Source organism: Lycium barbarum, chromosome 6 (assembly GCF_019175385.1).
Source record: "Lycium barbarum isolate Lr01 chromosome 6, ASM1917538v2, whole genome shotgun sequence".
Classification (NCBI taxonomy): Eukaryota; Viridiplantae; Streptophyta; class Magnoliopsida; order Solanales; family Solanaceae; genus Lycium; species Lycium barbarum.
In genome coordinates, this window is record NC_083342.1 from 121114470 (window position 1) to 121166800 (window position 52331).

The window sequence follows — 52331 nt, forward strand, 5'->3', positions numbered from 1 at the left end:
CTCCTGGGGCATCAAGATTCTCAATCTAAATTGCAGAACCAACATCAAAAACTCCACAAGGAATAATTTAAAATGTAGGTTCTAACGACGAATTTACTCACATGGAAATAGTAACTAGCGTAGATTTGTAGCATCAAGGGGTGTCCATTAATCAAGAAAGCTAAGGCAGATGAGCTTAGTCTGTCACACCTTGATACATCCAGAGCCTGTGATCAGACAAGTTTATGAATAGTTATGGCAACTAACTTATGTAAGTTCACTAACCTGAAGAAAACTTCACGACCAGTACTTCTTAGAGGTAAATTAGCCACAACATAGGCTAAACTTAGAGCTTTTGAATACTAATTTCATATATTCATAGACAGAAAAGTGGTTTTGCCTACATATATATATATATATATATAACATTTTTTTTATGACACGGAACCCGCAGCCACTACCCTTCGGGTGCGCACAGGGTAAACTCAGCTCCTGTGCACTAGCTCGCAAACCACACAGAAGAGATATCCCGCACTAGGCAAGCCCCGTGCGACGAGCTCGACCCAAAAGGCAAATACCCTGCTGGAGGAGACAGGGAGTTTCGAACCTGAAACCTCCATTATGAAAGCCCTATGCTCAATCAACTAAGCCACCCTTGCGGGTCCCTATATATATATATATATATATATATATATATATATATATATATATATATATATAACTTGAAGAAAGAAGAAATATGAATGCAGATGGAATGCGTAAAGACCACCAGAAAAAACTGAAAGTGTGTTTCATAAAAATACAAATAGATAGCACCCAAAGGTGTGGCTTAGTGGTCAACGAAGTGGGTTGAGATCCACGAGGTCTCCGGTCCAAATCCCAACTGAGACAAAAAACACTAAGTGGTTTCTTCCCATCTGTCTTATCCTCTTATCCTCGGTAGACCTGTTATCTGTTTCTGATGGCAAGTGGCAGGTATCCCTTGCAGAGGCGGATCCAGGATTTAAATTTTATGGGTTCAATCTATAGATTTTTAGCATTGAACCCATTATATTTTTAAAGTTAGGGGTTCATATCTACTATTTATTGCAATTTTAATAATTTTTTACACATAAATTTAGGCTCCGCGTCCAAAGTTTGGGGTTCAGTTGAACCCCAACCTTATAGGGTACGCCTCTGATCCCTTGGAATTAGTCAAGGTGCGTGTAAGCTGGCCCGGACACCACGGATATCAAAAAAAGTTACAAATAGATAGATAGATAGATAAAGCGGGACCAGGACTAAATTATGCAGCATCAAGTGATGCCTTTATTCGCCTACAGTCAGAATACCAGGAAAGCTCATCTGCCATAATTTCCAGTAAGCATTTCCTGTGTTCCAGATTCATGTGCTCACTGCATAATCTGTCCATCAGGAAAATGTCATATGCAGGAGAACTGCATCAATTTCCATCCATGACACTGAACGAACTACTCCCTATGTTTCCATGAATGTGACACTATTTCCTTATTAGTCCTTTTTGATATCTTGATACAATTGAACTTTATACTTCTCGTTTTATACTCAATAAGAAGCTTTTATAGACACACATATGTTCTTTTATAGCCACACACATGTTATGGGATGTTTAAGATCACAAGTTTCAAAAGTATTATAGCCACAGAAATGGTATGGCATGATTAAGACCACAAGTTTCAAAATTCTTTCTTTTTTTCTTAAACTCCATCCCGAGTCAAACTATGTCATATAAATTGGATGTGAGGGAGTTAATATTTATGACTCAACAAGCTATAACCAAATTAGATTACATGTGCTTATTCTTCATCACAAGAGATTACTTATGTCTATTTATGAAGCAATTTGCATACAAGCTTTATTTTCAAGCTTAAAATCGGCAAAAGCCCACTAGCAGTAAAGGTCAGCTTAAGAGAGGAGAAGAAAACTCCAAAAACAGCTAAGAGCCCGTTTGGATTGACTTATAAGTTGCTTATAAGCCGTTTTCAGCTTTTTTAAGTGTTTGGTTGATCAGCTTAAAGTTATTTTGTGCTTAAAATAAGCTTAAAAAATTAATTGGGCCCGTTTGGCTTAGCTTATCTAAAGCAGCTTATAAGCTGAAAACAGCTTATAAGCCAAAAAAAATAAGTTGACCTACCCCAACTTATTTGTTTTTGGCTTATAAGCTGTTTTCAGCTTATATGCGGCTTTTCATGCTCTAAGATCTCATATATTTCTACAACTCATCACAATAGTTTGTTCAAACGTGTGAATCACCTGAAGCGAAGGACACCCTTTTCCAAGATAATGCAGTCCTTCATTGTCCACAGTGCTGCATCCCACCATAGCCAAAAACTCCAACTTCTCCAAACTGCTAATAGAACGCAACGATCCACTAGTAACCTGAAATAAAACCAAACCCACATTTTTACAAACCCAAGTAAAGACATATACCTTATTTGATGCTCTCTTCATTTCAATTTGTTTGTTTTACTTTCATTTTCATTTTTAGTCTGTATCAAAAAGAATGTCACTTTCTATATTTAGTAATTCATGACTGTCACTTTCTATATTTAGTAATTCATGACTCTCAACGTCCTAGCTGACATATTTAAGACCACAAGATTCAAATGACATTTTGGTACATTACACATCTGTTTAATTTAAAATCACAAGATTTAATAGTCTTTCCTTATTTTTTTACCCTCGGCGCCCGGTCAAACTAAGACAAGCAAATTGAAACAGAAATCCAAAGAAAAGGATAACAAACCTTTAAGTATGAAATGTCAAGGTGTTTCAGTTCAGTACATTTCTTGGTCAAAAGATCAACCCCAAGATCAGTTATTTCACTGCACCATTTCAAGCTAAGTTTCTCTAAGCATTGACACCCAATTGCTATTTTAGCCAAACCAACATCACTAACACCCAAACACCTATCCATCTTTACCTCCCTTAAAGACCCACCAAAAGACAAAGCAGCAGCTTCCTTGTCACCAAAATCCCAGCAGTAAGACACGTCAACAGACTCCAAAACAGGACATGACTTCATAAGCATTTCCAACCCGGTTGACTTCAACCCGGTGCTCCGACTCAGTACCAGTTTCCTTAACCGGATACTCCAATGGGTCGACCCGTGACCCATCAGCATGGAAACTGCCCCGTCATTGATTTGTGGGCAGATGGAGAGATCAAGGGAGTTGATACGTGGGAATTTGGAGAAAAGGGTAGTGATGAATTCGGGTCGGAGGATCCGGATATGGGTACGGTGGAATGAGTCAACTTTGAGGAATGTTCTACAAACTAAACGGAAAGATTTGCGGTCCGAATCATGGGTAATGAAGGAGAGTATTCGGATTAGAAGATCATCGTTAAGGAGGGAAAGTAATGGAGCACAATCCATGAAAACTAAAGGAAACAACAACAACAACTACTCCTAATCCCAAGTCAATTGAATAAATTTTAACTGGAGTACCCTTATTTTCAGACCATTTGAACCCGTTTCATTCTATTCAATTCAAACATTCGATAAGCTGAAATACAAATCTAGAGAATATTGTAACAATAGCCACGCCCCAAAAGCTAGCTACAAATGTAACAAGAACCACGCCCCAAAAGTTAGCTAGTCCAACAGCCCAAGGCTATTTAAACTACACATCAACACATAGTAGTACCGATGAGGGACATAACAAATACTCTGTAAAAAAGATCTTAGCAAACACTGAACTAGTCAATATTTTCTGTGTGGATCTTTTGCTTCCTATGAAAGCTATAGGAAAATGCCAAGAAAAGGAAAGTGTGGGTGTATTATGTCGGGACAAAAAGGAAGAGGAGGCGAACGTTGAGAAGGAGCTGAAGGGTGGGAAAAGAAAGAGTAGGAGAAAGGATAAAACGGGTATTGTAGACGGAGATTTTCATGCTAAAGGCCTAATTCACTGGCGATGTTTTTCAGGTTCTATGACAACTGTGTCATAGGCAAAAGAAGACAAATATGTGAGAGAGAAACGAAGGTTTCTTGATTTTGAGAGATAAGTGCAGTGGCGATGTAGATGCATTTGACTGATAAGTGATCTGTCAACTGCAGTGGGTGCCATGTTGTTTTGTTTGGCATGGCCTAAATTTAGGCATGTCACGTGACACCATTCTTCTACCCATTTGAAATTTTCTATTTCACAAAAATAAATGAGTGTTGCGACATGGGCGTTAAAAAAAGAATGTCACTTCATAAAATTTTAAAGTTTCTTAAGATAGTAACAAATTGTAGTATCAAAAAAGGAGGTAGGCCAAGTTTAGGTGAGATAAAATATGATCAATGTTAATTTATTCAAAAATCATTTGGGACCAGATGAATTGAGCTATGAATTTATGATTCATTCAAGTTTAAATAGGTCGAACGACTACACTTTCTTTATGAGCGTCAATTATTTAAAGTTGTCGTATAGAAGAGCTAAGCAACATAATATCAATAATATTTCATGTTACAGTAATACATAATAATTTAATTTTGTTAATTAATTTGGTAGAATATAATTAGGGGTGAATTCAGTATTCATCTGAATTTAATATTTCCATCACATGGCATCAATTTATATATAAAAATTCAATTAAATGGCAATAACTAGTAAATATAAATTTATAACTTTAAAAATATAGTGAACTCTAGATGCTCCTCTAATTAGAACACCACATTATGTTAATATTAGATCAAAACTCTATATTTGACAAGTGCAAAGTTCGATTTCACCAACTTTGTTTCTCTCTCTTGGCCTCTCCCTACCCCCACAAAATAACCAAAATACAAGAGCAGAAGAAAGAACAGAAGGGGAAGTGTTAAACTAATTAATCAGAATTAGGGAGGGCGGTGTTAAAGAGAGGGGACATAAAGTGAAAGGCATCTGATCCTTTGAATAGTACTTAATCTCAACTATAAACAAACAGTGGCACACAGATTAGGGACGTTTTGAAAATACCGCTTAATACTCTCGTGGTGGGTCCCTACAACAACGTAAATTCGTCGAAGTGGTCACTTGAGGACAATAAAGATTGAAACGTGCAATGACCGTACCTATCTGTTACTGTAAATGCACCTTGTAAGTCGTCACCCTTCTCTGGTCAGAACCCTGAAAATTGAATTGCTTTTGATTTGGAAGTTTTACCTCTTGATAAGCAATGACAATATATAAACAGGTCTTTAAATTTGGTATCGCTCATAAGTATACCCTTCAACTTTTGGTGTGTATAAATAGGCACCCCAATTTATAAAAAGTTAAACACGTAAACACAAATGCTGACATAAAACATAAATTTTGGATGTATCTAGATGATCATTTTATAAGTTGGGTGTTCAACTGATAAAGTGGAGACAAGTTGAGGTGCCAACTTATACACACCCAAAGTAAGAGGGCATACTTGCCGAGGCCAAGTTTGAGGGCCTGTTTATGTATTATTTAACATAAATTTAAATTAATCTGTCACGACCCAATTTCACTAAGTCGCGCGGACACCTACCTTTCCCACTTCGGTAAGCAAACCCTTATCCCAACAATTTTAAAAGCATGAATAAATAAGTATATGAGCGGAAGAGATAGAAATACGTAAGTCTGACATAATAATGGATAAATAATACGGAGATACATCAAACCACCCCAGTATCTGGTCTGGTCATACAAGAGCATCTAACTAGAATCTACAAGTCTAGAAGTAATAATAATACATCAATAGTCTCAATATGTCTCAGAATATCAAGTAAGACATAAATAAAAGAAGAATCTTCAAGGCGGCGAACGTCCTCGTGCTCACCCTGTAAGACTCTAAATAGCAATCCTCGAACTACTATCAGCCACGAAGAGAAGAGGTCGAACCCATCTGAAACTCTGCATTCATAAAAGAATGCAGCAAGTGTAGGTCAGTACAAACAACAAGTACTAGTAAGTATCATAGGCCGACTAAGATTACCTAACATATGTCTAAGCAATAAAGTAAGATAAACAGGTAAATCAACAAGGTATAAGTCGATCACGAGCCAGTAACCACGTACACGTCATCACCTATGTTATAGCATCTAAGCCCAAATGTGTCAAGTCTCAATATATTCAATCCGAATCAGTATATCACAAGTACATCATAAGAATATCACAATAGAAGCCATAGTACAATGTAATGCAATAATATATGAAGTGTGAATGCAATGCATATGCACCGTACACATGTACTCCGATGATGAAACATCACATCTCGGCAGCACAACCCATGAGGGACCTGCGAGTCCATGTACCTCACGATTTCGGCAACAACCTCGGCAATCGCTACCAGCACTTATCCTCGATTTCGGGATAAACATCGAACATCGGTCCTCACGTCACTCTCATCCAACTGAGCCCAGCTCATAACAGCGTTTCCTTAAGTATCCTCAATGTATTGAGTATATCATGAAGATGAGAATGCGTACAATGTATGAGTTCAATGTCAATAATCAAATCAATATCAAAAGTACCACGCATGGGCACACCAACAATATCATGAAAAGGCTACACAATAAGCCATAATAGAATCACTATCCTCGTCTCCAATGACAACAAGTAAGATACTATAATATCATAATCAAGATACATCAATAGTCTCTAATATCTACTATCTCCAAGTGGCATCGAGCCAACAATAATAGAATAAGATAAGTCACAACACAATGGATTGGCTAACCCCAAAATCACACAACAGGGCCCGACCTAAGACAATATCCAACCCAACTTCATACCTGAAGGTTTACATGCATTTTCCGACAATATCGTCTAAATATATGCTTCGCTAAACGAAGTCTCACAATAGGGTATACTATAACCTACTTAGAAGGTCGAACAACAAGGTCTCCACAATCACACCATAATCTTTCCTTTCCTTTGAGTCTCGAGATAAAGAAAGTCTAAGCACATTCGAGTCAAAAAATTAGAATCAAGAAGAACATCGATCAAACCTTACTTCTATTCAAGACCCAAATCCCCAACCTATGGAATGGATTTTATGAACTATAAGGGTGGAATTAAGAATCTAAAGTTTCCAACATGAATTAAAACTCTAGGTGATTAATTCCCATCAATATCAAGCTAGAATAACCAAGAATTTACTTAAATTCTGATTCTAGGTAAAATGCCCAAATTTGGATATAAACCCTAACTTTCAATTCCATAAATTATCCACTAATTAGGAAGAAATTATGAAATAAAGGATTCTAATCATCAATTTCATGCTTAAAGAAGCTAACTCACCCAATAAATCAATATTACAAAGCCTAGAAGAAGAACTCATTGAACCCTCTTTTAATTCTAGAATTCTTAGTGAACTAGCATGATAATGGAATCCTAAGATGATAATGAAATCATGGAATAGGAAGGAAGATAGAAGGACTTACTACCAAGATTTTCACCCAAAAATCACCTTGAAAGGCTCCCAATAACTCAGATTTCGAAATAGTAATAAATGAGGGACTTAAGGCTTTTAACACTTCATTTAATGAAGTTAATCGCGACCAGTAGACCGCTTCAGAGGCACCGCTTCGGCGGTCAACGGTATAGCGATACTGCTGTCGCTGTGTTGGTGCCGCCAAAGCGGGCACTTGACACCAGAAAATCCCAAGATTTCACATTCTCAACCCGAATTTCTGACTATCTCCCGAGGCCATCTGCTCACATACCAAATATGCTGACATACATAAAAACACGCTACGAACACACTCGTGGCCTCAGAATTCCCAACGGAGGTCTCATTGACCAAGTCAACCCCCGATACCTCAAATTCAACTTCCCAACCCAAGTCCCGAAATGCACCCGAGTGCATTGGGAACCGAACCAAATATACAAACAAGTTCTAAAAGACCATCCGGACCTCCTGGAATCGACGGATTTCCGAAAAAGGTCCATTTACCCAAAAGTCAACTTTGAGTCAACTCTTTTTCGCTCAAAGCCCAATTTTCCCATAAAGTCTCTCAAATCAAATCCAAACACCTCGAGAAGCGTGTCAACGGTCCCCTCAGGTTAAAAGTGAGCTAACAAGCTTGGGGAAAGGTCAAAAAGTGTCAAAAAGACTATAACGACCAAGCGGGTCGTTACATAATCAAAGTTCAAACTAAATACCGCAGGAAACGCCAAAAACAAATACTCTCTACCTTAACTCAAAAGAAAATATTTTTTCTGTTTCAGAAAAGTTATTTAGCCTCTGACTTATATTAGTATCAAATTAAGTATTTAATACCTGTAAAAAAAGTAATTTAATTTATTTACAAAAATATATATCTTATTTTCTTTTATTTAATATAAAGATCCGGTACAACTAATTTTTCTTATATTTTGACATTTGATTGTTAATTATTCGAATTCACCATAAGGGCATGTGGGACCCCTTTTTTTTTCTCGTATGGTTTATGAAGTCTATAGTACTCCTATTAAATTATTGTTAGCGGAATGAAATGGAATAATCTTGTGGAATTAACTAACCACGCTCTCTAACGGAAAAATAATTTGATTACTCAATAATAGCCTGCCAACTCAAAGGCGACCATGTTGATGTTACTGAACTCTAAATTTACAGAGAAAATGAGGTACTAGTTGAATAGAATATCCAAGGAACCAAATAGACTTTTCAAAGTGTAAAGGAATCAATGCACTTTCATAGTCCAAATTGAGAATTAAATAATATACAAGATAAAGTTATGTAAGAAAAAGTATATAAGTGGAGATGGAGATTATTCGTAAGATTAATGTATTAGAAACTTTGACCCTTTTTGTCCTTCGCCTTACTACTCAAAAGACATATGGTGTTAACATTTTTAGATTTTCTCAGTTCGATCTTATGACATAGAGCCCGTTTGGATGGGCGGCTTTTGACTTAAAAACCTGTGCTTAAAGTCACTTTTTTATTTTACCTTAATATTACAAAAGTGCTTAAAAGTTATCTTAGTTTAAAAACACCTAAAATAAGTCAATCCAAACAGGCTCTTAGTATTAGTAATAGCATGTGATTTAGAAAACATTTATTGCTTTGATACAGATTTTCATATTGAGAAACAGGTTACTTAAATTTCAAAGACAATCTATTTTAATCTGGATTAAGGACTTTGCATCATACACTATTTTAGCTCTTTGATGTAAAATTTATTTTTCAAATCTCCACTTTTCGTCCTATTATAACGTGAAAATAAAGAAATCTAATGGGATCTACGTACATAGCAGTTGATAACAGGAGTCTAACTGAAACAAATTTGAAATGTTTTTTTAGGGCCCATATTATATCACCTAACTGAATTCTTATTCTCACACTAGCTGGAGATCTTATATTATTGCCAATTTGACATAGTTGACATTTAAAAAGGTTTTTATATTAACCCAATTCTGTAATTTTTACCAAATCAGCTAATGTTTGCAGGTTGATGTAACATCTTTGTCAGTTTTTTTCCTTACCAGTCATGGGTGGAGGCATTTTACCAACCGAGCAACCCTCACTTGTCATCTCCTTTGTTGGTTAATTGAAAACTTGATTATTGGAATATTAATCAACCGAGCTTGAAATACAAGTTCAATATAAAGCTTCTAAAAAGTGCATTAAGTCAAGGAATAAGTAGCAACAGTAATATATAGAAAATTAAAGGAGCATCACATACATAAGGTGTTAGGTGTCCCAAAAGGTCATCCCCAAAACCCAAGAGAAAGCAATATCAACCTGATGAAATTTACTGGAAAATTTATATCCAAATTTTTGGACTTTAACTTTTTTCCCTCCCTCTGTTCTAAAATCTTAGCTGTATGTATTAGTTAAGTATTGAGATGCTTCTTTATTAACCCCATTCAATATAAAAGGCGTCTTTTTGGTCATGTAAATGAATTATAAGACATGCTTAGAATAAATAAATACATACAATAGCTAACTTTGAGGCACATCTCTCTAGGAATACCATAGTAGTAGAAGACGATATCGCAGTAAACACAAAGTGAGCACTACTAGTCAACCATTTCATAAACAATGTTCTTACGAAGACTTGCACTGCAACACCCCCATTTTTCTTTGACAGAACTCCTGCACCTAACTCTTTTTATAGAAACAAAATAAAAACAAAAACAAGAAGAAAAAAGAAAAAAAAGGAAGAAAAATGGAAATTTCAACACCCAGCTGAAGTTTTATAGGCCTTCATTTTGGATCTTGAGAAGCATACTTGATGGGCCATCAACAAGCTCCATTTGGCAGTAGCGATGAAATTGCATAATTTCATTTTTTGCGCGGATTGACCTTCATTTGGGGTGGTCTTTAATTTTTGTCCGTCAAATTGCTGGTTTTAATTTTTGTCTTTCACTTAAAAAGATGGCCGAAGACATCCCGAGGTTCTGGGTTAGAACCCCACTCAGTCAAAAAAAAATCTCACAAGGCAAGGCTTTTGCAAAATGTCTGCCTTATGCAGCAGACTTTGCCGTAAGGCATAACTAAAAGTCTGCCTTATAAGGCAAAATCTGTCGTCTCCCACATAGGTTCTATATAACTTCACCCGAATAGGCATAGGTTGTCTTGCGAAATTATTATTATTTTCGACTTTGCTGGGTTTCGAACCCAGAACCTCAAGATATTTTCGGTCACCTTTTTAAGCGAAGGCCAAAAATTATAGACCAGCGAATTGAGGGCCAAAAATTAAAGACCAGCCCGTACGAAGGGTAATCATGCAAATTGCCCGCATGGTTTTCCTTTCAAATGGGCTGGTCTTTAATTTTTGCTCTTTAGTAATTAAACTTATGCCTAGCGGTAAGGGTGTACATGGACCGACTTGGTTCATTTTTTTTTAAAATACCAAATCAAACCAATTGTGTCGGGTTTTAAAATCTGTAAACCAAACCAAACCAATAAAAATCGGTTTTTTCAACCTCGAGATTCCTCTGATTTTTCGAGTTTTTTTCCGAAAAAGTCTTCATATAAAACCCATAATTTTTACTTCAAATATTCCAAATCATATTACAAATAAGTATTTTTATGTATAAAATATGTTTAAAAATTGTATACATGTAATGTCGGGTTGGTTTGGTTCGGTTTGACTTTTTTTAGTTAAAACCAATCCACCAATTATGATCTGGTAAAACCAAACCACCAATTATGATCGGGTTTTTTTTTTCCTACACTAAATCACTAGTCGGGTTTTTTTCTCGGTTTATCGATTTGGTGCAGTTTGTTGGTTTTCTTTGTACAGCCCTACCTAGCGGGCCGAAGTTCTATACTTATGCTGGCATAACTTGTGAGATATTATGATTGAAAAATATAAACTTATGTCACGCGAAAAAGTTGTATGTTACGAGCGTCAAAAATTAAAGACCAACACAAAATAATGTCCCTGCAGTAGCCCAATGTAAATCTCATTTTCTGTTACTTCTAAATGTAAAACGTTTCCTTAAGACTTTAGCTGCACCTTTTCTCTTGAAAGCTCTTTTTTCTTCCTATTAAATCAGTCTACCTTTTTTTATTTTTTTTTTATTTTTATTACATAGGGGGTAGGGAAAGGGGAAATGGGAAAGAAGATTACAATGTGGGGATTCGAACCCTCACCAACAAGGTAAAAGTTCAGGTAGTCAACCAACTGAGCTACTAGATCCCTACTGTTAAATCTGTCTACCAAACTTATCAATATCAAGAATTTTTGTCACTCCGTTATGTATAATCTCTTGGTATTCAGCTGCACAATTTATGCTCAAAACGAGGAGCAAAGCAAATTAATCTTTCCCTCGGGACTTTAAAGTTAATTGAAAACATTCGAACAGCAGAATGAAATGAGCAAACTGGACCTTCCAAACAAATTATAAGTCTATCCTGGTCAAACTACTCTAAGCAAACTTAATCTTAGACAAAAGATTTTAAGGCTTTATACCAAGACCGTGTCTTCTGTACAAGGGTGTGTTTCTAGCATCAAGTCTTCGTGCTACTGGCCTAATGTTACACATACCAACTAAAACTTCTAAAATCATTGGTATACTCGAGACATAATGATGCTCGTTACCAATTAAATCGGTAACTCAGCAATGAAGAGCTGGTGAAATATGTTTGTACCAATATATAGAAGTGACAAAATGACTTTAAATTGAGTATTTATAAAGAGCTGTTTTAGAACCTGTGCTCGAAAATCCTCTTCCGTACCACGTTATTGGGAAATGTTAATTCATTCTAATTGATTATTCCGTGCTTGTACAATTTGTCGCCACCTTCCCCCTGTGCATAAGTGAATGCTGGAGCTGGTAGCCTTGGGATATTATCTACACCTTGTGATCCCATCACTGCTTTCGCGTTCCAATACCAAGGCTGAAGATAAGGTGAGCATATCGATGGAGAATATGAAGAAGCCTGGAGAATCACTGAGCCCCAATCTCTGTCACCAAGCTTTGCTTCTTTTATTCTTCTCCTAACCAACAAGCTTCCTACATCTTCCTTCTTCATTTCCGATATGCTTCTGATAATTGACATGCAAAGAAGAAGTATAAATACCGCATCTTCTTCAGGTAAAAACTCCACCACCAAAAACTTCCAGTTAACAAGTGCTGTCGCTTTTCCAACCGGATTATCCTCCGAGAACCTAACTACTGTTATGAATCCATCTTCTTCTTTGTCTTCAACTTGCTTTAACTTTTCATTTGACACATGTTCTGTCTCCTCACCTAAGCCAGATTTCTTGACTTCGTACTGCATTTGCCGCCCTTCCAATAACTTCACCTGCAATGATTGTGTTCTTAAGCATCACTCATGATCAATACTCTAACAATTAAGTTCCTGCTGGAAGTGAATCAAAGTTCATAAACACGGTACCGCTGAATCAGAGGATTGCTGGTTTATTAGGCTGAAACTTAAGCCCGAACCGGATGTTGATGATTCCCACCGTGCTAATAGCTCATGTCCTGTTGAAAGGCTCCAAAGAGAATGCCATCCTTCTGGTGGATCTTTTGGTTTGGCAATGCCTACCATTTTCTCTGTACTAGATGAGAAACGCAAGCAAATGACACCACAAATTAGGTAGGAAACCAAGAATAGGAGACATCCACTAATAGTTCAAATGTAATTTATTTAATTTTCTTTTCTTGACCGTTGAAATGAATGTTTGGCCAGAAGAACAGATACAGGAAAGTATACAGAGGAATTATAACATACCAGGTGCTCTACCAATGGAACCAGCAACGTAGGACCAATGGCCTTCACGTATTTCTATAATGCGGTCCTCCCATTTTACAGCTGAAGGAGTTTCAGCTCCTCTCCTCCAAAAGCCGCCTCCAACTCTAGCATTATTGTCAACAACACAAGATCAGGAGACAAAACACAAGGAGGCAGATGATCACTTAGACAAAATAAAAAGTGTCCACCACCTAAATCGAATCACAAAGCATTCCCTGCCTGCATGATCCAGAACAGTCCGAGATAACCATCGACCTTCTTGGGGATGATATTGGTTCATCCTCAGAATGACATCAGATATCATAGCACCTGAATCATCTGATACTCGATCAGGTACACATTTCAACAAGTAGGAGGCTTGGACAGGAGGAGTTATTGAGGTAGCTACCCTCACTTTTTGGTCAATTTCTTTTACCAAATTGAGAGAGGGCGCACGTAATAAATCATTCCAAAGAAATGTTACACTCTCTCTCAGGCTACTTCCTTTAATGCAGCCACCACCACGTTGGCGAACCTCAAGAACTATTCCCTTAGTTCCAAACTCACAATAGATATGCAAAGTTTTTTGCCACCTTTGAGACGTAAATTTGCTGAGTGGTTTATCTGTTTTTAGCTCCCTGTGACATCTAACCATCTGAAGACGTAAGAACTCCTTTGACGCATCACAACTCACAGTTTTCTTTAGCTTCACTGTTAAACAGACCTGTAATGCAAATCATAGCACAGCCAACCTTTTAGTCATTCCTTCTAGATACTACTGCAGTGCTATTCCCCTCTCTCAACACCACCCCCCACACCCCACACCCCACACACACACACCAAAAAAAAAAAAAAAAAAAAAAAAGACAAGAGGAAGAAGCAAAAGATGATAACTATATGTTGCATTTCTTGGTGAATGCACCATTTATAAAACTAGCTTATTGTCAATTAGGTTCCCCACTAGCATAACCAAATTATTTCCTTCTTCACGACAATGATTTTATATGATTCACACAAAATTCTAGCAATAGAAAAGGCAAGAAGATTTGTGATTATGCATGTGATTATGCATAGAGGAGCATGTATATTGCCGAGCAGCATATTAGTTTTTAGCTCTAGAAAGTACAAAACAAAGTAAAAAACTTGTTATTCTAGTTAAAATGGGATTCACTGATCAACTTTTAAACTGGTCATGGCACTAATTGTATAACAATGAATAAGCAGGATCTATGTGATATATTCAAGCAAGATAAGTCTATTTCGATCCCACAGCGTGAAACCCTTTAAAACTTATTTTTCTTTTTGATAGTTCCAATTTATCGTAACACCATGAGAGGGAAAGTATTGGTGATCTCAACGGGAGGAACCAAGCCATCCACACTACATCACGGATTTCAGTTATGAATTCCTGGTACGATATTAGTTTCAGATTCTTGTAACAGATTAAATTTATTTATTATTTTGAGAAATTACAGAGAGAAACGACTTTAGGATGATTTCCAACTGCTTTTTCTATTTTAGGAAAAGTTTCAAGTCGTATGGCAGGCATATTTGAACATTGCTTTGATCTACAACTACTAAGCCAAGAAAGCAGTAAAACTCCACCATTTTTTGTTTACATCTTACAACTTTTACTCCACACTTTAACGAAAGTGCAGGTAACAAATTGCTTTAGCACCTTCCTCTAATATAATTCTGCAAATTCATCTTTACCCCTCGATAATCCTTTATCTAGGATAACCATTTATCATTGTATTAAACTTGGAAAGCAGGCATGGATAGAATAAGCGACTACGTCCTTAAGATGAAAGCAACACACCAGACCTTATCTACTGATGCATACATAAAGACAACCCATCTCCCAAACAAAAGCATGAAAACATAAAATAAAAGATGGAAGAAGAGAAAAGAAAGGAAAAGTAGGAGTGATCCAAAAAAGAAACATCAATAATTAAATGTGACCTAATAAGATGATGATAGGGCACCAACTTGGATATAAACTACTATACCTTTATAAGTCCTACTTTAGAAAAGTTTGCACAAACCAATCAAACAGTCAATACCCTACACCCCTGTGATTGCATTTTTAATATTATCAAGTGGGAAATTGCAAAGCAGGAAAGCAAAAGATCCAACTAACCTCAAGCAAGAATCGCGGTAACATGGACGAGTATTTTGCATTGACATCAGTATCTGTGACTTCCCAGTAGATTGGTGGCTTAACATCAACAGCCTTTCCAATGGTCAACCCACCAGCTTTCTCATATGGCTGATCAAATAATCTTTCCCATAGTTTCTTAGTGTCCTCAATGTCTTCTTCCTTCACAACCTCCAATGCTCCAACTACTTTTCTCATTTCCTCCTCTAACCCCTTTGTGTCCAATGTATATGCAGTAGGATAACTCTATTTAAATCAAATTCATAAAAAACGAAAAATTTGCATAAGCATCAATGCACCAGTCATTATTGATCAACAATAGACAATAAACATATCTCAACTTGATGAAATCATTCATTTGAACAGAGAAATAACATTATAGTTTTTGTATTTAAGTAAACAAATAGTACAAAATCCATGTAGACCGATCAGTCATGAATCACGGTAAACAGCCACCAGGATTATGACAAGCACTACGGAAATTACAATAACGCTCGAAACCATACTACCTAAAAGCTGAATAAAATTGACAGTACTATTTAGTTGAATAAACTATCATAGCATTTTATTCAAAGAGCAATACTAAAATCAGAAATCCTTACTAATAACATGAAGGCCAATGAAAATTGACCAGGATGATGCCTACAGGATGTGATCTATGTAATAAATTAATTATCTTTTTGGCTTTCTTCTTTTAGATAATGACAAAAAGTATTTACTAAGAACAACAATTAAACCAAAGTTTATTAATCCATTATGGAATTATTTAACTTATCTTAAGGACATACTCAATGTCCTAATTGCTTCCCCCAAAAGTATATGGAAAAGGAAAACAAAGATTTCTCGATAGAACTTAGAAGTGAACGATTAGACCAAAAATTTAGTATACAATAACAACATACCCAGTGAAATCCCACCTAGTGGGTCTGGGGAGAGTAGAGCGTACGCAGACCTTACCCCTACCTCTCAAGGTAGGGAGGCTGTTTCCGGTAGACCCTAGGCAAAGACCAAAAATTTAGTATGTTAACTTAAAAAAAAAAAAAAGAGAGAGCCTTACCTGATGAGTGATCAACATTAGAAGAATATCTGAAGTAGGGACCAACATAGAGCAACTATCTGCAAATCTATGCATCATATACAGAAAGCCTTTATACCGTTGTCGAGCTGCAATCAAATACACAATCTCTGAATAGTAAGGCTCAGAAAATTTGGTGTATAAATGTCTTTGTTTGGATACTTCTTTTAGCAGATCTTCATGAAATGTGGAAACTGTGTTCTGTAAATTGGATTCATCAGATTCATTCTCAAAAGGCTCTGTTGGGTATCTGTGGGACCAAATTTCTTTGCATCTGTTTAATGCATACTCTTCATTTTCTTCATTGAATATAGCTGCCTTTCCAATGAGTTTAGAGAATCTTGATTCACAATATTGCCTGTAACTTACCTGAATTAAGAAAAATTCAAGTATGCTTTAGCATAACGTAGAACTATTAGCACACTTTTGAAATAGTAAATTCTGAAGATCCACCTTCAGTTTAACTTAAGAGAAAGTACAATAAAGGAGCTTTTATGTAACTTTACCATAAACTAGAAGTAAGAAATTCATATGGTTAACACTAACTTTCATGGATAAAGATAACACCTTTTTGTTTTTGTTTTCCAATATATTCTCATAGACCCAAGTAAAAGAAGTACACTATTTTCAGTGTACTAGTATTTCTTACCGGATTTATGGTGTGACAATACCAAACCCATTCAATATCAAGAGGAGGGTGAATCATTGGAGGGGTTGACCCATTAGAAAGATCAGAAATTAATGGCATCCATAACTCATCATACCTGCAAATAAAAATAAATAAAAACTCAAATTAACAAGAAACCAGCACCCAGTTGAAGTTAAAGAGGACTAAAGCATGTGGAAGTACTGTAATCTACTAGTAATAATTAACCTTCTAATAGATTCAAGAATGGTTGGTTTTTCATGAAGCCATTGAGACTCAGTCACAAGTTTCAAGAACCCAAGATTTCGCCTGGAAGCAGCTACAAGATTGATACTCAACCGTACAGTTTCTTCCTCAGATATCTCACTTAGGCTTCTCATGGAAGCACCATCCGAAGTTGACATTCTTGTTTTTGCAGATTTTTCAAGACTCTACTCTGCACTCAAATAATTAGTGGAAACACGTAATACATGAAATTTTTAGAGTGGACGGGATTCTTCTTAAAAAGGCATGTTTTTTTTTTCGCTAAAGAAGAAGGCCTTGTTGCTCCTCAATTCTCAAATGTATACAAATGGAAAGAGGTCTATGCTAGCAAAGGCTTGTCGCCACGTGGAATGTAAACTTTGAACTGTTCAGGTACGAAAGTAGAGTACTGTTGTTGGCTGTGACCACTAGACCTTTTGCCGCTTTGCCTATGTCATGAAAGGACAAAGAATAAATATCTTTTGATTTTGGCTTAATGCATATGCGCCTCCTGAGCTTGCCTTTTTTTTTTTTTTCATTTTGATATCTTAATCAAGTATTGTTCCTATTGAATTCCTGAATTTGTCTTTAAGTGTGTCCATCAAACTTTCTATATCTAATTTTTATTAGAAGCAGAATTAAATTGGAAAATGAAGGTAGAGTGATATTTTAGACATGTTATAAGCTATTCTTTAAGTCACGGATGTGTCAGTTTCTGCTAGTTTTGCTCTTTCAGTGCCCGTTTAATTAAGAGCTACTCTTTTTTCCCTCTCAATTGCTGCTAATCTTAACTAAAAGATGGCATAATTAAATTAAAATATTTATTAACATGTTGCTACATTGAAGATGGAATACTATGTAAGTCGGATGTGTTTGATAGACACACTTTAAGAACGAGTTTAGAAATTTAATAGGAACAAGACTTAGTTAAGATACCAAAATAAAAAAAATAAAAAACAAATTTAGGGGGCCGCATATACATTAGGCCTTTGATGTATTACTACTGCAACTTTCTAATATTGGCCTAATGGTCTTTTTGGATGCTTTATTATGTTGATATCCTCTCATTAATACATGGTCAAATCTTTCTATATCAGTGTCGTTTGTCTGAATATTTTTAATTGCTATAGAGAAATGTATTTTAGAGAACATCTAGTATAACATAACATGAAAAGTTAGTTCCCAAAAAACTTATTGTTATAACAAAATATATTACTACTATAGAGGATGACTATTATAAAGAGGTTTGACTATATTTTTAAATTGGTTAGCTAGGCTTAAACCCTGATTGCTTTTTTCTTTTTATTGCTTAAAAATAAATGAAATGCTCATTTGTACTTGGGTTTAATCTACTTTCGTTAAATTGGAAATGAATCTTTTTCCTATCCAGCGAGTTTGGCTTAGTTAGATTAAAACAAAATGTAAGCCTCAGACAAGATTCAGGTCGTCCACCATTTTTTACTTTTTCACTAATGGACGCTTAAAAGTGAACAAAAATGACGAAAGAAAACGATGGGAATAGTGGTTGGACTTGGTAGTGAGTGAGTAATGACTATCAATGATAAATAGTGTAAATATGTAGTAAAAGAATATTTTGTAAATCTTCTATTTTAGGTTAGTATAGTTTGTATCCTAATAGGACATTGTAACTATGGTACCAACTCAATCAATGAGAATAATCACGGAATTAATCTCTTTCATGGTATCAGATACTAGGGTTTCTTTTCCTTCTCTTCCGCTGCCCTAATTCTCCGACGTCCTCTACCCACTTTTCCGACGTCTTCTTCTTCGATTTCCTTCCATTTTTCTTCCCTTCCATCAATGGCAGACACCAAGTTCCATCCTGTTTTGGCTGTCTCCAACATCAAGAATCACATCCCAATCATTCTTGAGATGGAAACGGATCATTATTCGGCTTGGGCCGAATTATTCAAACTTCATGCCCGATCTCACCGTGTCCTTTCCCACATTCTGCCAACCGGAAAGAAGAAGGCTCCTACCACCGACGACGAAAAGGAGTTGTGGTCCACTTTGGATGCCACGGTACTTCAATGGGTATATGCAACCATCTCCACGGACTTATTGCATACAATCATCGAAGAAGACCTATCGGCAAAGGAGGCCTGGGATCGCCTCCGTAATCTTTTTCAAGACAACAAAAACTCCCGTGCCGTTGCTTTGGAACATGATTTCTCTCATGTCAAGATGCGGGATTTTCCAAACGCTTCGGCGTATTGCCAACGTCTCAAGACCTTGGCCGATCAACTTAAGAGTGTGGGGGCTCCGGTGACCGACAACCGCCTCGTTCTCCAACTGGTGGCTGGACTCCCAGAGGCATACAAGAATTTGGGTACCTACATCCGCCAAAGTAAGCCTCTTCCATCATTCTCCGAAGCTCGGTCAAGTTTGTGCCTTGAGGAAAAGGCGTTGGCTGAAATGCACGATGACTCGCCCGCGGCTATGGTGGCTAATTCCAAACGCCATTTTGATGATTCTTCTCATCTGGAAAATTCTGGTCGTTCTCACCATCATCGGGGCAAAAATAACAACAAAAACCGCGGCTCTAGCGGCGGGAATAATAACGGCGGTGACCGTGGTTCGGGCGGCGGCAGTGGCAGCCGACGCCGTGGAGGACGCCCCTCAGGTGACCAGCAGCAGTGGCAACAGCCCTCCTCACCGTGGCAGTGGGGTTGGATGCCTCAGTGGCCTCCCCCTTGCTCGTATCCTACCACGTAGTGGGCTCGGCCACAGCAGCAGTGGCAGCCGCCATCTTCTTCGTTTGGCCCGAGGTCGCTGGCCCAGCCTGGCATTTTGGGCTCGCGACCACAGCAGCAGGCATATGCAGCCGTAGGCCCCCCGACACAATGGACTCCGACGGATATTGAATCGGCCATGCACACGATGACGTTGAACCAACCCGATTCGAATTGGTATATGGATACCGGCGCCACGTCCCATATGACATCCACAAAAGGTACTCTCTCGTCTTATTTTAATTTGAGCAATCGTAATACTGGCATTGTTGTTGGTAATGGTAATTCAATTCCAATTCGAGGTTGTGGTCATGCTAAATTGCCTCCCCCGAACCCTCCTTTATTGTTAAACAATGTCCTTCATGCGCCAAAACTCATAAAGAATTTGATATCCTTTCGTAAATTTACTACTGATAACTATGTGAGTGTTGAATTTGATCCTTATGGGTTTTCTGTGAAGGATTTCCGGACAGGGATGGCTCTCATGAGATGTAATAGTAGGGGTGCTCTCTATCCATTGTCCACCTTCAAATTTTCCACCAATTCACCGTCGACTTTTGCTACCTTGTCTTCTACCCGTTGGCATGATCGTTTGGGCCACCCGGGAGCTTCTATTTTGGATTTTCTTAGGCGTAATAAAAGCATTGAATGTAATAGTTCTAGTTCATCTAGTATTTGTCATTCTTGCGTTCTTGGTAAACATGTTAAGTTGCCATTTGCTAGTTCTATTTCCGAAACTTTGTTTCCATTTGACATTATTCATAGTGCTTTGTGGACTTCTCCAATTTTGAGTTCTATGGGCCATCGTTATTATGTTCTGTTTTTGGATGATTTTACCAACTATTTGTGGACTTTCCCTTTGGCTAGAAAATCTGATGTTTACTCAAAATTCATGGATTTTAAGACCCATATTCTTACTCAATTTGAACGTCCTATCAAGAATGTCCAATGTGATAATGGGAGGGAATATACTAATAGTCAATTCGGAAAATTTTGTGCATCCAATGGGATGTCTTTCCGTCTTTCGTGTCCTCATACATCCTCTCAAAATGGGAAAGCAGAAAGAAAAATTCGTTCACTAAATAATGTCATTCGGACTCTTCTTGCTCATGCCTCCATTCCTCCGTCTTTTTGGCATCATGCATTGCAAATGGCGACGTATCTCATTAATATTTTACCAAGTAAGCTATTGGGTCACAAATCACCTAGAGAGGTCCTTTACCAACGGAAACCATCTTATTCTCAACTCCGAGTCTTTGGGTGTTTATGTTATCCCCTTTTTCCGTCTACTACTATTCACAAGTTGCACCCTCGGTCAACTCCATGTGTCTTTTTGGGATATCCACCAAACCATCGTGGCTACAAATGTTTTGATTTATCCTCAAATAAAATCATTATTTGTCGTCACGTTTTATTTGATGAGACTCAATTTCCGTTTTTCAAAATCCATACTCCGGCTCCCACCTCTTATGACTTCCTTGATGATGGTCTCTCTCCTTACTTGATCCATCATATAGCTGCCAGCCCTCCACCGCTGCCCTGTCCCCCTCCATCGCTGCCCGTGATTCAGGACCACGCCGACCCCTCCCCACCTGGGCAGCAGCCTCTATCGTCCTTTACGCAGGACCAGTCCGCCCCTCTCCCCCACCAGCTTCCCACCACCCCGTAAAACTCGACCATTTCTCTACCTGTCCAGCCCAATACCCACACACGCATGGTCACTCGTAGTCAGTGCGGGATTTTCAAACCCAAGCACCTATTTAATCTACATGCGACGGTTACCAAGTCCCTCATACCTCGTAAACCGTTGGATGCGCTACGTGACCCGAATTGGAAATTGGCCATGGATGATGAATATGTATGCTCTTATTAAAAATAAGACGTGGGAGTTGGTACTCCGTCCACCTAATGTGAATGTTATTCGGTCTATGTGGATTTTTACTCATAAAGAAAAGTCTAATGGTGATTTTGAGAATAAAGCCCGTCTTGTAGGTGATGGCAAAACACAGCAGGTTGGCATTGATTGTGGTGAGACTTTCAGTCCGGTCGTGAAGCCAGCAACAATCCGCACTGTCTTAAGTCTAGCTCTATCTAAACATTGGCCCATTCATCAGTTGGATGTCAAAAATGCATTTCTTCATGGCGAGCTCAAGGAGACGGTCTATATGCATCAGCCTATGGGTTTTAGAGACCCATCTCGTCCCGATTATGTGTGTTTGTTGCGCACGTCCTTATATGGGCTTAAACAGGCACCGAGAGCTTGGTATAAAAGATTTGCTGACTTTGTTTCTTCCATTGGTTTTGCTAATAGCAGGTCTGACCACTCCCTGTTCATCTATCGCAAAGGGCACCACTTGGCTTACATTTTACTATATGTGGATGATATTATTCTTACTGCTTCTTCAGATGCTCTCCGTTGTTCTATTATGGGCCTTCTTGGCTCAGAATTTGCTATGAAGGACTTAGGTCCTTTGAACTATTTTCTTGGCATTGCGGTGACCCGTCACAAGGGTGGTATGTTTCTATCACAACGAAGTTATGCTACGGACATTATTGAACGTGCAGGAATGTCCTCGTGTAAGCCTTCTTCCACTCTGGTTGACACTAAACCGAAGGTCAGTGCCTCTTCTGGCGATCTGTGTGATGATCCCACTCATTTCCGGAGCCTTGCAGGTGCTCTTCAGTATCTTACCTTCACCAGACCGGATATTTCTTATGCCGTACAACAGATTTGTCTTCATATGCATGCTCCACGAGATACGCATATGCTTGCTGTTAAGCGGATTATTCGGTATATTCAGGGTACTCTTGATCATGGTTTGCATCTCTACTCATCTTCAGTTACTGATTTGGTTTCATACACTGATGCTGATTGGGGGGCATGTCCAGACACCAGACGCTCGACGTCGGGTTATTGCGTGTTTTTGGGAGATAATTTGATATCCTGGTCATCTAAGCGCCAACCTACTCTTTCCCGATCTAGTGCGGAAGCAGAATATAGGGGGGTTGCTAATGTTGACTCTGAATCATGCTGGATACGTAACCTCCTCTTGGAACTACATTGTCCGATCCCTAAGGCTACTTTAGTTTATTGTGATAATGTCAGTGCCATTTACCTGTCAGGAAATCCAGTCCAACATCAGCGCACCAAGCACATTGAGATGGATATACATTTTGTTCGTGAAAAGGTGGCGCGCGGCCACGTCCGTGTCCTTCATGTTCCGTCCCGATATCAGCTCGCCGATATTTTCACTAAAGGACTGCCACAGGTCTTATTTGAAGATTTTCGGGACAGTCTCAGCGTTCGTAAACCTCCCGTTTCGACTGCGGGGGTGTGATAAATAGTGTAACAACAACAACAACAACAACCCAGTGAAATCCCACATCTTGGGGTCTGGGGAGGGTAGAATGTACGCAGACCTTACTCCTACCAAGGTAGGATGGCTGTTTCCGAGAGACCCTCGGCTCAATAGAAGCATAAAAAAGGGAGTCAGATAAGGTTAAAAGATTCAAAACGATATTGTAATGAAATAATGCAAGCGACACAGTAAAACAGGATAATCAAGGAATTCAAAGCGATATGGAAATGCAAATAACGAAAGCGGCACAGATAAAATAGAGTAATCAAAGTACAGAAAGTAGCGAATAATAACATAAATCAGAGCACAAGAAATTATAATGCGCTAATGCGCCTACTAATAAGGAAAGATAACGAGACTTATATACTAGCCTTCTACCCTAATGTGGGTCCTCCACACCTTCCTATCTAAGGTCATGTCCTCGGTAAGCTGTAACTGCGTCATGTCCTGTCTAATCACCTCTCCCCAATAGTGTAAATATGTAGTAAAAGAATATTTTGTAAATCTTCTATTTTAGGTTAGTATAGTTTGTATCCTAATAGGACATTGTAACTATGGTATATTTACCAACTCAATCAATGAGAATAATCACGGAATTAATCTCTTTCAATCAATGTGGAAAAGAGAGAAGAGCTAGGAAAGAAAACAAAAAAAGGAAATTGATAATTTAAGCAATAGCTTGTAGTTTCTTGCTTAGATTTATTGTTTAGCATGGTATAATCTCCTTCATAGTGAGCAACTTAGATACGTCTGCCAAAGAATTTTTAAGAGTTTAAATTATATATACCGATTTAATTATGATATACATTTTCCACGTTAACAGCTTACTTTATGTGTCATAGCATGGACTAACTGTCATTTTTTAAAATTACAAATGGAATGATGAATATGTCGAATCGTAGAAAATTTGCTTACTTTGTTGTTGATCTCTCCGCCATTCTATAAACTTACTTTTCAATCTAATTGGCATTTTTATTTGACACGATAGTGATGACCCACCACTTTCACATGCTGGCATGAAATTGAACCATATGTAAAACTTAGCCATAGAACCCTCCACAATAGGAACAAAAGGCGTACAACTGTACGCAAGTCTATACATACTACAACTGAGTTGGCTGAACACATTCTGTTGTTTCTTCTCAAAACATTTTATCCACCGCCATGGTTAGGTGAACAAGCACTATTTGTTGCATAAGGATGTGACTTTGCATGTCATATCCCAATCCTTGGCCCCATCATCACAATCAAGAAGATGATTTGGTGGTTCATTCAGGGCGCAGCCAGCCCTTCGAGTTTGGGTTCGGCCGAACCCAGTAGCTTTTGTCCGAATTATATATTTGTATTAAAATTTTTGTCAAATATGTACAAATTATTAATTAAGAACCCAGTAATTTTAAGAATTAGAATCTCAAACCCACAAGTTTCAAATCCTAGCTCCGCCTCTGGGTCCATTCCCTCAGGTATTATCAAATAATGGTGCATCAAACTGCCCGCGTTGATCATTTTATTTTATAGTCACATCCTACATAGTACGTAGTAGTATAAAGTGACATTATCGTAGAAGCTTCTTGGGCTTTGTTTTCTACCAAAATAGACAAACGGAGTCATTAGACATTAAGGTGTGCTGTGTTGTATTATCAAGTTTTTTTTCTTTTTTGAAAATATTTTCAAGACTGACTAGGATAATTTTGGCGTACCAATAAAGCAGCACATCAGCCCACTTTGATTAGACTTGGGAACTTTGTTGGGGCGTGGCGTAAATTACTGGGCTTTGTTAATTCTTGAAAGGAGAAATTGCACGCTTGTCCTTCAAATGAACCGGTCTTAAGTTTTTGTCCTTCATAGTCAAAATTATGTCTAGCAGGGTAAAAATTCTTTAGGACGCAAGGTATAATTTTTAGAATATTATGATGTAAAAATATAAACTTATATTCCGCAAATAAATTGTTTATCTTGAGGAGCAAACATTAAAGACCAACACAAGATAGTGACAAAAGTTCAAATGACCCACCTTGAAATTTCATGATTCATTCAACGTCGAACAATTTACAAAATTGTTTAACTTTTGGGTAACTTACATAAATAATTATAGTTTCTAAGCTTTTAACCAATCGTAGCTATCTTAATCTTAACTACATTTCATAACTATGTTATAGTTATTTCGCGTGTATTTGACTGTATTCAAAAATACAATTTCAAAAATACGGTCAGCCAAATACAACTATATTTGACCTACTTGATTTGGCAATCAAGGAACTGGAGGATCTTCAGAGACTGCAGCGTACAGAAGGACTTCATTATACAGCAAATACAATTCACAGTAAGGGAAAAGGTGTCAATGTTTAGATTATCAAAGAAGGCTAACAAATGTACATATTTGATTGATCAGTTTTGTTCCTAGAGTGAGACCTAATCCTTCCTACACCCTTCCTAGAAGGTGGTAGGAGGGTCGGGTGCTCCTTAGTTTGGATTTTTTGCTTTGCTTTTGTTTGTAGCGAAAGTTTGGCCGGTTGTGGTAATAATATTTTATAGTTTATTGCCAAAAAAAATACAGCTATGTTTGACTTGTTTCGCGTGTCTTCGGGTGCATTCAAACACATAATTTCACCGGAGATCTAATCTGATTTGATTGTATTCTCAATATTTAAATACAATGTATTTTGTATTTTCGCCGTAGATTTGGCCGGATTTGACTGTATTCTTAAGTCTATTCTGTATGTATTTGGATGACTGTATTTTGGAATTATGTGTTTGAATGCACCCGAAGACACGCGAAACAAGTCAAACATAGCTGTATTTTTTTTGGAGAGTACACTCAAATCCATTTAAGAATACATCTAGTTTGCCCAAATAAGTCAAATACATACCTTATATTTATAATCTCCTGTTATCCCTTCGAAAAAGCAAACTCTTCAAAGTAGTTCTTTCTTCTTCACATTCACATCTCCTAAAACCCTTCTTAAACCCCATTTTTCTAAATTCACTTCTCTTTCTTTCTTTAATCCCTCCAAGCCCTCTAACCCTTCCACTCTTACCCTTTTCTCAAACCCCATTCTTCTAAATTCACTTCTCTTTCTATCTTCAATCCCTCCAATCCCTCTAACCCTTCTCTCCCAGTTGGTTATGATGACGTATTTCTCGAAGCTTTTGGACTCAGAGAGAAACAATCTAAAGAGGAAGCATGTTGCCAGAATCAGGTCGAATGTGGGTGAAGAAGTTCTCTCAAAAGCTAATCTCGCTCGAAAATCACTCAACGAAGGTGAAGAAGTTGCGCTTCAGTGCCCTGAAGCTATTGAAGCTTTTAGAATGCTTAGCCCAAATATGGTGATCATGGATCTACGATGGCGGCCAAAGATAATGGAGGGGAGAGGAAGACATCTTCATATCTTTTGAAATATGAGTTTTTGTATACTTAAATACAACATAGCTATGAGGGGTAATTGAAATACACCATATAGATACTAATTGTAATTTATTTGAAGTATAGTTATTATATTTATATACCTCATATATTAGCTACAGCAAGTAAAATTTCCAATGCGAAAACACCATTTGGTGCTGGCCATCACATAAATTTGACTCATAAATCAATACACTTGACGAAGGAACCGCTTTCATTTCCCTTGTCCCTTCTTCCACGTGTATCTGTTGTACAAAAGTTATTATTTATTTTAGGCGGAATAGCCTGCGAGGCCCCAGTATTTGTCCAGTTTTGTCATCCCGATGTTCATACTTACGAGTTTGCCAACTAATTCCCTCTACCCTTGAAAAATTAGCATTTTAAGCCCCTCTGTCACCACATGTTCCTCACTTGCTGTGACATTGATGGCACATTAGAAAAATTAATGCCATATCATATCCTTATCATTTTCAATGTTCATCTATTAAAAAGAACAAAAATAACTAGAAATGAAAAGGAAAAAAAGCTAATCTCTCTTAAATTGAAAGCTCAGATTAGAAATGGCTTTATATTTAGTTTTTTTTCCAATTTTTTTTATAGAGCCAGTCACCAGAGGTCAACTCCAGCGAGGCAGAGAAGAGAGAGGGACGGAGGGGGTGGAAATGAGGCTGGGAATTTTTTTTTACTTAATCATTTTTTCCTTTTTAAAATATTTATTTTTTAATTCAAGTTATCATATTCAAGCTCTTAATATGTGTGAATCTCATACACTTTGTTCAACTCAGCACTATTAATGCCACATATGCTTGGTCAACAATGGTTTAAAATGCTTAGTTTAAAAGGATAGAATTGTTTAGTTGACAAACTCGTAAGTATAAATACTGTGATGACAAAACTAAACAAGTACAGGGTTTCCTAAGCTATTCCGTCTTTGTTTTAAACTTATTAACCAAAATATTGTGTGGGGAAAAAAGTAAAAAATATCCTTCTATTTTAAAAAAAAAAGCTAAAAATATTCTTCAAATTTATTTTTTCTTTTTCTAAATTATCATTTTTTAATAAAACCTTACTACACTCTGCGTATATTACACGCACATTGTCCAACCCAGCTAAGTTGGTGCAAGATAAGCGTGGTCAATAGTCAAAAGAGTCTTAAGAGGGTGTTTAGATTAACTATGGAATTTTTGAAAAAGATACAAAGTGTTTTAAGTGCACTTTTAGGCTAGAAAAGCACTCCTTCCGTATCAAAATAATATTTGTTCCATTCTCCTCAATAAATCTTTACTCCATTAATGGTGAAAACTATTAAATATTATTATTTAATCCAAAGGTAAAATGAAAAAAATTACTTAATTTCATCTTGATTAAATAAAATGATAAATATTTTGAGACAAATATTACAAATATTTTGATACGAGGGTGTATAAGCCAAACGTATCCCAACTTACGCCTTTCCCTTTTAGCTTACAAGCCATTTTTAACACTCCCTAAATGAGTAGCTTTTATCATATTTAAGCGCTCATCTAACAAATCCTGGAGTATCATCCAAGCCTTCACACCAAACTTTTGATAGATAAGAGTGAATCAGAAGAGAGAAAAGCACATTAAAATTGTTTTAATGCATTTTATTCCCGCTCCAATTCGCTCTATTGGAACAATAACCAATTGAAGGATAAAATTGAAAAAAGAGACATGCAAGAATGTTCCCTCAGATAAATAACATAAGCTTTCTTCAGAAAAAAAATTCAGAATTAGCATGGTCAATCTTACATCACAGGGAACACCAATATCTCCAGCCATTTGCACAATAAAAAAAATGAAAAATCACAAAAGAAATTGCTAGTAATAGAAAACATATACTTGATTTTCAATTCAGAGAAAATTCAAGCAAAAAGAGGCGAAGCTCAGATATATATGTGTTGGAAACGGAGTATATTCTCGGACCTTAAAATTAAAGGTCTCATAATGAGCTGGGAAAACGTTATCATCATCGCAATTGCCTCTATTTTACACAATAAAACAATATTGATAAAAAAAATATTTAGTTGGAATAAATTGAAGAAATCACAAAGGAAATTGATGAGAAAAACATTATCTTTCAAAGAAAACAAAATGGCTATGCTCAGACATAATATGTGTTGGAAACGAAGTCTAATCCCAGACCTTATTTAATAAGGTCTCAGAGAGCTGGGATTAATGTTAACATCATTGCAATTGCCATAATTTTACACAGAAATTAAAACCAAACAGAACCCAAAAAGAAGCAATAAATCACAATTGCTGAGTAAAAGACATCACCTTGATTTAAATTCAGAGAAAAGATAGGCGAAGCTCAGATATTATATGTGTTGGAAACGAAATCTAATCCCAGACCTTATTTAATAAGGTCTCATAGAGCTGGGATTAAATGTTAAATTCATTGCAATCGCCACTATATTACACAACAAACAATAATTTATAACAAAAGAGACCAAAACAGAATCCAACAAACAATCATCTTGATTTGAAATCAGGCGAAGCTCAGATATATATATATGTGTTGGAAACGGAGTATATTCCCAGACCTTAAAAATAAGGTCTCATAATGAGCTGGGAAAATGTTATCATCATTGCAATCGCCACAGTTATTATACAGAATAAACCAACATTAAAACAAACAAGACTAAACAATAACAGAAAAGTATATGCGCAAACAATCTCAGAGATATCAAACAAGGAGGAGGAAACTGGTTTAAATAGATTTGGGGGCTAGGGTTTCTACTGGGCTTTCACTCATGTTCCCCTGCCTTTTTTGGGCCCGCTACATTTGTTCCTACTTTGTGCTGGTTTTATTTTTTTTGGTCCTTCAAATGGGCTGTTTTTTAATTTTTGTCCTTTAAAATCGAACTTATGTCTCTATAGACATAAAATACGCATTTTAATATTTAAAAGTTATGCCAACGCTCTTAAATAATTTATCATTTAAAGATAAATGACAAACATTAAAGACCAGCTCATTTGAAGGATAAAAATTAAAGATCAGTCCATTTGAAGGACAGACCGTGCAATTACTTGATCTTCGTCTTGCTGGTCCAGAGAGGACAGAGGCCCATGGAATCTAAAGTTGGGCCTGACTGACTTATTCATGTAGCAATTACAAACATGTGGCAATTACATCTGGTAGCCAGTTTGTAATTGCTATTTCATTTAAATTCAATTCAATTTTTTTTAATTATTTAACATGTAGCCTATTTTGGTAAATTTCAGGCAAAGTATGCTCCTCCTTTGTCCTCCTCCTCTTCTTCTTCTTCAAAAGCTCTGCTCAGTGTTAACATAAATTACATGTCACTGAGTGGTATGCGACCGCATGGGCATGGGTGGACCCATGTATTACTTTTTGGTGCTTGAGCACCCGCGAATACTCTATGTAGACATATAGAAAATATTGAAATTTTGGTATAAAATAATAAAAGATCTTGATGCTCTAGTTAAAATGTTTTAGGCTTTAGACTAAGCCATGGAGGAGCCAAGTTCGAATTCCACTCAAAGCAATATATTTTTATTGATTTTAAGGTGAGCGCCCGGGACCATTAAATCCTGGGTCCGTCATTGCGCATGGGTCATGACATTTTTGTTCTTAGTGTTTTAGTTATTGTATTGTAAGCAGGGGCGGATCTACCAAGGTCCGAGGGAATGCCACGCCACCCGCAAGCTTCGGCGGAAACTGTATGTATACATGTATTTATATATATGAAATACTATTAATAAGCAACTTGCCACACCTAGTAACAAATGATGCTGTGGTGCCGGTGGCAAAAGGTGAAAGATACCCTCCCCACTGACAGTAGTTTAATAATTTTTTGGCTTGCTGGATCAAATAACAGTAATGGGTATAAGTGATGCCTTCAACTTTTTTTTGCTTAAGTTGTAATTTTAAATTGAAGTATTTATTTGAATATCACTTATTAATTTTATATGCTTGATTCGTAGAAAGCTCTAATGGTTTAGGACTTAGATTATGAGGAAAAAGAAATCTGATGGTTTCAAAATGTAAATAGAATCATTAACTTTCCATTCTCTTTCTTTTTCTTTTCTTTTCCTTAATTCCTCTTAACTTGTTTTAATTATTAATTATATTATTGTTGTTGACTATGTTTATTTATTAATTCTTGACTTATTCGTTCTCTTGTTAATTATTTGTTTAAATATGAAAAATTAAATTATCATAAGTTTTCTATTCCAAAGTTTTCTCTCTCCCATCGTAACAAAAGCCCTCGTTACGCCAAGTTGGAGTATTTTTTTTCGTTCTAATAGTTTATCGAATATAAATCGAAAAGATGAATAATCCGATCTTAAACCCAAGATCATCAAACAAACCAAATGCTTATTCTATTTGGATTCAAAGCACTGTGGCACCCGGAACCTCCAAATCCTGGATCTGCCTCTGATTGTAAGTCTATAAATTTCGATCTGAATTTGACCCATTAATTTAGTGGAGTGTGGGTTAAATCTTACATGAGTAGATCATAATTTTTAGACCTTTTGAGTGAATTGATTTTTCACATAAAAATCTTTTGTTTTTTACTTTATTCCTCACTTTATAGTTTTCAGTTAATTTCATAACAAAAATTCGTAAAGAACCAGACTCGTCAAAACAATAGTTAAGCAAATTTTTAGAAGATTGCAAATATTTGGTACGACCTAATTCACCCTTGTGTCGCATTAGTCCAAATAACACATGGACATCATGAAATTACCACAATACCAATACGAGTTATCCTTATTTCATATTGTACCTTTAAGCTTTCCTTACACTGCTTTCTGTTTCAAGCTTCCAAACTCTCTTTACATGTCCTCTTCTTACATTAATGTTTGGCAATAGTTTGTTTATTGTACCCAAACATGCTCAATCGTTAAGAGTAGCAGGTTCCTGAAATCAACTTAGGAATCCATAGCCAAGCCAAGGGACATAATATCTTCAACATTAATCATTTTGATATTCATGATTTGGGATTCCTAGATGTTAGGACAAAATTCCTTTTTTTTTTCGAATTTTTTTCACATCTCAGATTTATACATTGGCTCATTTCCATAAAGGAGTCGAATGAAACTAAAGTTTATGATTTCAATTTTGAATTAGAGACGTCAAGCTCGATTATTGGTCGTCCTCCTCAATCCATTAGACTATGATTAATCACTTATGTATTGGTCTTTGGCAAACGGCCCGCTTTCATAATTGACGAATTCAAATTTTGTCTTTCCTTTCAATGTTCGATCCTGGATATCATGACTTGTCTTTAGCAAATTCGGCTGCCACAATTTGTCTAATTTAGCCGATTCATAAACTTTAGCGTGAACGCATCTTTTGCAAACATAATTTACACAAGCTAATTTCTACACAACCAAAAAAGAGAAGAAAGAGCAAAAAAACAGAGGAACACCTTGGTTAATTTTACTTGGGTCTAAGCTCAATGCCCTCAACAATAAGCCCTCCTTTAAGGTGCTCACCTTTAACTTCTCTAAGGCACATTGTCACTTCTTTATCATTCACTCCATCACTATAAAATTCACCCAATTCAATCTCCAACCATCCATCATCTCTTTCACATAAAGCACGTTCTTGGCCTCCTCTATCAACTCTTGATCTCAATGTCTCGACCCTGTGTCTCATCAGAATCATTTCCAATTCTTGTTTCCTATTGTTGGCATAGTTATGGCGTAGATATACGATTCCTTTAGATTCGTGGTCACCTACTTTGACAGAGACCTCGGATGGCAATGAGTCTAAGCCGAAAGCACGACCAGCGAGGTTGACAATGAGGTATGCTCCGTATGTTGTACGAGGAGACAACATTCGAGTGTTTATCTTTCCCTTGATTTCTAGCCAACACACCATGATAAGTTCCACGCCTTCTGGAAATCTGTTGGAACACAAAATAGAATTGGATTAGATGCAATACTAGCTAGTGCTTTTCATCATAGGTTTCTTTTTTCACATTGATAAAGATCTACGTAATTATATATCGTAAACTGCAGAAATAGTTTTACATGTTGTAGCAGGAAATCTAACATATTCCTAAGGTTACTAATCTCATATTTCATGGACGATTATACGAAGTTAATCATCACTCAGATAGTTAGATGAATTGATTTGTTTGCACTACCATCCAAATATAAAAGTTAAAACTTTTCTTTAAATTAGATAGTCGTTCTTTTTTTATTTTGGAATAGAAACACTTTTACCGCCATACAGATTTCCTTCCTGTGTCTTGGCATATATCATCCATATGCAATTTGCGCCAAGAGCTTGTCACAACACTCCGAGAGTTAAGAGAGAGAGAGAGAAACATGACTTTTTCAATGTTGTGGCAAAAATGTCCTTCTTACTATTCGCATGTATTAATATATAACTATACAGATAAGCTAAGAAGCAAGATACCATTATCATCCTTGTTAGCCCACACAGGGGCATTTTCGTCTTTTTTCTTACCTTTTATGTTCTAAAATAAATAAACTGTACAGCTACACGTACACTGAAATTTGCTGAATAAGCTTGTCATGAAAGTTGAGATGAGAAAGTACATGAAGCGGTGACCTACATAAACTTCTTATATATGGTAAAGGAAGGAAGTAGATCAAGGGAGAGCTAGCTGTTCCGTAATCTTGTCCTTATCAACATCTAATAGTGAAATGGAGTGATCTTTCTCTAAGATTATTGAAGGTTCTTATGACATCATTTTTTAAATGCAAATAATTGCATATAGTTCTACGAAATTTCTCATATATATAAAATATTTAGAAATAATTTATGCCTAGTAGTGTAATAGACTGATATCCGGGATTGCATACGCATCTAGGACTAAACGAAACAGATAACGTAATCATTTTACCAATCTACTCAAAGAATACTTAGTCCATAATTTCAACTTCCCTTAGCAAATATAGAAAGAGAAGAAAAAAGGAGAAAACAATACCTTGAGTTCAGGAGGGGTTTCCAGCACCAGTAAAGGGGATTGGTGGACCAAGTAACTGATAGCACCCTTGCACTCAACATATAACATTTTTTACTTGATCTTCTATCAATTGAAAAGGACTGTAATGTTTACAAAACCAAAAAGAAAATGAGAGGACGCAAGAGTTCATTTATCATCAATCTATTTGTTTATCAACGGTAGTCATCCAACTTTGAGTTTATCACGCAAAAATCATCCAGTTTTATGTAAAATTTAAAGTTTGACTTTATGTGATAAAAAAAAAGTAATTTTTGCATGATAAACTCAATGGATGACCACCGTGTAATTTTCTCATTTGTAGTTTATGAATATAAGTGCGAGAAATTAGAATATTGTCCTCTTCAAGGAGAATCATCTCTTTATTCTTGTTAATTTACACCAAGATTAAAATTTAAAGTTTGACTTTTATGTGATAAAAACGAAGAAGTAATTTTTGCATGATAAACTCAATGGATGACCACCGTGAAATTTTCCCATTTGTAGTCTATGAATATAAGTGCGAGAAATTAGAATATTGTCCTCTTCAAGGAGAATCACCTCTTTATTCTTGTTAATTTACACCAAGATTACAAATACGCACCTTGCTACCACCATCAATCAGAAGAGGCTTAAAGAGCTTGAGAAACAACTCTTTCTTTGATACAAAAGCAATAGGTAACACTAATCTTGAAATAATTTCTCGATAGTCAGATGGCAAAAAATTCTCCCATAACAAGTCTGATACTGCTGCATCACGAACCAAAGTCGAGACCAAAGACAATTGACAAGCATCATGAGGAGATGTGAAAGAGAGGATTTGAACAATACAATCTTCCGGTAAAAGGTCTAGTTTCATCTCAGCCATAATGAGAACTTTGAGTATAGAAACTTAGATATATGGAGGTGGAAATGAGAGGAACTACTATAATAAAGGCAAAAATAGATATAACTTTCCTAAGGATGACGACATGAAATTATCATATGAGGACATGATCGGAATGAGAAAGCGAGCGGTTACCTTTACATATACATATAACTTGACCCCCCTGAAAAACACATGGGGCCAATTTTATAATCAACTTGTAAGATTTGACCTTTAAAATGAAATAACTTATATGTGCTCCGTTTGGTCCATTTTATTTGTCGTCATTAAGAAACTATTAATAAGAAGAGCTTTTGTTTTTATTATTATACCCTTATTTCTATCTTTAATGAGTAGCAAAATGTTACAAAAACAAAGTTGAGCTAATCTAAATATCTAATAACAGTCATAACATTATGTGTATGTATTAGGTTTTCTATGCTAAGTAATCAATATTTAATATTTTCAGGAACAATTAATACTAAGGAAAAAAATTAAATATATTTTAATTATCTAAAATGACAACTATTTTGGACCAATTATTTTTAGTGAACTTGACAATTAAAATGGACTGGAAGGAGTACTATTCAAGAGGAGCGACGAGATTGGACATTAGAGTAGTATAATTAATATTGAGATGGACACGCCGATTCTGTGTTCAATAGGGACATGTTTAGCATTTTTGGTGCCATACACCAAGTCTGGTAATTAAATACTACATTTCGTTCTTAATTTGTAATTGGTGCAGCTGCGAGAAGTTAATATTGCGCGTAAACGATCCTAAGCTAGTTTTGACAAAAGATGAAAGTGTGTAGATGCAGGCTTGCCTAGTTTGTAGGAATTTACTTTCATTTCATATATGGAGTCTAGCCAAGGGCAGCTCAATGTCGATAGGCTGCCAAAGCAATTGCGTTTATCATTGACAAAAGGCCCAACCTTTATACCTTTTTTTTTTTTCCGCGTCCCGCCAGACTCATTAAAGGGGAAAGCGCTTCTTACCAGTATTTTTTCTACCACAACCTTGAGTAGTGAGTTGATTATTTATTATACATGGTAATTTCAAACCATTATTTCACTTCATAATAGATTTGAGCAATTCAAAAGGTATGATATTCTATTTAGTGGAGAATAATCGAGATCGCTTGATAATAAGAACTTAAAAAAAAAAAAAAATCTTTAAAGCATTACCAAAATCTTAGCGGGTAGAGTTAGTTGATACCTTTGCGGGAATTAGTGAAGCTCATGTCAAAGTTTTAATTGATTCAATCTGAATCATCACAAACTTGGTTCGTGAAATGTTCAAGGCCAATGAGAGTGAACAAAATTATTAGGTTGTCTATATCAGATCAAGCTTAAACATTTCACATCGATCCAAGTAGACCACATTTTGGAATGTCGTCTATATCATCCCTTGTTTATGTTAAATTTCTTAAATATCGACCCAAGTAAACCACTTTTTTCAATTAAAAGAAACACTCTTAAGTTATATGTTGGGAATAAACTCGACACAGAAATAATATTTACTGTATTAACAGCGGAATAATAAAGTAGCACTGTGATACGATTAATCAACAAGAATTAAAAAAAAATGACACCAAGATTTTTACGTGGAAACCCAAAAGGGAAAAACAACGGGCCAAGAGGAGCAACTGATATTACTATAGCAAGGATTTTACACTTTGTAGGTTTGAGTAAAATACTCCAAAGACCACTACACACTCAAAAGAAATAACCCTCTTTTAAGATTTCACACCTCACTACAATATTGCTCACACTCTTTATTTTTCCTCACAGACAATTTCTAACCCTGTCTGTGATGCCTCACTTTTTCTCTCTTTTCGTTATCTATTTTTCTTTTTCTTTTTATTTCAAGAATGGGTATGGACCCCATCAATCTCCCCCTCCAGACCTATTCACTGGAAGGAGGTAACACCAGACATCTAGTTTGAGTGCATGCCGACAAGTTCTTTGCACAACTCGAACTTGTCTCTTGGTACCACCTTGGTCAGCATATCTGCAGGATTCTCAGTTGTAGAGATCTTCTCAACCCGCATAGATTCGTCTTCTATCTTTTCTCGAATCTAGTGATATCTCACGTCTGTGTGTTTCGTCCTTGCATGGTACATGGAATTCTTGCTCAAGTCTATTGCACTTTGACTGTCACAATAGACGACATACTCATCCTGATGCAATCCAAGCTCTTGAAGGAACCGTTTCAGCCATATCATCTCCTTGCCAGCTTCAGTAGCGGCAATGTACCCTGTTTCAGTTGTAGAGAGTGCGACACACTTCTGCAACTTCGACTGCCATGATATAGCTCCCCCTGAAAATGTGAACAAGTATCTAGTAGTAGATTTATGATTATCAAGATCACCTGCCATATCAGAATCTGTGTAACCCTTTAAGACTGGATCAGATCCTCCGAAACACAAACAGTCTCCTGCTGTACCTCTCAGGTACCTAAGTACCCACTTGACTTCTTCCCAGTGTTCTCTTCCAGGATTTCCAAGAAACCTACTGACAACACCGATTGCATGAGCAATATCAGGTCTAGTGCATACCATTGCGTACATCAAACTTCCGACGGCCGAAGAATAAGGAACTTTGGCCATGCTCTCCTCCTCCTCCTCCTTTGTTATAGGACACATCTGTTTGCTCAACTTCAGATGACTAGCAAGAGGCGTGCTGACTGGCTTAGCATTCTTCATGTTGAAGCGTTCCAGAACACGTTCAATGTATTTCTCTTGAGATAGCCACAACTTTCTACTTGTTCGTTCTCGAACAATCTTCATCCCCAGAATTTGTTATGCTGGTCCTAAGTCCTTCATGTCAAATGACTTGGACAAATCTCCCTTCAACTTGGCAATCAGCTCCCTATCTTGTCCTACAATTAACATGTCATCTACATACAATAACAAAATAATAAAGTTGTTGTCAGAAAATCTTTTGAAGTATACACATGGATCATAATAAGTCTTTGTGTAAGTTTGACTTTTCATGAATGAGTCAAACTTCTTGTACCACTGCCTTGGTGCCTGCTTCAACCCGTAAAGACTCTTATTCAATTTTCATACCATGTGTTTCTTTCCAAATACTTAAAATCCTTCTGGCTGCTCCATATAAATCTCATCTCTTAAATCTCCGTGAAGAAATGCAGTTTTCATGTCCAACTGCTCTACCTCAAGATCCAGGCTAGCTGCTAAGCTCAAAATGGTTCGAATAGAAGTCATTTTGACAACAGGTGAGAAAATTTCATCAAAATCAATGCCTTTCTTCTGTTCGAAGCCTTTTACCACCAATCGAGCTTTGTATCTAACCAGCTTGCCATTCCATCTTTCTTGAGTTTGAAGACCCATTTGCATTTGAGCGGTCTTTTACCTTTTGGAAGTTCAACCATCTTGTACGTGCCATTTTTATGTAAAAATTCCATCTATTCTTGCATGGCTTTTATCCACTGGCTCTTTTCTGGATGGGACAGCACTTCCTTCAGACTTTCTGGTTCTCTCTCATCACTAATGAGGAGGAAGGGTATTTGGATGAATCTACCCTTTGCCTTTCTGATCTCCTCAGAGGTTGAGATTTTTCTTCTTCTTCCTGAGTAGGATACTCAACTTGCTCGGCATAATCATCAAGTTGCTCCCCCTGCTCAGCAATCTCGTCAAGTTGCTCCCCCTGCCCAACAACCTCGTCGGTCATACTTTCTGCACTTTTGGGATGGTTAGAAGGAATAGTAACAAGGTTAGGGACTATACCATTCTTGGCCTTCTCTGACAGATCATCAGCAGCTCCAACTTCACTTTCTGGGAAGACTACGTCTCTGCTTCTAATGACCTTCTTCTTTACAAGATCCCATAGTCTGTACCCGAACTCTTCATCTCCATATCCAATGAATATACAGGGAACAAATTTACCATCCAGCTTTGTTCTCTACTCCTTCCGTACATGTGCAAAAGCTCTATAACCGAACACCTTCAGATGCGAGTAGGACACCTTCTTGTTGGTCCAAACTCTCTCTGGGATGTCAAACTCCAATGGAACTGATGGACTCCTATTGATTAGGTAAAAATTTGTCTGAACTGCTTCACCCCAGAATGACTTAGGCAGTTTAGCCATTCTGAGCATGTTTCTCACCTTCTCAACAGTAGTGCGATTCATCCTTTCAGTTACACCATTGTGTTGTGGGGTTCCAGGAACTGTCTTTTCATGTCTGATCCCATAGCTTGAACAGTACCCTTCAAATTCCCTTGAAGTGTACTCACCTCCATTATCACTACGGAGACGCTTTAGCTTTCGACCTGTCTCCCTTTCCACCAGAGCATGAAATTTCTGGAAAACTTGAAATACCTGATCTTTGGTTTTCAAGATATAACCCACAATTTTCGCGAAGCATCATCAATAAAAGTAACAAAGTATTTGTTACCGCCCATCGATTCTATCTCCATTGGACCACAAACATCAAAATACACCAAATCAAGTATATTCAATTTTCCTTCAGCCGATGTCTGAAATGAGACTCTATGCTGCTTACCAAATAAACAATAGTCACATTGTTTTGTCGTTGTACCTTTGGAAAAAGAAATAAGTGATTTCTTGGCAAGAATTTGCAATCTTTTCTCGCTCATATGACCCATTCTTCTGTGCCACTAGTCTGTAGAAATCGCATCTTGAGCCGCATTTAATTCACCTCAGCATATTTTTGCATTTGTCCTGTACAACGTGGTATGAGCAACTCCTTTTGCAATCACCAATGATCCCTTGGTGAGTCTCCATTTTCGATTTGCAGAATAGTTCTCGTATCCATCTCGGTCCAAAGCAATTTTCGAGATCAAGTTCAACCTTAAATCAGGTACATGGCGCACATCCTTCAGAACCAATGTGCATGCAACAGTTGTCTTGATACAAATGTCTCCGATCCCCGCAATCTTTAAGTAACTTGTGTTACCCATTTTTACTGTGCCGAAATTTCCTGCTACATATCTACAGAAAATGTCTCTTACTGGTGTGGCATGGTAAGATGTTGCTGTGTCAACCACCCATTCCGACTCTGAACCTGCCAAGTGCATGCATTCCTCTTCCTCATTTATGAAGAGAACAACATTATCATTGTTTTGTTTTGTGGCAGTTGTGTTGTCGTCATTCTTCTAGCTACTGCTTTCACCTTTGTCCCCTTTTAGGTTTGTACAATCTCTTTTGTAGTGACCTGGTTGATCGCAATTGTAGCAATTTCTGGCTTTTGACTTAGATCGAATCTTAGACTTCCCGCGAGCTCCGGATCTACCATAGTTGCTCGAACTCCTTAGGTAACTTATGCCTCTACTTTCTGTGATGAGAGCTTGACCATGATTTTCAGGCTTCTTTCTCATCTTCTCATTGAGTAGAAGAGCTGATGTGACATCCTTCAACTCAATTGAGTCCTTACCATGCAAGATGGTTGTTGCCAAATTGTCATAAGATAATGGCAACGAGTTCAGGAGTATGATGGCTTTATCTTCCTCCTCGATCTTTACTCCGAGGTTGGCCAGCTGCGTGATTAATCCATTAAGCACATTTAAATGTGACAAAAAATTCGTACCTTCACCCATATGTAGAGCGTATAACTGTTTCTTTAGGTACAATTTGTTTTTCAGCGTCTTAGACATGTATAGGTTTTCCAACCTTGTCCAAATACCACATGTGCTCTCTTCATCGATGATGTTATTGACCACATCATCTGTTAAGTGCAACCTGATTGCACTAGCTGCCTTTTCATCAATTTCTTCCCAATCCTCAACTTTCATGGATTCAGGCTTTTTGGATTTTCCGCCTAGTCCCTTGTGCAACCCTTGTTGGATGAGCAAATCCCTCATCCTTCTATGCCATGTTGAGAAACCGCTGTTATACCCTATTTTAACCGGGGTCAAAATAGTTTACAACATTTCGATGATTCCGGGGTTATTTAAAGTTAGGGAGTCGCCACCTAATTATTTATGGTGAATTAGGGCACCTAAGGTTAATTAAAGTAATTATCTAAAGTTGATTTTATTTTAAAGTCTACGAAACCGAAAGATTCTAGGTAAGAGTTCTATTAATCTAAAGGGAAGGTATTAAACACCCTTTAAGATCCGTTAAAAGACGGTTAACCGACCGGACTTATGTTAATTAATTAGGCTAAGACTGTAGGTGTAATATTTTATAATATTTAAGAAAATATCTTGTAAGTATTGCTAAAGTTATAGATAGACATATAATAATGCTATTTAAAATAGGACTTGTAGAAAAATAATAATTTGTATAAAAGAGCTTAGTTGTAAATAAACTGGAGAAAACGCAAGATGGTGCAATGTTTTATAAATATTCGAAGAAAATAAATTACGCTGACTAACAAATTAAAATAGTTGTTTGTAAGATTAATTTTAATAAACGTTTAAAGGTTTTATAGAAAGAATATTAGTTCAATACAAACTATGTAAAGGTTGTTAACAAATACGTGTTTTGAGTGTTGAAAAAGAGCTAAAGTGAATGTCATACCACATTTTAACCGGGTTAAAGTAGAAGTACAACATATTGGAGATTCCTATTTTTTGTTTATTTTAAGGAGTCGCCACCTAATTATTTATGGTGAATTAGGACACCTAAGGTTAATTGAAGTGATTATCCTAAGTTGATTTTATTTTAAAATCTACGAAACCAAAAGATTCTAGGTAAAGGTTCAATTAGTCTAAAGGGAAGGTATTAGGCATCCTTTAAGACCCATTAACAATGGTTAACCGACCGGACTTATGTTATTTAATTAAGGCTAAATGTAGATGTAAATGTTTAAATATTTAAGAAAACACCTTGTAAGTATTGCTAAAGTTAATTAAAGTGAAACTTGTAGAAAATAATAGTTGCATAAAGAGTTTAGTTAAAAATAAACTAAAAGAAGCGGGACATGTAATGTTTATATGTTTATGAAGAAAATGACTAAAATTTAAAAAAGTTATTTAATAAAAGTTTTAAAGTTTGTTTTAGACAAACATGTATTTCAAGTGTTGGAAAGGAACTAAAGTGAAAAAGTTATCCATTGAAACTTGTTTGCCTTTCATTTCTTAGAATAAGCTAACGTTAGTGTAAACTTTGTGACGTTTTAAACTTCTAAGATAGTAAGCATGATTTATGATTCCTTTAGCCGAAATATGTAGTCATGCTGTTTTTGAAAATCAATTATTTTAATAAATAAATATTATAGATACTATAAATAGTTTTAAAAATAGAAGTGAATGTAATTTGTGAAATTAACTACCCATTACCAAACTAAAATCCTTAATGTCACTAAGGTTTATCTAAATTAACAAACAACAAAATGTTAGTCATACAATACACATTAAATGCATATAAAAATAAAAATAGAGGAATAGGGATGATGTAAATGGGCTCAGCCCGTAAAAAAATGCTGCTGCCCGCCACTGTTGTTGTTCACATTTATTGGGCTTTGGCCCAGATTCTGTGTTCTATTTGTGATGCGGGCTGATTCGAGGGGAGGTTTGTTGGGCTTTAGCCCAACACCCAGTGCGGAGGAAGAACAAGTCTCTCGGACTCGTATGCGATGGTCATGCATAAAAACAAAAGGAAAAGGATTAGTATATAGCCCAATAAATAAAATTAGACATATGTAACGACTGATATATGCACAATATCCAGAGTATATCGGGTATAACAGAAGGGTATACACTGATATGCAACCCCTGTATACACCAGGTGTATACTAAGGTTCATATACTCATGTATATTTCGAGGTATACCATACGACAAACAGAAGATCAGATAGGAGATATGCAAAGAATAAACCAACAGGAGCACTCCAGAGCATAAGATAAACAGCCGGCATAACGTTGATTACATAAACAGGGCTTTGGCAGTTTCCTTTTACATGTTAACTGGGCATGGCAATCCTCAACCTTCTTACAAATCCAAGCAAACAGCATACGAGGGTGTATACCCTTCTAATTTTATCACCCTTTTTAGCGAGCCTAATCAGATTCAAATTTAAGAAATGGACAAGTAATGCTCAGCTAATATGTTTCACCGACAAATAAATTTTGAACATCTTCTCACAACTCAGCAGATCACTTTGATAGATTTAAAATTGTTAAACTAGGCTTTTAAATGCTTAGTCGCTTTGAATCCATTCTGATTTTTATAGCACCAGAACCAACAACAAATTAAAGGTGCCAGCCTTATAGTTTTCGAACCAAAATCACCAAAGAGGGAGCATCCAAAGGGTCAGGGTCAGTTTATAGATCAGCTTGTGTCTCATTTAACCAATACTTATTCCCCTCTGATTTAGATACTCTATTCCTCCAATTTGTCTCCTAGTTTCAGTTCCTTTTAGCCCTTTATAACATACCAAGAAAGAGAGAGAGCACTTAACAAACATAAGAAAGCAAATCAAAAGAGAGCTGGAGGGTCATGCCAAATCAGAAGGAAACAATAACACAAGATAACATGGATATGCAGCAGCCAAGATGAAAGAGGACATGCAAGTTACAACATGTTTGAAAACGAGGTGCAAAATTCACTCAATGATACATGATGACCTATCTAGAACAGGGGAAGTGGTGAATCATAGTCAGTAATGCAGAGTCTAAGGAATAAAACAGGACACTGATAAGGTTTGGTGTATATGATCAGTAGAGATGTCTAAAGTGATATGCAATGCTGCAGTATTCAAAAGGAGGAAACTAACTATGCAAGACTAATGAGAATGAACTATCAATACAGAATTCAAGTAGTCCAAAAACAACTCCTCAAGGTATTGATGGGCATACAAAACCAGGCTCGTTGCTATGATTATATAGTGGTCGCGTATGAATTGAGTTGAGAAGCACTAAATCATATCATGTCACCAAGGCAGTAATTCAGGTAGATATATTTGAGTATGAAGTTATTAGAGAGGTATTTGAGGTGTGCAAGGCACTTCTCAAACATAAGTAAATTACTAAGCATTGTGAATTTGACATAGTTTGAGGCAACCACACCAAGTTTCATGTACACAGTTCTGAAATTTGGCTTAACACATTCATGTAATCAGTTGAAACTTCATCAATCTAATAGTCATACAATAGGTATCTTATAAGATATCATGTTGGTCTAAGCTTCTTTCATCCCACAACCCCTTTATGACATATGTGATCCTGACACTAATCTAAAACATGCTTGCATAGTAAATTATGGTTAGTACACTGACAGAACATTCACAATACATCCATGGGCAACCAAACAGCAGATTTAACTAACGACTAGATGGACATGGACAGACACAGAGAAAAGTAATCACCAACTGCTCTCAGACTACATACATATCTTAAGAAACACAGAATTAGACCCAAAGGTATCAAGATACCTAGACAGGTTGCCAAACTTACACATTACACAAATACAGGCAATGCTTCAAGGATACACATCCATTTATATATATTACTCATGGTGTCAACATACAAAGTCATATGAGATAAACAACCGAGATCAAGTCATACACAAGAGATTTAAAGCTGGTAGTAGTAATTCAGACTCGATGAACACAATCTTCGATTACCATGAATCCGAACATCCATATAAACATTACTTAACTAATATAGCCAGCAAATAACTTAACAAACATCATCGACTAAACAAAATTACCACTTAACTAATTACTCGGTTCGAACTAGGTAAAATTAACTTGGTAAACATAATTAACTACATTAAGCTTAAACTGATACTAAACTTAGCAAAGCATAACTAAAAAAAAATAAAAGAGATAGGAAGTTTACCTCTTGTGGTCGCAGTGGACTGGGGTATGAGTCTCGGATTCGTACTCGAACTCGAAGAACCCGATTAAAGTAACGAAAGTTTCCAACCAAAAATAGAGTAATTGTTGACTGTTCTATTTCGAGTAAGGCTATCTTTTATGGTTAAAACTTGTATTTGTAGGGGACTTTGGTTCCAGATCCTTTTTTTATTTGATTTCGGGTCCCGTATCCCTCAACCCTTGAAAAATCCCCCCCCCCCCCCCCTTAACACTGAATCAAATCCCTCCTTTTATAGAGTGAGAAGAGAGAGGAGCGTGGGAGAGAGGAACGACGTGGGGAACAAAGGTGAGTGGAGAGGAACGTGGGCGTGGGGGACAGCAGTGGAGATGGCAGAGGCGGGTGAGAAGAGAAAAGAGAGTGGAGAGAACGTGAGAGGGAGAGAGAGGAAGGAGAGAGAAAGGGGAGCGGCTGAAGAAGGAGAAAGAAAAGGGATTAGGTTTTTTAGGGAAATAAGATTTGGGCCGGGTCGGTAATTTAGGATGTGGGCTGGATCGGGAATAATGTGGGCTGGTCCGTTTGAATAGTGAAATGGGTAATGGGATAATAATTTGGCTGAAAATTGTTGATCCTTCCTCCTCTATTTTAATTATTCTTTGGGCTTCTAATTTAATAACTAGTACAACATATACTATGTAAAGACAATTAATAATTAATATGTAGAAAAATAAAGATTTTACAAAGTGTTGTCTTGTAATTAATTTAACGATTCCAAACCGGAAAAAATGAAACGATGACGAACATTTAAAATTTATGGTAAAGTAATGCTCGTAATGTTGAAAATAGAAGTAGCGCAAATAATAATAGTGAAAATAAAGTATTTAGCTTGTCAGTAAATTTAGATGCCCGAGTGAATAAAATTAAATAAAGGAGGGACAAAATTGGGTGTCAACAGTGAAGAAATTATCCACAGAACTATTTTACCTTTTTATTTCTCAAAATAAGCTAACGTTAGTGTAAAATTTATGAAATTTCAAATTTCTAAGATAGTAAGAGTGAATCATGATTCCTTTAGCTCAAAATATGTAGTCATACTATTTTGAAAGATCAATTATTCTAATGAAAATAAATATTGTAAATACTATAAATAGTTTAAACATAAATAGAAGAGAATGAAACTTGTGGCATTAATTATTAGTTTCCTTTTAAATTAACTACCCGTTATTTCTAACACTATCTATGCTAATTCTCCTATAATTCGTCTAAGCTAAGTAGAAACAAGAGTAAGATGAAGTGTTAGTCAAAACAATACAAGTTAAATGCAATAAAGTAAAATAGAGGTGTAAAAAATGCAATGAGATGGGCTCAGCCCATTTTGGGCTGCTGTGAACGGTCTGCTGTTGGGAATGGCTCAACCCATTTTTTTTGCTGTTACAATCTGCTTTGTTATTGGGCTTTAGCCCAGAATTTGTTTTCTATTTTCTTTGCTGCGGACAGGACTGAGGGAAGATGACTCGAGAATATTATGTTGGGCTTTTAGTCCAACACCGAATGCGGAAGAAGATGAGTCCCTCGGACTCGTAAGCGATGGTCATGTACAAAAAGAAAGAAAAAGATTATTATGCAATCAACAAACAAGGCTAAACATGCATAATATAAATTAAAGTGGGTACATCAATAACAGGCAGAATGTTGCAACGAAAAATAAAAATCAATCTGATACCTAACTACTATATTCTGTTATAACTTGTGCATTTGACAAAGATTTATGCTTTCATTTGGAACATAATTACTATAACATAATCCAAACGTATTGAAATCTATACTAATACATAATTAATACATATTCGGGCAGAGAATTCCCTTAGGCAGATCTGATTTTTACCAAACAAGCTAATTATTTTATATTCACATTTTATCCATTCTCGAGGTTTCAACAAACGATTGGGGGCGGCATTATGTGGAAAGAGGTAAATCAAAACAGATTTTGCACAGGCTGGTGATTTCTTTAAATGGATATAGGAAGGTACTAACGTATTTCCCCTATCGACCTACTTTGCATAATAACAAAACAGTGATGTTGAGCCATCTTTTATAAGATAATATCATATCAAAAGACAAGCGAAATTTCTATCGTTACGACATCCGACATATAAAACGTTAACACAATCAACTCAACCTAGAAGCGCTTTAGACACCCAAACATAAAATTCGGGAATACATATCAAAGATCCAAGCGAAATGAAAAGAGAGAAGAGAAAGGGATCACACCAAAAAAAAGCTTATTCCCTCAAATGGAAAGTACTTTGGTAAAACAAGTTATAATCCGCATTAGCATGGGCAAAACATTCATCAAACTATATTTCTAAGCCATTCGCGGATGAACATGATAGCAAAGGCAACCAACAACTCAACTAAGGAGCGCATATCAGTTAGGAAGCTCTTCAAAGAGAAAACATTACATTGGCAGACAGATTTCAAACTTTCAAACCCTGAACTATATGTCTCGAATCAAACTAAGGCGGTGACTCCTTCGTGAGAAAACTACTTTTGGGTGTTTATAAATCATAAGGACGAGATTTCTTAATACACCAATCACGTACTGAACCTAGCCATTTTCTACTTACTTTAATCTATATGAACTGACCAAATCATAAACAGAGCATACTTTAAGCAAATCGACCCAGGTTAATCTTTATACATATGTATTTGTCCGATTAAATTATTAATGCACCTAAACAAGTAGGCTGAAGTTAGTTGATATAAAATACGTTCTCCATATATGCTAATCAAACTAATCGCTCAGCATGTTTTCGCCAATAAACCAACTAACCTTCAGGTTATCCAAACAGTAAATGATGCGACTAAACTAAACTAAACTACCTAAACATACTATGAACATCTATTACAGAGACATGCCAAACTTTAACTAAATCAAAATAAGCATGTACACACTTAACACAAACACTTCACACAAAAGAGAAGCGATCGATAGACCATACAAAATACTAAAAATAAACACAAGAGGGGATTACCTTATTCGGGTGCAGTGAACTAAGGTGACGAGGTCTCGAATCTACTCTCTCGTATTGATAGACCCGAACTTTGAGCCAAATAAAGTCGATTGAAAGTATTGAGGGCTTTAAGGAAACTAAATTTTTCGTATTTTCTTCTTGGATGGATTGAATGAAAGAACCAGGATTTTTGTCTTACCAGTCCCCTTTTCGGCTGAGGGCTTAAAGCCATTTTATAGTAGACGAAAAACTAGGGCTTCACTCGATTTTGGGCGGGATTCGAAGTTGAATAGCCGTTTGAATTTTGAAAATCGAATCTCTGAAGTTGCTTTATTTTTTTAGAAATTCAGAAGGGTTTTTGGCCATTTATGTTGACTGGCTCGTTGAAGATGAGAGAGGAGAGATTCGTATGAAAATAGTAAGGCAAAGTTCTGCCGTGGCTGAGAAGATTTGGACCACTCCTTGAAATGGAAGGAGGAAGAAAACGACGACAGAGAGAGGGCAAAGAGGTGAAGAGAGCATTGCACGAAAATAGGGTGGCAAAGATCTGCCATGGTAAAAGAGGTACTGGATATTCAGTGGAAATGGAGGAGAGAGGGAGAGGAGAGGAAAAGGAAAGGGAAAGAGGGTTGAAGAGAAAGAGGCGTCTGATTTTCTTTAGGTTTAGAGTTGAAAGGGTGAGGGAAATGTTTTAATACACAGGCCGGGTCGGGCGAAATAGTGGGTGTGGGCTGATCGTTTTGGGCCATAATTTGGCTGGTTTAAAAGAATTTGTGGGCTGCTGATGAAAGGCTTCATTTGGTCCATGATTTGGGCTCAATTTGACGAATTGGGTTGCAAATCATGGATCTTTTCCTTCTTCATTTTAATTATCCCCGGGCTTCTAATTTAATAACTAGTAACTAAGTACAATATATATTACGTGAAGATAAATAGTAATTAATATATAGAAAGTAAAGGATTTAATAAAGTAAAATTAATTTATCGAGTGCAAATCCTAAAATGAAACGATGACGAACCATTTAAAATTTGTGATAAAGTAATACTAGTAATGTTGATAGTGGAATAGTGAAAATGAAAGTAATGATATTAATAATAGTAGCAATAAAAGATAATAGTGAAAATAAAGTGTTTAGCTCGTCAATAAATTTAGAAGCCCAAGGAAGTAAATTGGAATAAAGGAGGGACGAAATTTGGTGTCAACAACCGCTATCACCGTTGAATTTTGCTACCTCGTACTTTACTTCGGACATTTTTTTTGTCACCGAGTATAGTACAATGGACCGCAAAAAATATTTTTGTAAATGAGCAGAACCTGTGCTCTGATACCAGTTGTTGGGAATAAACTCGACACAGAAATAATATTTACGGTATTAACAACGGAATAATAAAGTAGCACCGTGATACGATTAATCAACAAGAATTTAAAAAAAAAATGACACCAAGATTTTTACGTGGAAACCCAAAAGGGAAAAAACAACGAGTCAAGAGGAGCAACTGATATTACTATAGCAAGGATTTTACACTTTGTAGGTTTGAGTAAAATACTCCAAAGACCACTACACACTCAAAAGAAATAACCCTCTTTTAAGATTTCACACCTTACTACAATATTGCTCACATTCTCTATTTTCCTCACAGACAATTTCCGACCCTGTTTGTGATGCCTCACTCTTTCTCTCTTTTCATTATCTATTTTTCTTTTTCTTTTTATTTCAAGAATGGGTATGGACCCCATCATTATACACTCTAGAGGCAGGACTAGTTTAACCAAAATTTCGGTATTGCTACCAAGTGGCGACTTTAACAACAAAGAATTTGGGTTTGCAAAGCAAAGGAGTAGACAACAAATTAGGCACCAGCCGAGTGGGCTATCTGATCTTTAACCATATATATAGATTTTTTTTCTTTTGCAGGGGCTCTTTCATGTTATAATATATATCTTGTTAAATCGTACTTGAAAATGAACCTGCAATTTCCAAATATGTTGGTGCCATATTCCTCAGATTGTCCAACTCTGCTGGTGCATAATTATTCAGTTGCCTAATTGTTAGTTAATTGAAATCAATAATTCAGATGCCTAATTGTTTGTTCAGATAATTATCCTAATTGTCTACGCCAAGTGTCATATATATATGTGCTCTACTGGGTCGGTGTGTCAAAAACAAGATTTCCACGACATGCCAATTTCCAAATTGTGGTTACTTGGATCTATGTGTCAAAAACAAGATCTCCATGACATTCCAATTTCCAAATTGTGGTCTACTTGGGTCGATGTGTGAAATATATAAGTCATATTTGTACTAGACAAGCTTGCTGTTTGGGTCACTCTTTGCTTGTTTTGTATATTCTACCAAATAATCAAATGGAGATCATGGACTCTAACTTGAATCAATTAAACTTTTATATGAGGTGTGTATCAGTCAAGCAGCATACATAACTTGTGAGTTTGAGTTTGTCCATGTAACGGATTATGAGTGGAATGATAGTATTTGTATGATGTTATTAATCCAAGAAGTTAGAGAAAATGATGATGTTAATATTACTCTTAGTGTGACCTTTTCAATTTGAACAAATATATATCGTGTAACTTTGGGTTATTATTAATGTGCGCTATATATTGGGCTACCCAATTGTTGACTTGACGAGGGCTTCGGAGGAGCTAAACTTTGAAAAAGGCCGCATAGATCAGATATGTTGCCACTCCTTTTAAAAACCATTCGTCTAATATTTGTTTTTTAATTTTAGGTTAAAACTTGGGTCCACATTGTAAACACATAAAGAAAAATTACGTGTTATAGCTACTTTTAGTACATAATTAGTGATATTAACTACCTTTTGTTTTAATTACTAATAATAACTAAATACTTTTTGAATTTAACTAATATAGCTACACAGTAATTTTCAGTTACTGGTGCACAAATACACCTAAAATTTAGCACTCCCAATCTCATATCTCCCTTTTAATGGTAACAATATTAATCACTTAATATACATTATCATTCTCTCTCCTTTTTCATAAATTTTTGACATTTTCTATTCTCACTACCCATGTCAGATTTTTCATTTCTCAAATCCCTAAAAAATTCTCTCTCTCCTTCTATCAACCACCATCACGACGGGTGGCAGCGGCCCCTCTCTCAATTTTTTTTTGGTTTTCATGATTTCAAGCTTTGTGGACAAATGAAACATAAGAAGGCAATTAACCTTTTTCATTTTTTTTATGTGAATGATGTTCCAACTAGAATGATCATTCATTATGGTTGACGGCTTATCTCCCATTGTGGGCAAGTTGTAGTTGTAAATGCCAAGACTATTGGGCTGTGGACCAGTGCCCATAAATTTGGACCGAATTGCATTTGCTCTGTGGCTAGGATTTTTTTGGTGGTCTAGGGTTTTTTAGGGTTTTGAGAAGATGAAAAATGTATGTATTTGTGTATGTTCTATGATATAGCTACCAATTGGTTGTGATTGGTGGTGTATTTATGTAAGTTTTTCTATATTTTTGTGTATTTTGTTCAAATTAATTTCATCAGTTCATCTAGTTTCAAATACATGAGTGACGAAAATACATTGTAAGTTTTCTATATATTTGTGTATTTTGTTCAAATTAATCCATCCAATACATGTGTGATGCAAATTGTTACTCACACAAATACATGAGATTTAATATAAAAATACATGGGGTTTGATTGGTAACTTCAAATACATTGATTATGCTATCAAATACGCGTGTAAATCAAAACGAAATCAATATTGAAAACTTCAAATACATTACCGCTAAAATACATAGGTGATGCAAATTGTTAATCACACAAATACATGAGATTTAATATAAAATACATGGGTTTGATTGAAAACTTCAAATACATTAGTTATGCTATCAAATACATGGGTAAGTCAAGAACGAAATCAATATTGAAAACTTCAAATATATTGGTTGTTGAATGTTTTCAAATTTTGAATTTTTGTTTTTTTATGTTTAATGTTGAAGATTGGATGGAGGAATAGAAAATGGTTATGGAAAGGTAATCTAAAATCTGATTTTGTGGAAGGGTAAGGTAAAAAATACCAATTAATAGCTAATTAATTGATCCAACTGTTATGGCCTTAAATCAAGGGATATGTTTTATTTTTTACTGTGTTACTATGTATTTATAAGCATCAAATACATCCGAAAAAATACCTTAATTTGGGAAAACATGGCTACAAATGGTAATTTTTAAAAGGTAGCTATAAATGATAGGAAACTACCAAAAGGCAGTCATTTTGTTAATTTTTCCAAGTTTTATTGGATCTAATTCATAGAAATTTGGAGCTTCTTTGTAGTAGAAAATAAAGCAGGTCTATTGATTTTTGAAGGTATGAGTTGAATGTAACAATTGAAAATTGTTGGGACTAGCATTAGAAGACTGAACATCAATTTGGAGTTATTTGGATTTGATTCGGATTCTGAAGCAAAAATGTGTCGCTAAAATTTCTATACAACAAGTTATGGTGATTGTCGGATTTGTGGCCAAAATCCTGAGGACCATCATCACTTGTTGTTAAGGTAAGTCTTATAATTAGAATCCTTGCGATTTGTCAATATTTGTAACCAAAATTTTGATAATCATCATAACTCGTTGTTAAGACAAGTCTTGCCCAATATCAAACAAGAAGTTATGTCGACTGCCAAAATTTGGTTGCAGATTCGGATGAAGCTATTTTTGCCACACTGTTTTTGTAACAATACGAAAATTTAAACAGCGACATCCGGAAATCTTATTTATGCTAATCACCGAAAGATAGATAAAATAGCATGTCATAATTCGATCTGGCCAACACCCAACATCATCCAATACCTCCTCTTTTAATTTTTTGACCTTTTTATTGTAGTTCTTTCACCATTAGCATAATTCTCAATCTTCAAATTGACATGATTGTCGAGCTCTTCCAAATTGATATAATTACCTTTCTAAAAATTTCATTTTGTA

General features: G+C 36.3%; 3 protein-coding genes and 5 non-coding genes across 11 annotated transcripts in view; all 8 read right to left on the minus strand.

The window, feature by feature from the left end:
* LOC132645993 (F-box/LRR-repeat protein 3) overlaps positions 1-4054 on the minus strand; it is a 7514-nt gene extending 3460 nt beyond the window's left edge. The window contains exons 1-4 of one of the 3 annotated variants that reach the window (XM_060363297.1): positions 2744-4053; positions 2251-2376; positions 102-206; positions 1-3 (exon numbers count right to left, since the gene is read on the minus strand). The exon at positions 1-3 is cut by the window's left edge and continues 397 nt beyond it. In XM_060363297.1, the coding sequence (XP_060219280.1) occupies positions 1-3; positions 102-206; positions 2251-2376; positions 2744-3373 (864 nt within the window). In that variant the 5' untranslated portion in view covers positions 3374-4053. Of the gene's footprint in view, positions 4-101; positions 207-2250; positions 2377-2743 lie in introns of all 3 variants that reach the window. The other 2 variants (XM_060363299.1, XM_060363298.1) reach the window with 2 other exon arrangements.
* Positions 4055-11760: 7706 nt separating this feature from the next.
* LOC132645994 (glycine-rich domain-containing protein 1) lies at positions 11761-17696 on the minus strand. 2 transcript variants are annotated; one of them, XM_060363300.1, is made up of 8 exons: positions 17233-17687; positions 17008-17122; positions 16341-16727; positions 15266-15529; positions 13338-13849; positions 13126-13250; positions 12787-12947; positions 11761-12693 (listed from the first exon to the last, which is right to left on the minus strand). In XM_060363300.1, exons 1-8 carry the CDS (start codon positions 17406-17408, stop codon positions 12151-12153), a joined length of 2283 nt encoding a protein of 760 aa, XP_060219283.1. In that variant the 5' UTR covers positions 17409-17687; the 3' UTR covers positions 11761-12150. The 2 variants fall into 2 exon arrangements, with proteins under 2 accessions (XP_060219283.1, XP_060219285.1); XM_060363302.1 differs by lacking the exon at positions 11761-12693 and having other exon boundaries at positions 12793-12952; positions 17233-17696.
* A 10767-nt stretch (positions 17697-28463) lies between these two features.
* LOC132601039 (small nucleolar RNA snoR53Y) lies at positions 28464-28544 on the minus strand. Its single transcript, XR_009567486.1, has one exon. It is a non-coding gene; the product is annotated as a small nucleolar RNA snoR53Y (small nucleolar RNA).
* A 114-nt stretch (positions 28545-28658) lies between these two features.
* LOC132601034 (small nucleolar RNA snoR69Y) lies at positions 28659-28763 on the minus strand. Its single transcript, XR_009567481.1, has one exon. It is a non-coding gene; the product is annotated as a small nucleolar RNA snoR69Y (small nucleolar RNA).
* A 113-nt stretch (positions 28764-28876) lies between these two features.
* Positions 28877-28981, minus strand: LOC132601033 (small nucleolar RNA snoR69Y). The gene has a single exon (XR_009567480.1). It is a non-coding gene; the product is annotated as a small nucleolar RNA snoR69Y (small nucleolar RNA).
* Positions 28982-29086: 105 nt separating this feature from the next.
* On the minus strand, positions 29087-29192 carry LOC132601030 (small nucleolar RNA snoR69Y). The gene has a single exon (XR_009567477.1). It is a non-coding gene; the product is annotated as a small nucleolar RNA snoR69Y (small nucleolar RNA).
* An 82-nt stretch (positions 29193-29274) lies between these two features.
* Positions 29275-29382, minus strand: LOC132601032 (small nucleolar RNA snoR69Y). The gene has a single exon (XR_009567479.1). It is a non-coding gene; the product is annotated as a small nucleolar RNA snoR69Y (small nucleolar RNA).
* Positions 29383-31848: 2466 nt separating this feature from the next.
* Positions 31849-34777, minus strand: LOC132645995 (F-box protein PP2-B15-like). Its single transcript, XM_060363303.1, has 3 exons — positions 34335-34777; positions 33716-33834; positions 31849-32662 (listed from the first exon to the last, which is right to left on the minus strand). The coding sequence occupies exons 1-3, from the start codon at positions 34596-34598 to the stop codon at positions 32194-32196; spliced, it is 852 nt and encodes a 283-aa protein (XP_060219286.1). The 5' UTR covers positions 34599-34777; the 3' UTR covers positions 31849-32193.
* Between the last annotated feature and the right edge of the window lie 17554 nt (positions 34778-52331).

Excerpts from the sequence above, each read along its gene's own strand:
- LOC132645994 (XM_060363300.1), bottom strand. The coding sequence starts at position 17,408 with ATGTCAACTTCGGATGGTGCTTCCATGAGAAGCCTAAGTGAGATATCT. Across the intron at positions 16,728-17,007 it reads ATTGTCACACCATAAATCCG|GTAAGTTACAGGCAATATTG; the intron begins GTAAGAAATACT and ends TTCTTAATTCAG. Across the intron at positions 12,948-13,125 it reads TTCCATTGGTAGAGCACCTG|AGAAAATGGTAGGCATTGCC; the intron begins GTATGTTATAAT and ends CATCTAGTACAG.
- LOC132645995 (XM_060363303.1), bottom strand. The coding sequence starts at position 34,598 with ATGGCTGAGATGAAACTAGACCTTTTACCGGAAGATTGTATTGTTCAA. Across the intron at positions 33,835-34,334 it reads TGATTGATGGTGGTAGCAAG|TCCTTTTCAATTGATAGAAG; the intron begins GTGCGTATTTGT and ends TAAACATTACAG. Across the intron at positions 32,663-33,715 it reads AAACCCCTCCTGAACTCAAG|ATTTCCAGAAGGCGTGGAAC; the intron begins GTATTGTTTTCT and ends GTGTTCCAACAG.